Here is a 72089-nt window from a genome sequence, read left to right as displayed (position 1 = left end):
CACTTGCCTCCTTCAAAATTGTGGGCCACGAATGAGGCAACCACTATTGTTAACGGCATAATTATTACACCCTTTAAACAGACACAGAGCTTGGATTGGTTAGGTGTCGCATCAAAGTATGTACTACTTCTATTTCATTTTAATTTTATCAAGTAATACGAAAAGAGTTGTATTATTTTTTTGTTAGCGCAATCTGACATGAGAAGAGGTATATCAATGACCATATGTATATAGATCGGAAACCATTCACACGATTCGATCACCACCCTTGAATTAAACCCTACTTGGGAGCTCGACGGTTTCTTCCTCCTTTCTTTGCCGGAGCTGTAGCGGTTTGTATGTATAGAACTTGGCACATATCACGTAGTACACGAGATTCAGTAGCTGAAGCAACGTGATGATCCAATAAAGATACTCCAACCTCCCTCTGTTGAGGTTTTCCGGCAGCCAATTGGACCCCCCGGGGCCGGCGCTGTAGTGGTGCACGACGGAGACGAGCATCGTGCTGACGTAGTTCCCCACCGATATCGACATCCAGAAGAGCGCCGTGGCGGTGCTCCGCATGCTCTCCGGCGCCTGGTCATAGAAGAACTCGAGGTGGCCGATCGAGGTGAAGGCCTCGGCGATGCCATGCAACGCATACTGGGGAACGAGCCAGAAGACGGAGATGGGGATGGTGACGGCGGGGTCGTCGAGGAGGCCGGCGGAGGCGGCGGCCGCCTTGCGGCGGACCTCGACGAGGCCGGCGACGAGGGTGGCGAGGGTGGAGATGGCGAAGCCGATGCCCATGCGGTGGAGGAAGGAGATGCCGCGGTCGAGGCCGGTAGCGCGGCGGGCGAGGGGAATGAGGGCGCGGTCGTAGAGGGAGATGGTGGCGAGCATGGCGAGCATGGTGAAGACGGTCATGGAGCCCGGCGGGATAAGGAAGGAGGACGCCGGCGAGAAGCGGCGGTCCATGGTGCGGGCCTGCTGGAGGGAGAAGGTGTTCTGCTGAGAGGAGGCGGTGATGACGAGGATGCCGGCGGCCCAGATGGGGGCCATCCGGATCACCGACTTGAGCTCCTCCACCCGGTGCACGGTGCTCAGCCGCCATGGGTTCGGCTGACGCCTGCCTTCTTCGGTTATGATGGCAGCCTTGTCCAAGAATCTGTATAATTGTATACATACGTGGTAGCTACATATGTCAAAAGTCGATATTCTTGAAATTTTTGTTTCAATGTTGTAATACAGCAGCTTTCAACCCTGCGGCTTAACCTCGATCACCCCCTCAGAAATAGGAGACAATAATAGAGCGCCCAAGCGAAGCGTCTTCCAGAGTTTTCTTTCAATCTTTTCAACCATTGATAAGATCTAGACCAAATACGAGATGACACGACGTCGAAAGTCAACCTGACCGCTTTCTCTCCGAAAAAAATCGGAGAGACTTTTTGGCGAACGAGGTCATAGCACCGGAACATCAGACCATATTTTTGAAAAGAGAGGGCCGGCTGGGAAAGAGAGAGAATCGGGCTGACCGCAAGACAAAATAGTTTGTGGATGGAAATCCAAGGAGGTGACTTACTTATGAGCAAAAAGGGAAGTCCCCTCGCCTATCAACAAGAGAAGAGTGTTGCCAGAGTATATATATATTGCTTATTTTACATGCTTCAATTAGAAGGATTTTGGGTTATGCATGGCTTGTTAGGATTGACTCTGATGCATCATAATTTCATCTTGTAGGGCAAATGTGCAACTACTTGGAACAAGAGAACTAAACAAAAATATTTTTTTCTGTGAGATTTATGTGCTAATATATCATTTCTAGTTTGTTATATTAATTAAATCTCACTAGCTTAGGTTGCAGTGGCCTGCTCCAAAATTGCACCATATTTCTACAATTTTTCGAGCTGTAAGCAATCCTACATATCTAGTACGTACTTATAGTGGCAAACTTTTCTCTTGCCATTTAGGATTAAGAAATCAGATGAGATAAATGAATTCGCGTACTTTTCATTTTGGGTTGAGTAATTGGAGAGATGGAGTAGCTATCTATCTATGTATTGCAATACAAATAATAATTCAATGAGAATTCTCCTGGTTGGATTCCTTTCTAACTTGGGGCTGGGCTGGAGAGAGCTGGACCTCTCAGCTCAACCCCAGCTGGAATTAGGTTTGGCCAGAACCGAACAATAGAAGGATACCTTGTGCCCTTGGCTGTAAAAACTTTGTGCCCTTTCAGCAACTTCGAGGCTATCCGATCGTTACCCGATGGGCCGAGAAGGCAAAGAGCTTTGATGTCAATGGTCTTTCATATCTTGACCGCTTTGAAAGCATTCTCGATCCTCGTGTAATTTCGGGATGCGGTCTATCAAATCTCGACGTGTAACCGAGCTTTTTGTATGGATTTTATGGACCGTGTCAGGCGCAGAACGTGTGCTCGCACCTAACTCCTCGAAAGTCGGGTTGGCCAATAAGCTGTAACCCTTGCCATGCTCAGAGCTGAGCAAGTGGCGGAGGAAAACCCATCCACGGGTGAGCACGTAATCTCCAAACCGGTCTAATAAGGTCGCAAGTTTTGAGCCATCAAGTTACACCGAACCTCAGTCCAAGCCGATAGGACCGGCCGGATGGTCAACTCATATAAATCAGTGGTCGATAAATATGAAATAACTAAGCAAATAAATAGACAAATCAAAGAAAAAGTACTCAATCAATATAGTTGTTTAATCTTATTTGGACTGCTTGATGCTAGTAATTAAATTTTGTGGTACTTGTAATTATATTGGAATGGATTTGGATATTTAGACTGAGAGCATGTGAGGATCCATACAGATATGTATTTAGTTTCATATCTACTATATACCGAGTAGATTTTGAATATTTATATAAAACTAATAAATTTAAATAATATCTTTTAACTAATTTTTTAAGTCAGGTTATGATTTGCAGCAATATATATAAATTGAAAATTAGTTGACTAAACTTTGTTTCACATGGTTATTATTTAGATAGAGTGGCAAAAGAATGGATGTGCAATTTATTATGCACCAGATGAGGACACCGTGTTGGCTCCACTCATTCATGGGTGGTAGTGGTGCTGACACACGGTAGAGACAAGTGGGTGGGAGTAATCCACTCCCACTTTGCTTGCCGCTGGAGTATGAGATTGGAAAATTTTCTTTTATAGATTAGATATCAAATCATATTAAAATTGCTTTTACTTCACGCGTGACAAATAAATGGCCAAAATCACAGCAGTTTGATTGATTAGCCAAGATCAGTGCACTTCTATATGTTCGCATCCAAATCTTAAACAGGAAAGAAGTTCAATATATTATTTCATGCAACAGTCCAATCACGAAAAGATGGAAAAAGAAAAAATATTCAGGCAACTTGAGGAAGAATTTGATTGTCATGGCGGAAACAGGGTTGCTTGCTAAAACCTAATCAAGCTAGCTAAAAGGGTTGAAATAGTTGATTGCGACGTTTGTTGGTTTATAGATTTGTGAATTAGGGGTCGCCTCCAGTAATCTCGAAGAGAGTAAATTGACCAATTAGGATCGAATCCTAACATAGCCATGAAACGAACAAGTCTGGTTAGGTTGGACCAAATTGGTTCAGTCGAAAGAGTTTTTCTAAGAATCTTCCAAATTTAGGACCCAGACCGGGCTCATCTCGGCTTAAATCATTCAGAGATCGTTGAACCGATCTGGAATGAACTCATCGTTCGGTGGCTGAACGAATGACATGACAATTACGAAGAAGAGCAAAGGTTAAGGACGTCAACTTCATCCTCCCCCTTGTCTCCATGCACATCATTGCCGTTCATCCCGTTTTTTATATAATTATTACATTTTTAGCTCCAGTGGATCCGGCTCTTTCCCCGTCTCTTTTTATCATGACCACGTGAGCCTATGGACGGATTCACTCGCCCTAGTGTACCTTGTGCCCTTCAATTATTTTTTCATCTCCCCACTAGGCCACTATACAAGCCTCGTGAGCGAAGAGGTTTATCCATGCAACTTAGCTCCTTAATACTGAATGTAAATATCTAAAATAAATTCAATCTTGTACCACCGACGGGAAACAAAGGGAATCTCTTCTTTTACCTAGTTTTGTGAATAAAGTACGCAGATCAAAACATGAGACAACTTAGTATCCATTACCATAACCGTCCCTATTTTTCTATCTTAAAAGTTAACCTATCTGTATCTTTTATACCAGCTAGCTAGTAGATGTTAAACATCCGAGTCTTATGGTAGATCCAAAAGAGACAGCAGAGAAAGATAAGGATCACTCACCTTAGTTGTTTGGTGTGCACAAGCTTCCCTGAGAGAGAAATGGGAGCATCCATTTCTTCATTTTCATAGAGGCAGCTTGGATCAGAGACCATGGGCATCTCCCTCTTCCTCACGGCGGCGACCACCACCTGCGCAAGCCGAGTGAACGGGCTGCCTGAAGGCTTCAAGTGCCGGTACATGGAGTAGCCTGCGATGAAGGACACCACCGATATCGCCATGGCGAGGGTCGGGATGCCGAGACCCCAACCCCACCCGACGTTGTCCTGGATGTACACCACCACCGTCACCGCCAGGAGCATCGACACGCCCATGCAGAAGTAGTACCAGTTGAAGAAGTTCCACGTCTTGGTCTTCTCCTTCGGGTCCGATTCGTCGAACTGGTCCGCCCCGAAGGCCACCACGCAGGCCCGGATGCCACCGGCGCCCAGCGCGGTCAGTAGCAGCGATGAGTAAAGCACTGCGAGCTGCCATGCCGACGCCTCCTTGCAATTTTGTTTCGGAGAGCATGGTGGCGGACGGAACCGGGGAATGATGGCCGACACCGTCAGACTTATCATTCCCTGTTAAGAGAAGACTACTGTAAAGATTAGATAGAACTAAAAAAAGAAAAAAAAAATAATTGAAGAAGGTGTGTTAACAATTAATCTTACTATTTGGTATATGATGGAGGAGACGGTGACGGCCCAGAACCGGCCGACGTAGGCATCGGCGAGGAAGGCCCCGATGAGCGGTGTCAGGCTGGCGGTACCGCCGAAGTTTGTGAGGGTGGTGGCTGCCTTGGCCAGCGGCATGTGAAGCTGTAGCGTTAAGTAACTGATCATGTTAGCCTGGAAGCCAACGACGGCCAACTTCTCTGAGATCTCATTAGCTGCAGCATGGAAACAACAGTTTCACATTTTTCAAGAACAAGAAACATTATTTGAAATAGTTTTAGAGCGCTCTAGTAGCAGGAAAAGGGATAGTTATTAGTAATAGTAGAGATGGAGAATTGGGCTTAGAGTAGGGTTACCAAAGATAAAGGGCATTGTTCTTATCCCTCCTTTCCTTTTTTCGTCTTGGAGGGCATGGCCTCCCTTCTGCTCCCCTCCCTCCATCTCTTGACTCATCAATCTTCCCAATGCTCCAAAGCTTGTGGGATAGCGGCTAATTTATAGAGGTTGATCACTTTGTTTATTTACCACAATCCTTTGAGTTGCATGTTAACACACCTGTGAGATGATATTATAGATCCCGTGGACTAGATTTTTAAGCTATTTTTCTCTTAAAGAACAAGACAAAACAAAACAAAAGGATAAGCATACAACATGGACAACTGTTGATTACGAGTACCAAAAAAAAAGGGGACCCATCGAACGGTGGGGATAATCCTTTGGTTCATGAACGTCGGCTTCTTCTGTTTTTATGCCTCTTTGTTGGCATACGTAGTATGCAATTTGTCACGGCCCAGTCCACACTTGACCGGCTCATGTCTCTTAGCCCAAACGAAAAATTAAAAAAATAGAGAGGGACCAAGTTCCCAGTCTGAGTTGGAAGAGAAGATCTGGCTCCTCTTTGATTCTGTTAAAGGCTAGAAAATCCTAGCCTCCATGTCTATTTAAAACACCTCACCCCTCCTTCGAGCCTCACCATTAATCACCAAGTTCGCCACTGATTTTAGGAGATTTTTGAGTTTAATACCGTGGAGGATTGCTTGAGGTTTTCACCATCGATTCGGCCGAAAGAGCTTGCTGGAGGTACGTCCTTGCTACTGACTTAGATCTGCTCTTCTTCTCCTCCGGTTGTTAGACCATCGTTCCACCTTTAATCTGGCTGGTGAATTGCCGGATTAATTGCGGATAAGCCTCCCTTGGTTTTGTGTTGTGCCGACCACCATCAGGCGTGGCTCACCCGTGTCAGCCTACCCCCGGATGCCACCGAGGGATGTGGCTCACTAGCGGCTGTCGTCGCTTGAGGCGGCTTTTCTCCATTCGGGAAGAAGAAATAGAGAGAGAGTCTCACAATTCTCTCTTCTCCTTATTTTCTCCCTCTAGTTCTTCTCTCTATTTTCTCTCTCATCTACTTATTTCTCTCTCTAAATAAAACCATAAATTTTAGTATAGAGTCCTATTGACCAGATCTACGAACCCAAGTTGACCCTTGCAAAGTTCCTGATCTACCTTGGTCCCAGACTGATCACCCCAGCACTGTTGAGTATCCCTGACACCCATTGATGATGAACCCTATCGAATGGCATTGACCTTAATCGAGTTCGTTCCCCATGATTTATTGATCAAATTTCTTAGACTTGACCTAACTGGGCCACTGTCATCCGACCAACCATTCTCTTTATCTTGTTATTTCAATACTATTAAAGTTATCGACTGAAAAATAATCTTACTCTTAATATCTCTAAATAGGTTTAGTAGGTTCGTCTAGTGAAGTTTGAAGGTCTAAGATGGAAGAGATAAGTAGCCCTGACACTCCTTATTAGATTTTAAATGTTTACATATTTTTCATACTTATGATTTGTATGAAAATGTGAAAATAATATGAAATATTGATGATAATATATTTTCCTAAAATTAAGGATCAAGCAATAGTATGAAACTTATGATTTACTGTGAAATATTGGTTCTATGAATATTTTAAGTTTAATGATTATTTATAAACTATGAACTCCATATTTATGAAATTATATTTTTGTTATGAAAAAAATAATTTCATGATTATTCATTCTACTATTAAACACTTATTTATGGACTACGAACTCTATAAAGCTATTTAGTATTTTACTCATGTACAATTCAAGAAAATATGATTTAAAAAATATGACTTAAAAAATTATTTTAAGAATTATGACAAATAGCTTTCAGATAGCTATGTATGACCCTTAAAGTGGGGTAGATCGACATCCGGAGCTAGTTCCATACAATCTTACCATCGTATGGCATACAACCTTGTAAGCGGGTAGTAATTGGCATACGATCTTGCCGGTAGATAATAATAGTTGGCATACGATCCTGCCGATGGTTAATAGTAGTTGGCATATGATCCTACCAGCGAAAAATAGTCGTTAGTATATGACCCTACCAACGGATAATAGTAGTTGGTGTTGGTCGATTATGGCCTTGTCACGGGTATAATTATGATCTTAGCATTTAGTCTTAGAGAAGCAAGTTCATCAATGATATGGTTGAATGGTAAATGATTTATAATTTTATTTATGCTATACATCTGGAACTATGTTTATGACATATTAATGATTTTGCATGCATGGTTAACTTTATGACATAACTTTATCATATGATACTATGAGATGTTCTATCTTGTAATAATTGTTGTTTTCACTTTATGATGCATTGATGCATGCAAAAAAACTTATGCTTGATCTGATAAGGTAGTGAAAAATTTACTTACTGAGCTGTGTCGCTCATAAATTTTTATTTTTATTTTTGTCTCTCCAGGCGAATAGGATCAGCAGGGATGAAGGATTATCCAGGTTTGGAATTCGTGCTAGCAAGCTTGGCAATTTATATAACAGAATTTTAGTTTTTCAGTTGATAATGAATTTATAGCTTAGTAATTTTTTAATTTTTGAAGATTATAAATTTGCTATTTATATTTGGATTTCGAAGCTCTAAACCAATACTAGTTCCATTTAATAAATAATAAAATTAGATTTTTATTTGTTTTATTTTGTTTGTAATGAATTTGGAAGCTAAATAAAATATTTAGCTTTGTATTTTTGTGGGTTGTATTTTTCGATAACACGACCATATTATGGTCTAAATTTGGGGCGGGGCATGACAGAATTTGAGAGAAGAAGAAACACACAATGTCCAAAGCCTCTCGCTTTCTTTTAGGGTAAATTTTTTTTTTTTTTAATGAGACGAACGATTTATATAGATCTAGTACAGATATATCAAAAAAAATTAAAATAAAATATATCCCATAATGCTCTAGGCAGGGTAAAACTATGGTTCATGAGAAGGACGGTGGCATGAATCTGTAGATCCGGGAATATTAGGCTGGAAGAGGCGACAAGCAGAAAGGGACGGAAACTATTATTATGATTTAAGACCCGGTGCTGCCAAGACCGTTGCTTTCTCTCATCCATCCTCTCCTGTAGACCAATCATCCTTTTAACTGTTGGACTCCATTCTTTACCCATGGAGGAGAGCAATTGAAAAAATAATAATAAAGGAAAAAAAAGGCTATAGACCCGGAGCCTGTGAAACAGTAAGGTTGTTGGTGCCCAATTATAGCTATATTGCTACAAGCCTAGACCCTCGGTGTCCATGGGTTCGAGCGCCACGTTGGGACTACCTTTTTCTTTTTTTAGTTTTAAATAAATAGAGAAATTGTATACTTTTTAGTGATGAATCATAAAATCATTATTAATACGTTGATCAATATCGATTTTGGTACAAATATTGTAACAATGTATTATATCATCACTAAAAATAGAGATTTTTAATGACCACTCTATCATCTCACCATTAAATGGTATATACCTACAATAAGAATTTTATAATGTCATCACTAAAAACATTATTTTTTGTGATGAATCATAAAATAGTCATTAGTAAGTTGATCGATATCTATTTTAACACCAAATTTGTGACAAAACAATGTATCATCACTAAAGATATAGGCTTTTAATGACAACTCTATAAATTTATCATTAATGATCTCTCTCTCTCTCTCTCTCTCTCTCTCTCTCTCTCTCTCTCTCTATATATATATATATATATATATATATATATATATATATATATATATATATATATATATATATATATATATACCTACAGTGACCATTTTAAAATGTCATTACTAAAAACAAAATTTGTAGTGGCAAATCATACAATCGTCATTCGTGAGTTGACCGACTTTAACATTAAATTTATTTTTTTGCCAAAAAAAGCTTTATTTAGTAATGACTTTTTTTGTAACAAAATATAAAATAGTCACAGAAGATCTATAATTGTGATGCCATTTTAAAAATATTGACTAAAATAGTTTGTTGTCAACATTTCTTATTGTTGTCACTAAATATGGGGCTTTTAGATACTAGACTTGTGTTTCACCACTTCTTGTGTTGTGATTCCTTGTTTCGTCCTTTCCTCTCTTTCACAATCTCTCGCACCTCAATTTTTTAAACAAAAAAATAGTAAGTTTTCTCTCTTCTTCTTTCTAATTGCTCTCTTTAACCTAATAGGATACATGCAATGTGTCTACTCCTCTCTCTCTTCTATTTTTCTTTTCTCTCTCTCCACTATCTAGACTAAAGGTTAAAAGTGTCTGCCCTCTAATCAAGGCTTTTGACCCTAGTGTAGCATCAGGTTTAGGAATCGAGCTGTTCCTCGAAGGTAAGTATTTTGAATCTTAATTTGGCTATTCTTTTGGATTAAATTCCTAGTTAGGCTTTAGATTATGAGATTCATGAATCACTGAATACTAAGCTTGGTTGAGTGTTTTCGATGCCGCTGATGATAGCATCCCCTAGTGGACGACTTTGTGTAGAATCTTTTCTGTAGATCTTGGCATACCATCTACTAGTAAAGATATAGATATGCAGACCTCGGGCTACCAACCCTAATTCAGAACGATCTTTAAATATGCACCCTAAAATGCTGTAGATCTTCGGATGTGTAGCCTTAAAATGCTGTAGCAATCTCATGAAATTCTAAGATCTTAAAGATTATTATTATTATGATTAAGAAGTAAGGCCTAAAGGCTTATCAAAAAGATTTCTGCATATGGTTGACATAGACATTTTTGGATGTGTAGCCCAAAAATGATATATCAATCTCATGAAATATTAAGAGATTAGGGATTATGATTATGATTAAGAAGAGGGCCTAGTGTTTTTGATGTATATCTCCTAGACCATGAAAAATCTTATCAGAAAGATTTCCGGATATGGTTTACTTAGACTATAAGTACCTCTATCCCTAATGACATTATCATGCATGACATATAATCTGATTTAATATTTATATTATTTAGTTTTATGCCTATGCTTGAGAAATATCCTAAATATTTGTAAATAAAACTTATAAAAATTATTTATGCATATTTATATTTATATCTAAATTAAATATTATGCATGCTCTACATAAAAGAATAAATTTAATAATTCTAATCAAGCATGAAGTATTTCGCTTGAGCATGATGTTTGATTTGCATGACGGAAGTTTTTGAAATGGGATGTTTTATCCAATTCTGAAATCGTACTAACATTTAAAAGATTTTTGTGCACTATATATCTGAAGAAACTAGTTTTGAAATGGATATAGTGATTACTCTCTAGTTTGACTATAAATTAGTCGAGCTAACATGACTAATCATTGGCCACTGGTTACGAAATGAGTTTCTTTCAGGCCTAGTCAATTAGGGGTTGGCTCGCTAGCATAGTTAGTTTCTTTCAAGCCTAACCAGTAGAGACTAATTGCTAACATATGCTAGTCACAAGAATATTATATTTTTAGAACTCGGTCTCTTCGACCTTGTCATGGGGCTAATCACACCAGTGTGAATCAAAGCTAGTTCCTTTCAGACCCAGTTAGTGGACGCTAATCGCTTGTACATGCTAATCGATGACATATGTTTTGTTCAAGAGCTAGTTTCTTTCAGGCTTTATCATGGGTTGATCGTAGTGTAGTTGCTAAGGCCGAGAAAAATCTAAATTTTTAAATACTCTTAATTAAAAATTTTAGATATAGAAAAGGTTTTCATGATTTGATACATTAAATAATATGAAAATTAAAGAAAATAACAAGCATGCTTTTGGAGAAATTCCATTCCAAAATTGGCAAAAATTACTTTCATTGGATAATCATGATATTTGCAAAATAATTTTTCTTATACCCAACTGGAGGTAAAGATTACTTGCTAAGCTGCTAGCTCTTGTCCTCTTTTTGATGCCAAGAAATAGAGCAAATTGGGTCATGGATATGTGTGCCGGAGGATTAGGATTAGTTTGATTTCTATTTTAGAGGAGATAATAAGTTGTCAAAGAAATTGTGTAATCTTTTGGAATATTTTTAGAGGTAGCATATTCTAGATTATTCTTTCTCTCAAATTGACATTTTAACATTTTGGAACTTTTAATAGAAGCATTGCTCTAAATTGTGCCATTGTTTTATTATTACTTTAAGGTGAATTTTTTAATGAATTATGGAAAATTCTCGGGTAGACCTAGCATGTTCTATAGGTTCAAACTTTATGCGATATACAGCTATCTACCATGTGCCGAGTCGGGCCTACATTTTAAGGAAAGACAATTTATCTTTAGAAAATTATGATATATAGCCTAAGGAATATATAAAGTCATATAATATATGTGTAATGCTATGTATAGAGAGAAAAATGAAATAAAGAGTAAATAATCAGTAATATTTATATATATTTGAATAGTGAATTTTACTTTTTCTTTTCTATCACTTTCTTTTATCCTCACACAATATTTTCTCCATTCTCTACTTAAATGCCTATCATTTTCACTATCAATGAGTTTCAGTCCAATTGCCTAGCACTTGTGCTTCTCTTACTCTCCACTTTAAATAAGACATTTATTTTCTAAATATTGTTTAAAACAGTATTGTCCATCATACATTTCTTTACATCATGAAAAGTTACATCATTAGCATGATGATGCTTGATATGAATAAGAACAATTGAGCATCTTCAAGTCATAAATTTCAATATATGGAGTGTTCATGGTGCTTGGCATGTCCAATAAAATGTTTTATTTGTACAACATATGTACAATATAAAGCTTAGATTACTTTGGCTATCTTGCAACTCTCACTTGTTTAACTTTCATTGTTGTTCTTCCCTATACAATGATTATTTAGAGAGTTGCAGACACGCAAGTAAAAAAGGATTTAGAGAAATGGTTTGCATGTACGTTAGGTTATTTTGTATACGCAATGATAAATGTTAGGTATACCCTTGTAATTATACATGATGAGAAAATGTCAATTGATCGACGCTTAAACAACCTTTAGGTACGTGACTGCAATGTAGTGTACGAAAGTAGTTAACTACATATTTGTGATATGATGAGAGGCTTGGAAAATTAATCTTTTGTTGCCTTCTTATTATGGAGGTGGAAAATAACTGGTTGACATACATTTTAGAAATGGACCAAGATAGAGTTTTCTATTACAATAATATATACTATTGTTGCTGATTTTCAGACTAATAATGTGGATCATCTTCACTGATTTGCAAAACAACAACAAGTCCAAGAACTGGCCAGAGTTGGCTCTAGTCGAGCTCTCTGATGTTTAGTTAGAGAGAGGGTTTTTACAATGGTGGGAGAGATAAATAAAAGTCTTGGTGTAGTAGTGTTGTCTCATAATTGTACCTTTCATGGAGGGATTCTAGGCCGATATATAGCCATAAGATTTGGAATCTCCTAAGGGTCATGCTGTATCGCACCGAAGTTGAGCGATTACTGCCGAGGGACATAACCATCATAACCACCATAAGATACGATATAATTGCTTAGAGCCATTATGGTAATCTTTAATTCTTGGCATGATGGAGGGAGCACACTTCCATATAAGATGGAGAGCCACCGCCCGAGGTGAGAGGATTCAGATTGGTTTGGAATAGAAGGTGACCTAAATGGCTATCTATCTAAGCTATGGAACTTTGTGTCAGGCAGCATATGACCTTAGAGGTCGGTTGTTTCTAATTTCTTCATCATGGCTCTCAAATTAATCGAGGTGGATCTAGTTTGACTATGCAGAATGCCACATCAGCTTTGAGTTAGACTAATTCGGTCATGCCACATTATCAGGCTCATTTTTTGCCACATTACTTGCCCCCTGCTCCTGAGTTTATGTCGTTTCTCTTGGTTTGAGTGAAGGAATTAACTTCATCCTCTGCTTCTATGCTATTTTCATGTTGTTAAATTTTTTGGGAGAATGTTTTGAGGGATGAGCTTCCTCATTTCAATTCTAGAAGGCTCTATTGACTACCTAGCAAAGAATGTTGGTATGACACATGTTAGCTTGCTAGGTTGGATAGTTGATCTGTCAGATTAATCCGACCTCATCACCTCGACTCTAGTTAGAAAGCTTTGAGATTTTAAGTTAGGCTACTTTATCTTGAGATTTAGGATGTCATGGATTCTCCAACAGTTTTAGGCGAAGTTTCTTAAATGGAGATGCAGCCTGGGGAGGAAATAATCCAGACTTCTTCTCCTCAACCCATCATGCCTGATAAATTCAATTTTGGCTAGTCGATGAATGATACTGCTATTGATCTATCGAGTTCTTAGGTTGCCCAGGTAATCTAAGAACAATACCCCCACTAAATTAATTTTAGAGGCTTTGTCGTTGTGCCGACTTTTCTTCATCTGCAGAATGCTGGCATCATGGCTTTGATGGATGAGAGCTTCTGGAATTTTAAACATTGAGTTGCGGAGCGCGAGCTGATGATGTAATTAGAAGGCAGCTAAGGTGGAGGCCAGACTGAAGGGTGCAAAGAGAAGAGAAGAAGTGGCTGAGCTCTAAGCTGCTAAGGTCAAGAAGGAATTGCAAGTAGCTAAATAGCAAGCTACCGAGGTTGAGGAGAAAGCCCTCCGAGCAATGGAGGACTGTAAGCACCTGGGGGATTATCAATGGGAGTTCGCTGAGTACTTAATCGACTCATTCCTGCAAGGCTTCAAGGAATACCAGATCCAAATGGTGAGGCTCTTTTCCAAAGTCGATTTGAGTGGCCTCATCCCTTTGATGGAGGGCAACCTTGATGGTGCTGAAGGGAGAGAAGGGAACTTCGTCGACCTCCGTCCTCAGGATGCCAAGTTCAAGCATCTTACCCTAAGCCCCAAGGAGTAGGTCTTCGGACCTTTGTAATTTTCTTCTTCATATGCTTGATCTTCTTGGGCTTGGTTTAGGTCTTCTTTGGTGAGTTTGACCTTCTTTTTTTGTAATAAGGTTTGCTCGGTAATTTAAACATTTTGTAATGAGGTCTACTCAATAGTGGTTTGAGGCTGAGGTGGTGGACCTCGGTCCTTCATGGGCTTCCGACCTTTTTCCCTATGCTTGATGTTGTTAGGCTAAGGTGAGGGGTCGGAATATGGTCTTTAATGGCCAGCAGGCCTCTACTCCCCAATCTCAGGGGTTGCACTACAACTCTTGATGTCTAACAGGCCCCTGCCACCTGATCTTAGGGGCTGGACTACAGTCCTCAGTGGCTAATTGGTCTTTGCCCCTTATATCAGGGGTTAGACTACGGTCCTCAGTGGCCAATAAGTCTCTGCCTCTTTGATCTCAAGGGTTAGATTATTGTCCTTGGTGGCTAGCGGGCTTTTGCCCTCCGATCTTAAGGGTTGGACTATGGTCCTTGGTGGCAACAGACTACTATACCAAAGTGATGGAAACTAGCCTAATATTTACTCTTAAGAGATCCTTGGTCCTTGGTGACCCCCCGATCTTAAGAGATCCATACAGATAGCATAATATACCAAATCATGTAAACAGAACGTACTACAAGAGTAAATAACTAGAAATATATGACACAAAATTAGTCTGTACAGCACCAAATGCATACTGTTGGTGTGAACATATGATATCATACAACAGGGTAATGACGACGAGAGAGCTTTAATAGTGATGGAAACTAGCGAAGCTCCCTCGTTGCCATTACCCAGATGGGGAGCACTTTGAAATGATGCAGTTTACGGGCCACAGCTGATATGTGGCTCGGCTTGATGTGGCCCATAGACCCAGATACACTTGGGGATCCATGCAAGCTGTAGGGGGATGTAAGACTTGGACTGAGTTCTGTGGTATCTTTGGATTTTCAGTATAAATGAATTTGGCGCTGTAGAAGTTCTTAGAACTCTTGCTTGTCATCTCTGAACACCAGATTACGTTGAGATAAAATATATGAGGGGGTCTCATATGGAGAGGCTGGTGATTAGTTCAAAAAATATGTGAAATTGAGACGGAAGAGATCATAGGAATCCTATTCAAGATGTGACCCAGTAGCAAGTTTAAGTTGCTTGGCTATCATTTCTAGGTGACTCTGTGGAGTCTTAGAAGAGTTGGAAAGTAACATGGAAGACAAGCTCGGCACATAAGGATGGGCCGTGAGTACGATTGCCCTGTTTTTAGTTGCAATGCGGGGACTGTATCTCACCTTTTCCTCACGTACTTTTTTTTTTTTTTTTTTTGGGTGCAACGGCGGCTCACACACTGTAGGCGTGAATGCGGCCTCGGAGTATTTGGACTACTTTGAAAAATTGCTTTGATGTAAGAGGTTGGCCAACCAATCTTCACTCTTTGTAGACTTCTTGGGGGAAAAGGGAAGTCCATGAAGCCTTGAGAAGAGCATGGGACCAATTGTTGATGGCCTTGTTTTGGCACATCTGGCTTGAACGGAACGGGAGAATCGTTTTGGGGCATTTGGCTTGAACGAAGCATGAGAATCTTCATTCGTCGGCAGGGCTCGATCTTTTCGGTTCTTCAAAAGTCTCTCCATTCTGTTTACCTTTGGTAGCATTTGGGGTCGGAGAGGATGATTGACAGGCCTTGCAAAATTTGGAGTAGTGTTTCTTCCTTATCTTCTTCTTGGTACTTTTTTCTTCTTCTTACCTTATTGTCCATCATGTACCTAAATTTTTAATTTAATCAAGTAGGGGAAGTAACTTACTTCCTTTATATTCCATCAAAAAAGAAAGAAAGAAAAAAAAAAACAAGAAGGAAGCATGCAAAGGAGCTAGGGAGAGTTGAGCTTAGGTATCTATGTTCCAGAAATAAACTTTTGAAGAGATGAGAATCTTGGTAGTATTGATGATTAACTAGCCTTACGCTGGCTACATATCATCCATGGACAATGTAGTTAAAAAATGATTTCATTTTGATTGGATATTATACTTGGATTGGGTGACACCAAATTGAGAATGAATTAGTCTCTTACCACACAGGTTTCTGTCAATGACAAGGATTTATTGATATACAGAAAGATGCAACCACTCCTTTTGAATCAACTAGTCAGAAAGAACAATAATTCTACTAGAAATTGAACTCCAGAGCAGTCATGCAAAAAGGTGAATTGATGTAGACCAAAGGAAAATTGAAGACAATCAAGATCTGTCTCCATGGGAGTCATGAGTGACTAAAAACCTCCGAAACCTTCATTCTCAAGGCCATGATCAGCTCCTGCTGAGAAGGCGGCTGATGCAAATAGCGTCTGTGGATTCATACTGACTATCTCCAAGAAGCTCCCCTCACATAACAAGTCACCAACAAGAACAATATATTATATATAGTTTTGAGCATAGATCACCACCAGATAATTATGTGCTAGCTCTACTCTATCAGACCCACTTTTTTCCTCTCCCATGTTTGCTATTAGCTGGATTCAGATATGAGATAGAAGACGAGGGATAATCATATATTGTTTCTCTTCTTTTTCAACAACATGGCATCAACGAACTTAGACTTTTCTTGCTAATTTCTAAAGATGATCAATATATAATTTTAATCAGGGTACCACAATTTCTACCCACCAATCAAAATTTCTTGGGGACATTGATGGGGACTTGAACCTTTCTGTCTTGGTGCTAATTATTTGATCTCCTCAAGTGGACCCCTTGACAAGGAGCCACTGCTCAACTCAATGCCTACGATAGGAACCAACATCTGACTGTGTACGATCGGAACCAAGATGTGGCTGTGTTTTTCTTTCCTCTCACATCATCTTTAGCAGGAAGTTAATATAGATTCGGACAAATCCAGCTGTGGGCACCATGTAACACAGCACACATATTAGTTGGAAATCTTGTGACACCTCTTAGTCAATTACATTTAAATGACATAGAAACTTGCGACACCTCTTAGTCAATTACATTTAAATGACAGATAGTTATTCAGACAAGGCCTTGGAGCATCCAAGGAGCTCAGTTGGTTGGCATCTCCCTTTCAAACAAAAAAAAAAGCATTTTATGTGATTCGGGTTGAAAAAGTTCTATTTTTCGGCAAAAAAAATTTGATGCTGGAATAGGTTTAGCCCATTGAAATATCTGTGTATAGGTGGGCCTGCCATCTCGACATGCTTATGTCACTGCTGAGGCAATGAATGTTGTTGGGGTCACTTTTGTGTATCTTTGAGGATTCATTTGGTATGCCAAAAAAACTTTACCTTATTAAAATATTTTTTTAAAAAAATAATACCGAAATTTATGATACTTGAGAAAATGATTTTTGTATATTTAGTTAACCATGAAAAAATAATATAGAAAACGTATCTAGCAGCTCAATTTTTGTGGGCCTATAGGCCAGCTCAAGCTCATTGTGCCCTATGGCACAATGAAACCGAGGGGAAGACTCTGATAGGAATCTTCTTTCTCCTCCGCTTTCAGTGGAAGATGGGGACTTCGAGTTCAACTAGAACTCGGGGACTTTTCCTATATAATCCCCATTCTCCTTAGATTTTCGCCATTGGAATCATCAAGAATAGTCGTTGATTCCAAGCCCTCTTTCCGGGCTTTCTTCCTCGATTCCTCGCTGGGAAAGGTCACTAAAGAGCCCCGCTGGGCTTTCTTCCTCGATTCCTTCTTTTGTAATTTGGGCTTTGGATTCCATTGTTTTGAGCCGGTAATCACCGGAGTTTCTTCCGAAACAAAGCACCTTTATTTCTATGATTCCCACCAAGTTTTGGTCATCATCGGCTGCCGGTTTAGCTGTGGCTGCGACTGTTTGTGGTTATCATCGAGTATGTATAATTATTATCAAAGCCCTATGGTTATACCTTTCTTGTTATTAATCTTTGCTCGGACCATGAATATTTAAAGCATTGTTTGAAAAAATAATAATAAATATGACTTGGGATCGTATTTATGGACAAGACCCTAGCAAGTGCCAAATAGTGTGAATGTATCCTCGATTACAGAATATTTCTATAGTTCGGAATTTCTTCACCATGATTGTCAAGGATCTGCTTCTCGTTTGTGTCCAATGAGCTTTTGAGAAAAGCAGGATAATATAGTAATGTGCAATCCTTTTTCTTTCTAACATGATAAGAGCACCATCATAAAAATTATTTGGTACCTGAAAAACTAATAGAACCATCAAGATTTGATTGAACCAAAACCTTCTCCAGCTCGGAATGAGGCAAATTCTTAAAGCAATGCACAACCAATTAGTTATTATCCATCAGCGAGAAAGGGGATGAAAGCAACGCTTTACTGCTCCTAGTGGCATATTAGTAGTCTCATGAGAATTATTTTGTTGCTATAGCATTGCTCCTCTTGGTATTACTCCTCATGCATGAGGTACCCTAGGACTTTGAACACTCGTGCCATAGTTTCTTGTTCGAACTAGCTACCGTGAAACCTGGAATCAGTTAAAATAATGTTGAACCAACAGTTAGAAAATGGTTGATCAATCATATTTTTGATGTTCGACAGATCAAAAATTGTATAATTTTAAAAAATTTGAATCTTCCTGTCAATCCAGACAATAATATGCTATCTAATTGTCAGAAATTCAATAACATTTTTTTTTTATATTAAAACATAAAATCAGAGATCAACCAAGAAAAATAAATGGTCAATAAAATAGTATATTGATCTAGATTTACTAAATTATTTATTTATACGTAACACTTAGAGAATTATGATTAGCCATTTGCTACTTGCACAAGAGGGAATATTTGTATAGTTTCTTGGTGGAATCAACCACCTAAAAGGAACTATTTAGACAAGGAGTTACCTGTACAAAAAATCGCTAACAACCATCAAAGATGAAGTTACCAATATGCCAAACCATCTTAGAGAATGTAGTTATTATTGGAAATAATTGCCTTTCTGAATCATGAGTATTAAAATTAAGATTTGTCGAACCGGCCCGTACCGGTCGGTTCGGGCCATATCGGACTGGTCCGGCCTATAACAAGTACGGCAGAGCCATGAAAAATAGTACAAGACTGAACCCAGTTGGAGCCGGGGAAGAAGAAGAGAAGGAGAGAAAGAGCAGGGCAGAGAGGGAGGGAGGAGAGGCCTCCGCCGCCCACGGAGGGCCATGGGAGGATGGCAGAGGCCGAGGGGGAGCGGCGGAGCCCATGAGGGGCATGGGAGCCAATAGGAGCATGGCGGAGGCCGAGGACGCAACTGCAGAAAAAAAATTTCTAATTTTTTTTCCACGGCCATGGCCTCTGCCGCACCGCCACAGGCTCCCCCACCACCCTGCGGGCTTCGCCACCCCCTGCGGCTCTCCGCGGGCAGCCTCTCCTCTCCTCCCTTCCTCCCTCACTCGCTCGCTCTCTTCTTCTCTTCTTCTTCTCCAGCTCTGGCGGAGAAGAGTTGGCCGATTCAGTACCGGTTTACATCGGTCCGAACCGAAACCATACCGGTCCAGTAGGTGACCGGTACGCCTTCCAGTACCGGTACGGTGAACTTTGGTTAAAACATTTGTTGAAGAAGAAGAAAACAAAAAAAAGAGAAAGAGAAAAGTGATTTTATTTCTCTATTTCTCTCTTCTTCTACAAATATTTTATCATGGTATCAAAGTGGGTTTTTTCTTGATCAGTCAACTCCTCTTTCTGCCACCAAGGTGGTAGCCTAGTGGTACTGGGCAGCAATTCTAATTACAAGGTCCCAAGTTCGAATCGTTGCGGCGACGATTAAATTGTGGACCGGAGCTTACTACTTTGGCCACTGCTTGGACTTGTGGTGTAGGACCGCTCTTGAACCGCTAGTAGCTGGGGTGGTGCCGGGTGTGACGTACTCACACGTGGGACTCGAGCCAGAGCTCAGAGGAGTAGCTGAGCCGAGCCCACGGGTGGGGAGGGTATGAGTAAAACCGGTCGGGGTGCCCAACACACGGCCATTTCTGCCCGCATCGAACATTCTCCTAGCGGGGCGGGGGCCCAGTTGGGGGCTGCTACGCGGGGGTGGGCTTGTCCCTTCCTCCCCCCTACCCCTTTTTTTCAGCAAAAAAAAAAAAAAAAAAAAAACTCCTCTTTCTTGTTCTCCTATCATCCTCTCAGTGTTTATTTTTCTTAGTCCTCTATTCTCCATTTGATAATCATGGTCTCTTATACTGTTATTTCCAATCCTAGTGCTGACATAACGTCACCGTTCTTTCTTCACTACTCAGATAACCCAGGCATAGTTCTGATCTTTCAAGTCCTCACTAATAACAATTATTCTTTATGAAGGCGTGCTATGAAGATTGCTTCTCTTAGCCAAAAATAAAATTAGCTTTATTAATGGCTAACACAAGTAGTCAGACAAAAGTTCAGCAACACTTGATGCAGGGCAACATTGCAACACCATGATGCTTTCCAAAATTTAGAATGTAGTCCAAAATGATCTTATGAGTAACATAGTCTATTTTGATGATATACTCATTACTGGCAATGATCCTTTTTCCATTACTTCTACTAAATCTTTCCTCCAAGATCAAATTCGAATTAAAGATCTTAGCACACTTAAATACTTCTTGGACATTGAAGTTGCACGCTTTAGTAAAGGTATTTTTCTCTCTCAATAGAAATATACCTTAGATATTTTTCAAGATACAGCTGTTCTAGGTGCTAAACTAGCACACACCTCGATGGAGCAAAATTTAAAGTTATTACCTGATGTTGGAGAACCTTTGTATGATCCTGGACCATACAAACGCTGGATTAGTTGTTTGATCTATCTCACAATCACTCGTCCAGACATTACCTTTGCCATTAATCTTAGTCAGTTTATGCAGGCACCATGCCAACCCCATATGGATGCTGCTCTTCGAGTCTTAAGATACCTCATATCACATCCTAGCTTTGGCGTCCTTATTCCTGCTTCGAACAACTTTTATCTTAGTGCTTATTATGATGCTAAATTGAACGTTTTGTTCCACTACTCGCCATCTGTTACAGGTTATTACAGCTTTCTTGGTGATAGTCCTATCTCATGGCTCACAAAAAAATAAAATATTATCTCTCACTTCACCGCTAAAGTTGAGTATTAATTAATGGCCTCTACCACTTGTGAATTAGTCCGACTCAAAACTCTACTCTCAAACTTTGCTATTCACCACTCTCAACCTATATCTTTCTATTGTAATAACCAAGCAGTATTTCATATTGCCACCAACCCTATATTTCATGAGCGAACAAAACACATCAAAATAGATTGTCATATCGTTTGGAAAAAACTACAAGCATGCACCATGCAGACTAAGTTCCTTCGAAATGACAACCAATGTGCTGATATTTTTATCATGCTTTGGGCCATGATCAGTTTTTTTATCTACTACGCAAGTTGGATACTATGGATCTACACACACCAACTGGAGGAGGAGTATTACAACTTAGAATCATGTACAATCTCGCCTATCATGGTATATACGATATTGCATATCACAACTGCTCGTCTTGGTATATGAGCTCGGATTAATCTCCAAAAATCATAGAATCTGATTGTCATATTCAAATTTAATATTTATATCAAATCATAGAATTTTGCTATTGTATTATACTATATCCGGTCTCTAGTATCTTTTTCATTATTATGAAATTTTATTTTTGTATTCTACTATATTTGAAGGCTCAACTTGTATATAGAGCACATTAGTGTTATGAATAGTACAAGCAATTCAAATCATATTTCCAATACAAATTTCTCAATAAGTAAAGAAAAAAATTATTCAAGTTCTCTCACAACTTGATGCTCGCTCATGGACAATTGATATTAACATAGTTGCGACAATATATATTCTTTTCTTTTCTTTTTCAGTTATTTTTCTCTTTCATTGATAAATTTAGGTGAGGATCACCTACGCTTTCCTAAATCAAAAAATTATCTCTTCAAGCATCTTTCTGCTTTCCAGAAATCTTCCTTTGCTCCAGTGACACAGATTCTTCAGGGAGGCAAAGGAAAACAGACTCCTGGACATAGATAAAAGGTCATATAGAAAACAATGACTCAGTAAATTTTTTGTATTTAAAATGGTGAGATTACTTAGTTGCTTATTTACTTAATGCAATTAATTTGATATGGGTGAGGCTGCTGCTTTGAAATGGACAGGGGTGTCTCATCTGATGAGCCAGTTGGCATTGTTCACCAATGCAGTCGGCTCACAACCCCCATATTTCATGAGACTTTTTCCTAGCCTTTGCTACAGGAGTACTCAGCAATCTCTGCCAATGTAACGACGTCATATATAGCTTGCATTCATTCATATCCCTCTTTTTCCATGAAATCAGTTGAGTTCATAAAAAATAGTATTTTAGATTCATAAAAATAATAAATATATTTTGACAACCGAAATAAGTTTGTCGTAGAGATGAAGTATGAGACTTGCGAAGCTTGGATCACCACGACTTTTTTTGCTTTTTTTTTCAAAGTGGGCACAACCTTGATTGCAACGTCATGTCTCATTCGTTGCCAAGTTGGATATTCTTCAATCTCATCTTATTTTATTTGTAGCAGCAAGCTAGTTTTGGATCCTTATGTGGACATGCAGACGAAAGACGCCGATCTCTAAAGACGGTCCCTCATTGATGGCTCTCGTTCACCTTTGACCGGAGGAGTACCGTTCTGACTTTTTTCTACAAGAGCGAAGAGAGGTAATGAAGGTGTTTACTATATTAGTGTCATCAATTATCTTATATCATATTATACTTTTCCAGTTATTTTATACCATTTAATTTTCGTGCAATAGATGAATCTTATTATGTATCTCCTAATAAGGGTGGGCTAATCTCCACCGTTCTAGTTTATATTTACCTATTCTCTCGAGGAATGAAACTCACTTGAATCAAATCCTATTATTATGAGAATGATGATGAACATTATCATAAAAGTTATTATCCTCGTGAAGCATCAAATGAATTTGTTACAGGCGCAACGTGTGACTCCACAAGCATGCTTGTCTTTGTTTGTCACTGCTTAGTCCCTAATACAGTTGTTGAGATGGGTTTGGAAGGGACTCTACAGAGGGTGAACTTGCATATGCAGTGAAATTGGATATAGATTTTTGTCACCACCTTTGTTTATCACTGTATGACCCCTTTGTTTGTCACTGCCTTGTCCTTTTGTTTATCACTGCTCTAGTCCCTAACATAGTTTTTAAGAGAAGTTATCAGTTCTTGAAATTGAACTTGTGCTCTGTTTAGCTGAACTGATGTTGATGGGTATCACTGCTTAGTCCCCAATTTCTAAAGATGGTTCCTCATTGATGGCTGCTGATATTGAAGGCTATCTCTTTCACCTTTGATCGCACGAGTACCATCTTCAGTTTTATTCTGGTCAGAGAAAAGAGAGTTATTGAAGGTGTTTACTATATTAGTTTCATCAATTATCTTATATCATCTTATACTTTTTCAATTATTTTGTAATCTTTAATTTTCGTGTAATGGATGAATCCTATTATGCATCCCCTAATTTATTTTGATGAGATGAGGATGTACAAATCTCCATGATTATAGTTTATATTTACCTCATCACTAGAGAGATGATACTAACTTGAATCAGAATCCTCCTCTCTTGTCCAAGTGGAAAGTGATGATACCATCTCGATAATATACATCTCCTTATTATTATGGGAATGATGATGAACATTATTACGAGATCATCATGAAGCATCATATGAAGTTCGAGAGATTCTATAGGCATCATCCTAGTCTTATAGCAAGGAATGTTTACAAGAGCCAACAAGAGAAAAGAAAATACCAACTGTTGTGTATTTCTAGGTTAACTCTCTTGATACGTTTAGATAATGGAGAAACGTCTAAATAGCGTGCCAAGTACAAGCCCTTGTTAAAGATGAATGGAAAAGAACCCGGATTCCTACTAACCATGGCATGACCAACATCAACTAACTGGAAACTTTTTGTAATGGAAAACAGTTGTTATGATAATCAATTTTCAAAATTCCAAAATAGCTGGGGAATGTTCTTGACGAGTAGGGCCGTCGAAGTCTTAAATCCAATATGAGAAGATCCATACTAAAATCCAATGTACTATCAAGTCTAGATTTGAATTGGGTTTTACTTGTTGGATTTGATCTGGATTTTGTTTCTTGTTGTATTCTACATCTAAAGAAAGATTATTGCTGTTTTGGTTTAGTATCTTTGAATAAAATAATATTAAATGGTAAAAATAGCTTTATATTATTTACATCAACTGTATTTTTTTTATTACCATTGTCTAACGAAACCAATGACAATTATTTCTTCTGTACAAACTTTTTATCTTAAATTTGATGATTCTTATTTGAGTCCAAAAGATGATTTTTGTAAAGGCTCATATATAAAATGCTAACATAAATTGTGTATAATGACTGTACATGTAATTCCTATGAAAATATAATCAATTATGCATGTAAAAATGTTATGGGATTATTTGTTTCAGTGTCATACCTGAACCTAACTAAACAAACATATTGAGTGTAGTTTAGGATCCAAATTTTGATTGTTTTTTGACTGCTGGCTCGTGGTCCTGACTCCATGGCCATTTCCCTTTAGAGTGGGTGCGCAATGGTCATAATTTCCACTCTGGTAGTTGATAATGCCTTTAAAGGGAGTCATCATCTAGGGGTTATCAGTTTTCTTGAAACTTTTCTCCTCTATCTTAATAGCTAATTAAGAAAAGTGACCTCTTACGTTCTGTCCCTCTTCAAGCGTCTTTTCACTTCTAGATTGCTTTTCATGCCTCAGTTTATAATATTCTTTCATGACTTGTCTACTCTTCCCTGTAACATATTCACACGAGTAGGGGTGTAACCAAGCTGAGCTAGATTATGTGATCAAGCTTCGTTTGAAATTAATTTTGAGGTTGAAAGTTGACGTCAAGGTTTGTTTATCATTATTTAAAGTTTTATTTCAAGCTGAACCGAATCAAAGCATTGATCAACTTAAAAATCTTAAATAAATCTAAAAATCAATTCATGTTTGGATCAAGCTCGGTTCAATTTTAAATTAAAAAATGGGATCAAGCTTTGTCCACATTTGAATTAACATCTAATGACTACGACTACGAATGGACCGTTCCAATGATCCATTATCTAAACTTATAATTACTATGTATACAAACACATACATATTAATTCTGTGCAGTTCTTGACCAACCCTAGTATATTTTTAACTTGGCCTAAAACTTTCGAGCCTAGGTTGCTGGATCAAGCTTGGTTACATAGCTTGGACCCAAGCCCTAAACATGAGCATCCTTCAAAGCTTCAAGCTTTGTAGTTTATCCAAAAGTAAGGACCGCAGAAAGTGAAATCCTTGTCATAATCATCAGTGCTTCTCGAAGCACCACAGAAAATCTACAGTTCCCAAGAATATATGCTGTACTTGGGACATCAGAAGCAGAGAAGGGGTGTAAGCTCTTGCCTTTCCTGGTTCCCATCTGATAATCAAGTTTGGGTAAAGATTCATGTTCAACAAATTTATGAAACTTCTGATGACAATTGTGAAACTCGTTCTCTCTTCTAATCTCGAGAATAGAATTAAATTCTTCATTTGATTTTCTTTATGAAGATATGCAGGTGATGAGCAATGCAACCCGGGCAAACTTCATCTGATAGCTGTAAACATCTCCAGCCTTCATGGAGGAGGGTTCGTACCCAAGTATCTAAAGTATCCAATAAAATGACCCAAAGGCTATCATCAACCTAAGCTGGCAACCACACCCATTGAATTCCTGCACTATTCTGCTGGATCTGGCAGAATAGATGAAGAATGATGTAGAGAGGAGAAAGCAACGGAGCAAGAGGGAGAAAAGAGGCTCCAAGATGCTTCATCATCCTGTTCTGGTGGCATTCACATGCAAAGGAAAGAGGAGGCCATTACCAACATGTTTTCAGAAGACCCAAGATCATTTAAATGAGCAACTCGTAATATTATGATTGCAGATTCATGATTATTCTACGAAATTCTTTACTTTCTTAGAAGGGAAAGAAACAATATAGCCAGAAATGATCCAAAGAGCAATCTTTATACACAATAATAGTTTCCGGACACATCATATAGGTTAACCATACACTGGACATGGGGGGTTGGGGGTTATTTAACCTGTAACTGATATTGACATAACACACCACTGTGGGTAGGATTGAATGAACTTGTGTTCAAGTATACCTTAACGATCAGTCTTCAAACTCATGCATATGATCCAAAAGATAGTTTGCTGCCAGCTCCTCATTCTTGTTGCAGGCAAAGAAGACCTCCAACACAAGTGCCCGATCGAAGCCCATTGCCTCAAGCTAACATAATCACATACAATGAAGTTAGAGGACCCAAAATGTCAAAATATAGAAATGTTCTAGCAATTTTTTTCATATGGAAATGATCTAACAAGTTAAGATAGCTTAGAGTATCCAGCATGACTGATGACCTATTAATGTACGAAACTCACATAAGTCAAAACTTTTCACTTTACCAGCTTGATAAAATTTATTGTTGCTTGCATTCCATGAAAATATAGCAATCCTACATTGGTGAGCACTCCCATATCAATATCATGCAATAAGAACATTTGAGAAATACCTACTGCTAAGGTGGGGATTTGGCAAAATAATAGCTTAAATAAGAAATTTTCGAATTATTCCTTACTACATCCCATGAAATTTCGGTCTACCTCTACTCCTCTTCATTCCTTATACATATATTCAAGTTGCTCCTTCATGTTGGTGCATCTCTCAACCTACGTTGTACATGTACAAACCATCTAAGTTGTCCCTCACTTAATTTGTTCTCAATTGATGTTACTTCCACCTTGTTACAAATAACTTCATTTCTTATTTTATCTTTCTTTGTATTATCACACATCCATCTCAACATTCTCATTCAACCATCTTGTACACGTTCTTTTCTAACTATCACATATTATGTACTATAAAACATGATTATATGGTTGTCCTCTAAATTTTTTTTTCCAACTTGCAAGGTATCCTACGATCACATAATATCCCAATTGCATTTCTTTATTTCATCTAACTAGCTTTAAACCTATGGATAACATCCTTTTCAATCTCCCCTTCTTATGAATAGTCAATCTTAAATACCAAATGATCACTCTTAAAAACTTACTACATGACCCTCAATTATAATTCCATCTTCATCTCTATTTCTATTTTTACTAAAATTTCCATGTAGTCCATCTTGGTCCTACTTAACCTGAAACTATTGATATGTTAAACAAGATTCTAAGTTGATATGTTCACTCAAATTACTAAGTTGATTTTTTTCTTCTTTTTGAAGGGACAATTACTAAGTTGATATGTTAAACAAAATTCTCTGTTACGCTCGAATTTCTTGATAGCTGAAATCAACGCCAATGTTGAACCGAAGATGTTGAAATAGATTAGGAAAACAGATCAAAAGCAATGCAGGAAGATTCTGTGGATTCCATAAGGTTTGCAAGAAAATAGGAAGAGTAGTAGCTCGACAGATAATAACAAGAAAACCTCTCTACCAACAGTTTATGATTCACATAGTATGAAATTGTCATCATCTTTTAATCATAATATCACCTTTCAAGGGCAAAGAATGATCTCCTTGTAGCTCTAGGAATGAAAAATACAAAAAGAAAAGAACCCCCGCCTTCTACAAAACTACAGCTCACACAAAAACATTAGATGTATGATATCCACAATCACAAAAATGTAAATATATCCACAACCACAACACTAAATCCTAATAGCTTGAAAAACCTCAGCATTGCAACCCAACTAGAATCAAGACATCCATACACTGTTGTGCAAAATAGGACTTGCAAGCAAGATTTTAAATCCCATAGGACAGAGTTGTCCCAATTTATTCATAGAATGGGATGCTACACCGTCTCGCCCCATCCCGACACTTGGGACAAAGGATATCCCAAAACGTGCTGATCAGGATGCTAGAACAATAGTAGGATGGTCCTGTCCCAACACTCAATATGGTACCCCATCCCGGTGTCCTGTGAAGCATCCCAACTGACAAGAATTCTAGAAGTAGTTAAAAAATTAGAACATTAAAATGAATCACCTAATTTACTCATACTTTCTACTAACTGAAGGACTTAAAATCAAATGAAATAATCAATATTATCTAACTGAAAGAAACCTGATTTTAAGTAGTAATCCTCTTTCATGTAGGTGAGCTACCCTAATAAAATTGAATTCCTGCACAGATAGGAAGCCCGACGTGACCAAAAAATAACTTCACTAAGACCACAAAACCCTCCCTCAATTAACTGCATGAAAATACAAATACGTAAAAACAAATAATGGATGAACTTTCTCTTGATGCCAAATTTGTTCAAGAATATTGTTTTAATATATCTTTATTTTTGCTTCAGCTTTCTTCTTCATTTTTCTTTTTGTGTAATCCCATCAAGATTCTTCATCTGTATTGATTAAAATTACTTATACAAAGTAACAGTTTTCAGCAAATTTTAAAGAACCAATACGGAGTCTCATATCAGTTCTGTCCAAGGTTGGGCTAATACTGTGACTCTCTTATCCCGACTCTTCAAATGGGTTCGTTTTCAGCAAGTTTTAAAGAACCAATGTCGAGCCCCATACCGCTTCTATCCTAGGTTGGGCTAATAATGGGACTCTATTGTCCAGACTCTTTGAGCAAGTTGTCTCTTGGTACTTTTTTATATTTTTTATTTCTATTTTTCAATTATTTTTGTCCTAAATAAGCTTTGGATGGAAATATATGCATTTTGGAATCAATGTTTGAAGGGCACATTGTGCTAGTACCAGTATCATGATTTCAATAAAACTAAAATGTTACCACTAAATACAAGTTAAAGTGTGAAATATAACTTATCAATTATCAACCATCAAATCATAATATATATATATATATATATATATATATATATAATAGAATCATGAATTTAACTAAAACAATATCAAATTCACTTTTAACTGAATTTATTCTCATACAATTTTTAATAATTAGTTTACTCTAAAAATTATATTTATAAATAATAAAATATGTATCACAAAAGCAAAAAATAGTGTATTGTAGGGTAATGTCCGCCCTACCATGGTTTTAAATCCTAGTAAGATGGGCAACGCCTTGGCCATCTTGTCTCGTTCTCGCGAGAACGAGATCTAAGTTGGGGCAGGACTTCAAAACCCACCTACGTGGGGTGAAATCATGTTGCAGGAAAAAGAAAGAAAGAAAGAAATGAAGAAAGAAAAAGAAAGAGGAAAAAGAAAATAAAGAAAGCGAAGAAGGAAGAAAGGAAAGAAGAGGAAAAGAAAGGAAAGAAGAAAGGAAGGAAAGAAAAAAATGGAAAGAGAGCAAAGGAAACAAAGAAAGGAAAAAAGAAGAAAAAGAAAGGGGGAAAGGAAGAAAAGATAGAAAGGAAAAAAAATAAAAAGACACAAAGAAAGAAAAAAGAAGGGGAAAGAGATGGAGGCTTCCTAGCAAGATATTTGACTAGGACAGCTACTGCAACAGGGCGGGATACCCTCCATATGGAAACCAAGATGCGCCATCTCATAGAATTTAAAACCTGCATGCTTCCTACAACATATTCAAATTTCATAAAAAAAAATCAATATGATTTTCCCATTTCTCATTTTTTGGACCAAAATAGCGCACCAAGGTTTATTTTTTCGCGCGGGGGGGGGGGGGGGGGGGGGTGATGTTTCTAGAAGGATACATGCTCTTATCACTGTTTTTGGAAATTTTTAATTTATTAAACTTCGGAAATACATTCTATCTTCCCCAGTCTGAATATCCTTTACCAATGTCATATGGTCATCATATCTAATACATATAGTTAACTATTTTTATTTAAATTTTCCCCACCAATCACCTTTAGCTTAGTTTTAAGTTTCTCTGACTTGATCAAGAGCTTGGAAGCATAATTCAGGCCCTTACCCTGCTAAGTTTTTTCCCATCACAGACTCAATCTTAGGCCAAAAGGCCTGAACTGCTCAAATATGACTGCATAATGAGCCTCTATTTGTTTAGACTTCAAATAAAACTTTAGATAATTTGGTTACTTGGTCCTTAAGTATCTTGGAATTTAAGTTACCTAGATGCTAGGCTACTCAAGTTAGATGTTGTGAGGTTAATTTTCCTTTTACAAGTGACTTTGATCTTTAAGTTATTTAATTACTTGGTATTCAAGTTGCTACTGCAGGCTGGCTACAAATGTGCGGGTGGGATAAAGTCAAAGAAGTATTGAGTTATATTTTTGTACACGTATCATGATTGAGAAAATTCCTCTTCAACTGGTTGGTGACTTTCACCACCAAGGCCCATTTTATGTTTGATGCAAGTCTTCTGCAGAAAGCCTACAAAATCATCCTCTTGAAGCCAAAAGAAAGTGATGACCAAAGTGAAGACAAGTATGAAATGCATCATTGCTGTCCCTCATCCTCTTTTAACCACCTAGCAAGGACTATTGGCAATGGTGCAACAGCTTTCATACTAAAGTAGGCTGCAGCAACCACTTGTGTGACTTGGTGATTGACTTTCAGAGCTTCACCATCATGTCATCTAGAGGCATGGTCCAAATGCCTAGTATGAAACATAGGCAACTTGTGTCCATAAGAAACTTGAGTATAAGATACAAAGCTGGATATACACAGGTTTTCGGACCACAAAATGCGGCACAGCAACTAAACTAATGCATATACTCATTCTATCGCAGTGACAACAAGATGAAGCACATACTTATTAAGGACAAAATTATGTAGACAAAGCAAACAGCTGATACAATTTGCAACAAGCCAATCGAAATAGATATGTCATCTTGGGTCCCTTAACCCGACTGAAGAAAGCCAAGATCTCCAAAATTAAGAGCCTTAAGTGCTTGCTGTGGAACATGAAAAGGTAATGCTTTAAATATAATAATATAATGAACCTGTACTTGTCAAATTTTTTATTAGAGTTTGAGTCATTGGGTTTCTTTCCCTCAGCTTGGACTTTTAAGTTATTATCCTGTCTATTAATGGGCCCAGGCTGGGCTTGTCTGAGGCCAGGCTGAGCTTATTGGAATGGGTCATGGGCCAAGCCCAGGCATCAAATTTCAAGCCCAAATTCATTTTGGGCTTGATTTGGGCAGGCCCAAGCCAATTGGCTTGCATATCAAACCCTAATTCCATCTCATTTGATTCCTTCCCCTCTTATCTTCTCTCTCCATGGAAACACATAACACCGTATGCCAATCCTGCTGCCACCATCTGCCACCACCACTATCCACCTTTGTCGTCCATGGCAAGCAACGGACAGAAGGACAGAGAGGCGGCCAGGGGCAGAGGAGATGATGCTATGGCGACGAGCGACAAGGGAAGGATGATGCAGTGACGAGCAGAGGGGAAGATGCTGTGGTAACAAGAAGCAGAAGAGAGGATTGGTGGTTGCGCATGCACACACACTAAATATGGTGAGAAAGGAAAAAAATAAGCAGCTGGCCTTGGGACAAATCTAGGCTGAGCCAGGACTAGGGCCAGGCCATAAAAAAATTGAATATAGGCTTGGACTGAGCCAGACCTATCTTCTTTACCATGGCCAAGCTTGAACTTGCCCAAGCGCAGATCATTAGCACCTCTAGTTATCATGTAGCCAAGTTACCAAGTACTTGCTCTTTAAGATAATATCTGAGATATGTATGTTATTTGGTTACTTGGCATTCGAGTTAATATTTTAGGGGATAGGTTATCTATGTATGTGCTGGAGACGGCAGCTAAAAGAAATGCTAGCCCCTACTGTTTCTCTAGTGCCTTCTTTCCATGTCTCTCTCTCTACCTTTTTGTCTCTTTATCCCTCTTATTCCCTTCTATCGTCTCTTAACTCTGATGACATTGTCTCCATTTTCACTCCCCTAAGATTTCGGTATCCTCTAGTTTTCTGGATGCACATAATTTCTGCAATCTGAAATCCTGTTATAAGACCACTGTGGACATTCACTGAACCCTCTGCAACTTCTGTGTTTAGCTTCTTAATATCCTAAAAAACCTTACAGTCTAACTTGCAAGTCTAGAAAACCTCTAGGCCAATCACTCTTTAAAATATTTCATTTCCAATGTTTTCTATGACAGTACAGTCAGGTAGTAAGTTTGTTGATTCTCTAATTTCCCTTGCAAAGATTGTCCAAACTCCATGTGTAGCCTTCCTGCTATACCTTGCTGTATCCACTTTGTTACTTCTGTTAGTCATTACCTAGTAATAATTTTCATTTTTTTAAGAATCTCAACAAAATGTACATTTTATCTACCTGTTTGTTTCACTGTTCACCATTACTGGCTCAATATCTTTAACTTCAAATACCTTTTCAACTTAGTTGTAATTCATTGCATTAAAAGTTTCCAACTCTTGCCAGAGACCCCCAATCATGAGTCCATAGCTACAGAAGCAGGTAACCTGGACAGCTTTACATTGACTACCTCCATTAGCAGCATAACCAAAACCTTAAAAAATGGATTATATAGGTTAACTTACACGTTCAATGGCTTCACGTTCCTCTGGAGTGACTGTAAGGGCTTGAGGCATTTCGGCAGCTAACTGACCTAATAAATTGCTGCTTCAAAAAAATTAGAAAGATCAGCAAAATCAACATCCTCTCTAAGTCTCTACCATAAACCAAGAACATATATATATAAAAAGGCTTCTCACCTTTCTCCCTCAGCAGGTTCATTGATCAAGCGAAGGAATTCAGCTTGATGTTCTCGAATGAGCCTCATAACTAGCGGATTTTGCTTCCCCAGCTCTTGAAGCATGGGCTGTTGAGAATCCAAGGAGACTACCATAAGACAGACCATTATAAAATTATGAAATAACTCAAAGGCCAGAATTTAGATTCACATAATAAAAGGAACAAAAAGAAGACCTGTAGGATTTGAGGATTTGCCTGCACCAACGCCTTAAAGGCTTGGAACTACAAAGAAAGAAATGGAGGGCCATAAGTTTCTGCAACAGTTACTAGTTGTAGTCTAATATTTAAAATACTAAACTCATGATACCTGTGGACTATTACGAAGAAAATCAAGGCTGCTTGCACCTGACCTCACATTCGGAAGACCCTGCAGAAGGAACAATGAATGAATCTATCATATTTAAATTTGAATAGAAAAAAAAAGTAGCAAGCATTTGCTGCACTTACCTGAGGAAAGAGGTCCAAAGGATTAGCATTAGGTCCACTGGAAGGAACTGCAGGCTGAACAGGTTGTGGAGCCTGGACTGGGGAACTGGCAGCTTGCCCAGTTGCAGGTGCTTGGGCCACAGGCGGGGCCTCAACATGTTCAGGAATACCCTGATAATATGTGTCAACATAAGACTTACAGATAACAGTGTTAAGGATACCTCCATAATTTTGCTGCATTCACATAGCGATACTTGAAGATCTAGAAGTGGAAAGGTGGAATAATCACATGTTATCTTGTGATTGGTATGAATTTGAGACTGAAATGTTAATGACGTTGTCATTTATAAAATAAAACAAGAAAAAGCACAATAATGAAAGAATATCATTAGTAACAAGTACGATCCTTGATTAAGGTCTAGCAAACCATGCCGAACCAATCAGTTCAGGACATACCGAATCGGCCAATTTGAGGCATATCGAAACGGACTGGTTAGTGGCATGGTTCATGGGCTCAAATCAAGACATCAACCATAAAAACCTCAAATCCTCCTAAATCAAATGCATTAGACATGGAACAGGAAAAAATCCACAATAAAAATCTTCGAAAGGGAACTTGGAAGACGACAACTCGAAATCAGCTCCAATAGCCCCCAATCGATTTGCTCTAGTGGAAGACAATGGCGGCCTCAAATTTGGCAAAGACACGAGAGGGAAAAAGGATTCGGGTCCCATTTAGGTTCCGATCAGCCGATTTGAGCAACACAATGGCGCTTCTATCTCTCTCTGTTAGGGTTCGCTCAAAGTCCACGTTGCTAAATCCAGCCTCTCTCTCCCTCATCGTGAAGCCCTCGAAGCCCTCCTCCTTCGAATCTGGCCTCTCTCCCTCATCACAAAGCGCTTAAAGCCCATCCAAACCCATCAAAGCCCGGCCAGATGAGTCCCCCCACTCTCTCTCCCTCTCTCTTTCTCCCCCTCCCTCTCCTTCATCCTCTCCCACCTCTCCCGCTCCCTCCCTCTCCTCGTTCCTCTCTAGCCTTCCCCCCCCCATACACCATGGTTCGGTACGGTGTAGACCGGTACCGTACTAGTTGCCAGGAAGCACAACTGTTGATATCGGTTCTACTTACCTTGATCTAGATTGCTGGTGGCAATTGGTTGTTCTCTATTCCATCATGCTCGGAATGCTGGTTGTGCTCTATTGGCCCTTATGATAGCATAGAACTGCCAGTGACTGATTCCAAAAGGAGGAAAAATTCAATCTAGCTATATTAGTGGAAGATTATCTTTTGCTCACCCCTGCCTAAATGTAGCATTGTACAAAATCAATTGCTTGAGCAATTGATTTGGCTTGAGTTATACAATTATCATGAAGTCAAGAACCATACCAATAAAATAGCCCATAATGGTGCTTATTTCGTTTTTCTTCAAATTAGTGTTTGGACATAATCCAACACATGATGCATAGATGATGATAGTTCTTGATAAGTGTGTTTGACTCATCTTCAAACAGCCCTTGTCATATTCAGACTCCAAGAAGATATAATCACATCTTACTTAGGAAGCCTACATCTAAAGCATTTAGCATTGCTATTCAAGACCCCGATGACAGATTATGTTATAAGCCTAGCACATGATGAGTTTTCTAGAATCATGGAAAGATCCAAAGCCCAAAGCTTATTCATGTAAGGGGGCTGGTCGGTACATTTGTATACTTTATCCTGGAGTATCCTAGCCATCATTCCTACTCCTAACTTGGTGAATTTCTTTATATTTTAATGCTAACAACTCAGCATCTTAAGCATACTCCATTGACTACGTCCATTATATGTACTATCAACTTTCAGACTAGGAGGGGCCTCGTTCCAGTTTCCCCTGAAAAGACTGCCTATTAAAGAAAGGGAATCAAGAACATCTAGGAGTCACAGGAAATCCACCTCATCACTACCACAAATAGGTCAAGGAATACTTTGATTTTAAGATAGTGAGCTATTTGAATAATGATTTCACAACACCCCAAATTAAGAGCTTGAGAATGTCCTAACGACAACCTAAGACTCCACTTCTACACTTCTGCATGATGCTACCAACCCATAGTCTCTCTCTCTCTCTCTCCCCCCCCCCCTTTTCATTCTGGGTACCCTATGAGCAATGCTGCATATTACAACTACATAAAACCCGATCCTCGGAAATCCACAAAAATGACTCTTTGCCTCTTCTACCAACTAAGATGAGATCCAAAGTCCAGACATTCATTATAGGTTCTTGAGCTCCTCATATGACTTGATAAGCTATTTCACTCCACTCCCAAATCTGCCTTACGAAAGATCTCATCTTTTATCCTAAATCGCCCAACAATACCAAAAGAATTTTTGGGATGATGAGTTCCATGCATCTAGCTTGAGAATAGAAGATTTCCTTGCCAAGACTGTATCTGATTCAAGATTTATGAATAGAAGAATTAAAACTTTGTGGAGTTCTTGGCCAAGGCATCTAGAAGGAAAGAGGGAGGGAGAGACTACTATAACACCTATGGCTAGTTTAGCGGCTACGGAGGAGGCTAGAGGACATTGACAGATTATCTTGAGAGTTCATTGACCATGCTTGGAAAAGATGAATTTCCTAATTGCATGAAGAAATTGGATAATCAAATACATTAACCATGGTTTGTAGGGTAAGATCTTGGAGGTCTGTACTAGCAAACTGACTCGTACCAGTAGTGAATTGATAGTCATCCCCCCCTACCGAACGACAGTACCAAACTAAACCATACCAACATCGTACCACTTAGTTACTGACACAGTCACCGAAAGTGGTACTACGAACCTTGAAATTAGTCCAGTCTTGTTTTTGCCCCATATCAAAGTTTCCCAAGAAAAATGTTTAGAACCACCAAAGGAATATGTGAGGGAGACTCCATCCTGTAGTTTCTGTTCATTACCTGCACCAAGGTTATCACAGCTCCTTCCAGACATAGACTTCATCCACAGCAGCTATCTGCATTGACTTAACTGAAACTAAATCGAGCACCCCAGGAACTAAGTTGTCTCATATTTTCTTGTATCAAAGGTTAGTGCTTGGATGCTGAATTATTGAACAATCTAGGATTCAGCTCTGTATTCTATTAACCCAAAAGATCAATGAGAGTGATCTAAACTCACAACCTTCGAAATTCAGCAGCTTTTCTGTAAAACTAGGAGAATCAAACAGAAAAAGTTGGAGGAAGTGGATAGTTGTACTCATCCAAGGTAAGCAATGCAGAGGGTTGATACGAAGCTAAAAGCAGTTCATTTGTGACCAGCATTTCTTTGTTAAAGTTTAACATGTAAAATTAACTTATTGCTAGCACTATCTGTGCAGATACATGAGGATGCCTAAGTATATGTTATTGCAGTATTGCATATCCATCACACAAGAATGATTGCTAGTCCGTATGTAAATGTCCAATGTGCACGTAACTGAGTGCACACATATATCAAAGAACATGTAGACTTATATATGCATGGATCTCATACATTACGCAAAATCCTGTGCAACAGATATCATGTGTGCAGAAGTAACAGTGTATGTACAGATTCATGAAACATTCAAGAAAAAATTAAATAAATTCTAGAGCATCTTGAGTTGCAACACCATATAAATCATGTTAATTCCAATAAACAATATCAATGGATGAAGGAAAATGGAAGCATGCCATAAAAAAATGTTGTTTAAGCAAAATGAAATCTGTAGCTTAAGTGTAGCAATTCCATAATGGTTAAACAACTTATAAATTTTGTTTCTTTAATATACCCAGAGCCCCATATGTACCCTGCATAAGAATGAAGATGCAGACTGGAACAAAAAAAAAAAGGTGTAACTGAAAATGATTTGACCTCACAACCTAACCAGCACTATAACTCAAGGCTGGAACAATGGCATCTAGTTTCAAATGACCATTCCCTTTCTTGATTCATACATTAATCCATGCCCTACTAACTACAAGTAAAAGCATCATCTTTAACATTGTACGCCAACCAATCCTCAAGTTCCATCATCACCTTACCTACCCAACCTTTAGTTCTCATGCCATAACTCATACCAAATTTCCTCTTATAACCAAGCAGAGCTATTTGGCCGTAGTTAACAAGTTGGTATAATTATAAAGGCCTCATTTCTGCAGCATGGCAATCCAGTGTGACCAAATGGAGCCCAACCCAACATGAATATCAATGGAGAGAACAAAGTATCCTAGGAGTGGGCAACATTTTAGGTTCGCAATATGTCCTAAATATGGATAATGAAGTAAAAAAAGCAGCAATAGGTATAGTATCAATATTTTGTGTAATTCCAAACCGATAAATTCAGGTCACAGCTATATCGATCAAAATGATTAGAAGTGAAAAGAACCTCTCTGTAAAGTTCACAATGAGATGCAGAATTCAGAAAAGTAAAGCTATTATATGTGAGGAGAAAATAAAGGAAATGAATCTCTATTATAGTTGAGGAAAAATGAAGAAAATGAATCTTACTGAATATAAATATTCAACAGCCCTTTCAGGGTTGTTATATGCCGCATGCAAAGCACGAACAACAGTGTCCCTCTCCCAGGTCCCCCCACCCATGTCAAGAATCTGTTGGATGGTTTTTTCTAAGTTATTGCCTGCAACAAGATTAGATGCCGCTTGACCGTATGCATCTACTTCAGTGCTGCTTTGGCAAAATTAGGTAACAAAAGGATGTCAGACAAAAATGGTCAGTGCATTAGTAAACATGTAGAATGACATTACTGATAAATAATTTTCTAATACTGACACTTCAACAGGACCAATAAAGTGATCAGGCAATGACATCAAGAAATGAAGCACCTCTATAACACAAGTGAATAGCGAAATGTTTGAAAAGTTGATTGAAAGAAAATGAAAGAACACTCACATTCTTTGGACGCAAATTAGTCATTACACTGAAATCATCTAAGCTATCACTTATAATTCCAGTATAAGCTAAATAAAACTCATTTGTTTCTATATTACTAGGAAGATTACATAGCATTGTGTCCATAAAAGCCATATTGTGAAGGTTTAGATAGAGAGGAAGCTAATTATAAGGAAAATTATTTAGATGAACAATGTGAAAAATGCATCATAAGACAAGATTTTGTTCAAAAAGCAAAGATTACTGTGCTAACAATATATTATATAAGAGAAAAGGATATGATGCACAATTAAGGATCGGCACCAGCACCCAATCAAGATAATTTGCGATGGAAAACTGCAGATTTAGACATCTGATGTAGCTCTAAAACATAGAATAAATAAAAATATACATAATAAAATAGTCAAATAAATATAACATATGAAATTCTTGTTCATTATTATTTAGTCTGTTCTTTTTATATTATTTACCTTTGTCCAACAAGGAAGAAAGATAATGCTTACTGGAGAGAAGATAAAAACATAATATAACTCTAGAAATAAGATCTTGCCATGCGGAAAAAGAATGAATATAAGAGATGATAACAAAGAGAAAGGAAATGGATGAGTGGAAGACAATAAGAAACATTAGAGTGCTTTAAAAAAAAAAGGGAAAAATAGACTATTTTGAACATAATTACATAAAGACTCCAAAAGGGTAGCAGAACTAAAAGATGATAAAGAAAATAATTCAACAAGTGGAAGACAAGAATTCATACTCCTCGGCAGAACTGGTACCGGACACCGTACCGATTCTCCGGCGGCATCAGTCGGTACAGGCCGTGTCGGGCCTGTACCAACAGAGGAGAGGGTACGGTACTGTGGGAGAGAGAAAAAAAGAGAGAGAAGAAAGGAAGGGAGGGAGGTGGAGGGTGGCGGATGCCAGCAAAAGCTAGCGGGAGGCGAGGTTGCGGCCGGTTTTTTTATTTCGTTTACAAACTTCACTTAAAAATCGAGAATTTTTTTAAGCCGTTGCCGAACCCTTGTTTCGAACCTCCCACGGCATCCGCCAGCTTCCGCCACCCTCCACCGGCCTCCAGCCCTCTCCCTCCCCTCCCTCCCCCGCTCGCTCTGTCTTTCCTTCTCCTTCTTTGGCTCTGGCAACAAGTTTTGTTTTCATTGCTAGAACCGTACCGGTGAGCCACCGGTATGGCTCGGAATAGCTGAAATCGTCCGGTTCGGGATGGTTCCGCCGACCTTGCTCCCTATCAAGTTGAATGGCTGATGTAAGCAAAACTCCAACAAGACAAAAGTTCTAGTTGAAGTAATGGAACAAATGGATTGGTTTGGTTTCTTGGCCTTTAGTTGTAATATTTAAGAAAAGAAAAATATAGAAGCAATGTTCGAAGGCAAGAATTCATACTCCCTGTCAAGTTGAGTGGCAGATGTAAGCAAAAGTCCTAGGAAGATAAAGAATTGTAGTTGAAGTAATGGAATAAATGGATTGATTTGGCTTCTTGGCCTTTGGTGTGAAGAAAAATATGGAAGCAAAGTTAGCCGAGATGAGTTTATGAGGCTAAATATTTTCCACTCAAGGATGCACCTGCTTATAAATCTATATGAAATCTCATCCCAGAACCCCTTGTTTAAGAATTTCATATTCAATTTTTGTTTTTAAGATACCCACCACCCCACACCTGCAACCAAACCTATTCTCGCACCAAGACCCGCTTCTAGTAAATACAGACAACATACATGTATGCACCAATTATTGTATTGCCCGAATATATGACCAAAATTTGGTGTGGTCTTATTTTAAGAATTCATAAACTATGTCCAATTGTATAGTGACAACGTCCCACCACCATTGGCACAAAAGGACATAAAACCTATTACATATTTGCAAAGATAATACAAACATTTCTTAGGATTTTTTTTTCTTGATAATTTGCATTTTTTACTTCTACAGGAAGAAAATTATACATCTATAACTGCAAGTTTTGTCGATCTAAAAATTTACATCCTAGATCAACAATACATGATTATTCTTCCCAATATAGTGCATTAGAAATAAATCTTATGTTACCCATATCCTACATTTCACCTTGGAGGATCTATGTCACAAATTTACGTAAGTACAATATAACAATAGAGCATGCATCCAAGAAACTTTCACCCTGGAGGATCTGAGTCACAAACTTACATAATTATCATATTACAATAGAGCATGCATCCAAGAAACTTTGGCAGATTAGATTCGACCAACAACTTACACATCCCACCAGTCATTTGTAATCAAGTCAATGTAACATTGCAGAAAACCCACAATCCCACAAGCCAAAAGCATATTTAAGTAGTGTCAAAATTAGAATAGCTGCCAAAATAACTTAAGGATAAATTATAGCAAACTTTCTCAACATGATGTCCTTTCATGTAATAATCATTTATCCATGATTCTAAAGGAAGGTTCATGGACTGCTGTATCGTCCCAAACCACCCAACACGGCATGTACCATATTATGCCAGGTTGGAACAATTATAAGACTCATTTGCAGGTCAGTACAGACCCCGTACCATCCCACACCGAGGTATACCAAGGCATACCAAGGTGTACCCAGATGTACCGAGATAAAAAATAAGAAAAATAGTTCGAGGACGGTATCGGTATGGGGTATGTACACCAGTAATGTACCGGTATGGTACCCGGTAACAAGATTGCGAAGCTTAGCAAGGTTTGAAAACTTGGTTTTGGTTTCAATTTCAACAAATCTATGGAGTTTTATTTACGATAGTTTTGGCAATTTTGAAACTTTCACTCCAATGTTCATTTGATTTATAAAATCAAGAAATTCAAAAAATAGATTAAAAATAAAAGAAGCCAAGAAATGTTATTACATGATGTTTTTGAGTGTTTTTGTTACATAGGTTATTTATATGTGTAATTTTAGTAATTTAGACTAAAGTTAATATTGCATGCATGTGAAATTAAACATAAGAGTGTTTTGTACTATGAATATATATGTATGTAATTTACTTATCGAAGTTCAGTTATTTGAGAATTCTTTATATTTTGTTTTAAGAAACTTTGTCTTGTTGAGTGTTGAATTTATTATCTATCTCCTATTTAACTCGAAAAACAGAGGAAAACCATTAAAGAAATGAATCCAATACGAAAAGCCATGGTCCATTTAAGCTGAAAATGGCTGAAAGTGGACCAAACAGGTCGGTTTCCGTCAATGATGAAACTACCCAAACCGACCAAAACCTAGAATTGAATGACAGTCTCTAAATCAGTCTCGACTGTAACCAATCTGTGTTGGCCAAATCATAACTTAAAACAAACCTTGGCATAAGGAAATAACATGTGTGGCACATATAGAAGTAACCTTTCTTTAGTGGCACACAAATTTTTGACAATTTCCACAGTAATCATTTTTTTTGGGTAAGTTCGGGGTTACATTATTTACACTATAAAGATACACAGGACACAACCATTGCCATCGCTATAAACACCAAAAATCCCAGAGGCAAACAAAGAAAGCTTTAACACCTTGAAAGCCACCAAAACTCCACCAATTAGGAGTCGACGTTAGGCCATGACATAACATGCATGAGCATGTCTCTTGTGGACCCAGCATGCGCCTGCATGGGATGCAGTCTGAAGGATGGGAGCAGGCAATGAAGAGGGCTTTTGGAAAAGGCCCCGAATAGGCTGGCCAACCCCAGGACATTAGGCTGTATACAATCCACATACTCAGTGCTACACATCAAAGCTTCTAACGCTATGTTTGGTTGCAAAAATTTGCAAGGCCGGCCTACTTTCCTTGAAAAACTGATAAGTTTAAAAGTTTGTTATTATATTTCAGGAAAAAAAATTCATTTTATAGAAATAATTCTTTTTTCCTTTTTTACAGATTCTCTTGAAACCAAACATACCCTAAATAACAGCCCAAGATCATGCCAATCGCTACACAATAAAAGATGCTTAACAATACAAACTAGCCTTCATTACACTGTTGAGATGAGCAAAATGTTACAATAAGATGATTTTCTTAATTAATTTATTAAAAAAAAATTAAGTATATCAGTTACAAAGTGAGCGTAAAAGACAACATACGACACAGTAACTGCAGAAGCTGGGGCAGCTGTGGCAGTTGGAGTAGGTGCACTTGCAGGAACCCTGTTTAAATAAGTGAACCAACAGCAGAACATGGTATATAGTAGGCTGAACACCGACGCATAAAAGTATTTCATCATAATTAATGCCATAAAAATTAACCATGTGATTGATAAATAACTCACGAAGCCAACATTGTGGCAGGTGCTTGAGGTAGAGCTGATGCTGGCATTGAAGGGATAGGTGGCACAGTATTAGTGGATGGGGCCTACACAGAAGAGGAATAAACCACGAATGCTTCTTATAAGTTCAAGATCTGAATTGCACTGATGATTGAGTGCATTTTATTAGTTAAAAATAACAGGTCTGTACCATGTATGGATTCTAAAGTCACTTGAAATACTTGGGGAATTGCTGTATTTCCTTCATATCTTGATGCACAATAGCATGCATAAAAATATGTATAGCACAATCCTTTCAACGCCAAAAAAACATGTGTGGACAAAAAGGAAAATAATATTTTAATATCTTAGCTTGTCTATTTTTATTTATATGATATTTTTCCTTCTTTTAAAATTTTGGAATTTTTTGTTACTATTTGGCCAATACCGCGAAACTACTCAAAAACATAAAAACTAATCCATACCATCCAGGATTGCAGCCCAAATGAAATCAATTTTTCATACCCTGGCTTATACTTAATTGCATGATAAAAACAGACTGCCCATGAGTCCTAAAACTACAATGTCAGCGAACTTGCAGCAGACGGCCAACAAAAAATTAATTAGTGCAATTAGATGCAAAAACAAGGGAAACCCTGTAGCAAAGAACAGTCCAATATAAATTGGGAATTTTGCAGAATAAAATATTGTTGGTTATACTAGTTGCAAATTTAATATTCTTTTTTTCTCTTTTTTTTGCAGGAATGGGATATGTTTTTGGGCGGATATGCTCTTATGCCCCATCATGCCTCAATATTCACCCCTGCAACCCTTGACAATTGTCTGCCAGAGGTTGCACAAGCTTTGAATATCAATGCACAAATTTGTGAAAAAGCTGACTCCAAAATTTAGAATAAGTACTTTTATAAGAAAAATTTGCAAAATTTTAACACCCAAAAATTTTAAACATAAATTGCACAATTTTTTCCAACTGCTAGATCAAGAATATGGGTGAGTACACCAGCATGGCAAAGGTCAACAGGATTTTGTTCTGATGGAAATGAAATGTCTAATTCCTGCAACATGAAAAATAAGGTATTTATGTCATAAATAGTAAATTCTACTTTTCTTTCTCAAAATCCCCATACAATTTTTGAAGTTGAAGTAATTGCCTGCATCACAGACAAAATTATACAATTTGACAATAATGCAAAAATGGATTGAAAATTAAGACAGAAGTCATTAATTTTGCAGCAGAAAATTGATTTACATGATCTTGCATACTTCTAAACTAAAACTATCACACTGTATCATGTGTTTCCTAGATACTGAAATGACTCGTACTGACTAAAATTTCACAGAACATTAATGCAGAAGTCAAATGCATTGCATAATTGCACAGAGCATGAATTGTAGAAGTCAAATGCACTGCCATATGTGCTGCAAGTGCAATCACATGATTCTTGCTCGCATGTCCCAAATTTCATTCTGATTCGTCAATCATGAATGAAATTTATTTTAGAAATCTTTACAATGTTACTTTTTAAGTAGCAATATCAAGTATAATTAAATAGATGAATAGTTTATTTGGAAAAGGGCAAAGACTTCAAAGAAGAATCAAATCTTTCCATTGGCCATGAAATGGTTATATCTATTGTTCAGCTTTTCAGTAAAACATCTGGACAGATGCATAAACATATGACCAACGTTGGCAAAACCGGTTCCACTTGCCCGGCAGGGCGAGTCAGTATGGGCCCGCATCGTGCCATGCCAAGCCCGTACCGACACAGTAGAAGAGACGGGGGAGAGGACGAATTGGAGAGAAAAAGAGAGAGAGAAGGCGGAGAGACGGAGGCCAGCAAAGAGCCGGCGGAGGCCAGCGGGGCAGCAGTAGAGGTTGTGGCCGCTCCTCTGTTTCGTTCGAAACAGAAGTTCAACCACTAAAAAAATTTCACAGTTTTTAAGTAAAGTCAGAAAATCGCTTGTCGACTTCACTTAAAAATTGCAAAATTAAAAAATTTATGATTTTTAAGTAAAGTCGGCAAGCGATTTGTAAACTTCACTTAAAAATTTCAAATTTTTTAGCAGTCAAACTCCTGTTTCGAACGAAATAGTGGAATGGCCGCGGCCTCCGCTTGCTGCCCCAGCGCCGGCCTCCCCCCCCCCCCCCCCCCCCCGCTCTCCCTTTTCCTCTCTTTCCTTCTCCGCCTCCGGCAATGGTTTTCATTTCTGTCACTGGAACCGTCCCGGTGAGCCGTTGGAAAAGCTCAAAATAGCCGGAGTTGCCTTGTTCAGGACGGTTCTACCGACCTTGCATATGACTTATAAAATTTTGGACTTCAAAGCATCAAATTTCAAACTTCATAAAGTTAGACATCAAAGGTTTTACTGAAAAAATATAATGGTCTATGTCAGCCCCAATGTATGGCATAATCAAAGAATAGATAGCATGGACAACTTTTAGAAGCATTTGCTCCTTGTAAAACACAAATTGCCGATTCTTGTTGCCATCAATGGTGGCTCGTAATTTGCCATCCACAAAAGGTAGCAGATTTGAATTGTGTGTACATTTTGTGAGTATAATGATCACCTCTTTTACCTGATTTGCAGGTGCCTTTGTAGCGGTTGAAGCTCCACTTGTGGAGCCCTTGATCTGAGAAAAATATAGATTACATGTCAGTTTAAAATATCTTTACAAGTATATGCTGGAAAATATAATAATTTAATGTGTGTTAAGTCGAATCAAAATCTTAAAAACAAACAACGCTGAACATCAAACAAATGTTTAAAGCGAAGAAAAATAGATAAGTTATGAGCAAAAAGCATTCATTTGTAAGCAAATTATCAACTGCCCAGAACAATAAACTTCAAATTTTATTAAGAATTAAAATTTCACATTCAAATATTACAATCACCATATTTCATAAGAAGTTGGTTTTAATGTTGCCTATCATGACCTTATACCATGTTTAATGGATCCTGATCATCTAGGTGGAATCAAGTGCTATAATAAATTCAGGCATGCTAGAGCATAGCTCTTGCAATATGTTTCTAAAGTAAAATAGACTATAACTTCCCTGCCAGTGTTTGTCAATGAAGTTCGCAGAACGAATACCTACACTTTTACAATCATACATTCATCTAAAAACCAGCCTATGTAACCTTTTGGCTACTGCATGTAAGGCCAAAGTAGCCCCAGCACACAGTTGTGTTGCGTAGCAGTCGCCCAGTTGCCTGTCTAGGCTTAGACAGCTCCATATATGCAATCCAGGCAGTACATTGGTCGAGCAGACTCAATTCAGTTTGCGCATGGACTTTAAGAGGGACTTTCCCTTTAACCCTTCATCCTCCTGCCCTAAAAGAGAGCAGCGAGAAAAAATGATGAGAGATCTGAAGAGAGAATGTTGGTAATGGGAAAACATAATGGACAGCAAGTGATGTGCCTTGGGTGCCAGGGCAGTGGGAAGGTGTTTTTTCTCTTCTTTTCTCTCCTAATGAAATTTCTTCCCTCCATTCTTTTCTGCTCCTCTCTTTGTGCTGATTGACAACCTCCTTTTCTCCTTACCCTTTTCCCCTATTCATCCACTACCACATCACCACATATTTCATCCCCTCTACCCTCCCTATCCTCCTTCCCTTCATCTGCCTTCTTATCCCACCACCCTCCACCCTACACACCTCCCACTAAATCCACATCCACCACCTCTCTACTCATTTTCTTCCTTTGCCATTCCAACATTTTTCTGATATTTTTACAGTCCCAACAACCAAAGTGGCCACATAACTCCAAGAAGCAATGTGGTAGCACAACCACTTGCATAACTCAACTGCCTTCTAGAACCTTGTGCATAAATTTATTCATGCTGATGGAAGACTCCAATTGCTCGATCAAGAACATAGGAGGGCATTTTAGGCCCTTGTCCTACTACATGGAGTTCTTACAGAAACAATCACAGACCTTGAATTATGAATGGTCCAGATTTATTCATAAATTAAGTTTGCATTTGTTTTAAAGTTACGATATTAGAATACTTGGCCCTTAAGTTACTTGACTTACAAGTTGCTTGCTTGAGTCCAAGTAATATTTTTTTTTCAAAAGTAAGTTAGGTTACTTGGTAGCCAAGCCATTAAGTCATTTGGTCTCCAAGTTATGTTTTTCCTCTATTTTATTTGGTTACTTACCTTGGGTCATGTGGGCTCCATATATGCAGTTTGAAATAGTGAAAGGATGTCATGATTTATATAAGTTGTGTTATTAAAAAGAAAGTGTTCACTCTTTCCTACTCCCTTTCCTTTATTTTCTCTTTTCTCCTTTAGCAAATTCCTGCTTTAGCCTGCAGAAATATGTAGTGCGACCTGAAATTTGATCTCAAAACAGTATTGAGCTCACAATGTCAAACTTAAAATGCTCTCCAAACACCACACTCTATTCCCTAAACCCTAGGAAGGACCTAGATAGCTTTCCCCTTTCCTTTAATCCACAAAATTATTCACTAATGCCCTATTTTTTGCAGTAGGACAGCAAGGCAATTGCCGCAATTCCTCCCACTTCTTAGGCCCAATTCCTATTGCAGGCCATCCCCTAAGTTGTCCTGTGTCAATATCTATATCCGACCAGTTTAGACATTAATTTTAAACATAACCTCCCATAAGTTCACTCATTGTATATAGCATTCTGCATTTTGTTAAGTTAGGTTATTACGTTTTTTAAGTTTAAGACAACCACCTTCAATTAGTAGAAGGTACAAACAAGAAATACATACCAACAGTCCAACAAACATATTTACATATTCACATATATACATACATGCACATACATAAACATATACATACACACATATACAAATTCTGTATATATAATATACATACACATCATACATACATCCAAATATGTACAGACATACACATATTCAAATATATAACTACCCATATCAAGGTTCGCAATCTCAGTATCAGGTACCATATCAGTACCTTATCAGTTCGGACGGTACGGTACGGTATACACTCTATACCAAAATAGCTCTCTAACCATTTTTCTCAATTTTGTCTCGGTACGCCTCAATACAGGTCAGTATGCTTCAATATGAGCCGGTACGCACCTCAGTACACCTCGGTATAAGGCGGTACAAGGCTTGCACCGATGCAAAGATAAATTTTGTACCAGTTTTCTCTCAATACAATATGGTACGCCCCATACCAAGAGGCAGACCATGATCCATACATATTGTTACATGTGCTATGTATGTGTGTATTTATATTGACATCATCATGTGCTGCACTTGACATCACATACTTAAGGGAGTTCTGAAAGAAGCAAAGTGGAAGTAACAAACTCCTGTGGTCTTTTTAAATTTGATTTGAAATGGAAACTATGTTATAAAAAAGATGGAAGGACTTCCAGATATATTATATGTTACTTAAATGGGTCGAGCACTAGGCGAGTTATTGTAAAATCTAGATTAAGTTTTCCCTTAAACCAATTCGTTCCACTTGAAACAAATCAGTTTTAACTAGCTTCAAGCCAAAACCAACCCCTCATTTGAGGTTTTAACTCATTTCAATTTTCAACCAAAAAGATTCCTTTCATTTTACTACATCAGAATTCAGAAGTATACCAACTAGCACTGTCTTCTGCGTGTCTAGTTTTAATTGAGGGACTGTTTGAATGATTATATATAAACTGTCCAGCAGAAAACCCCACATGAGGCTGAAATTGAGATAATGGGCAGCTGTAAGAGAGGAGAAGGTTGCCATAAGGGAATCCCCCAGATCATGCAATCTGAAAAAATAGGGATGCCAGATTTCTTACAAAAGGTGATATAAGGGATCCAAATTTTTGGATTTTATGATTCGTTGCCAGTAGGAGGAATTCCTTCCCTCCTACGCCTAACACCTTTCTCACTGCAAGTCATATAGAGAATACTCCAAGCATAGATTATGCTGCCATCGAAACAGCCCAATTTTTTAACTTAGGCAGAATAACTTATCATATATCATGCATCTGTCACATGCCTAATTAAACAAGAAATTGAATGTACATGTACAGAACTGCTCCTCCATCAAACTCCTTCAATTCATGCAACTTTAAGAAAAAAACACTTACTTTCTAATAACTAGCTATCCAGTAACAATAACCTAGAATTACATGACTGCGATGAACATAAAGATAATCATAAATCCAAGGGTTGAAGTTTTGATACTGGTAAATGTCCCTTATCAACAGATGATATGCCTCTTGGTACTTGCACAGGAGAAAAAAATAAAAAGAGATGAAATGATGTGTGCCGATAAGGTATTGGTACTGGAGCCAGTACTGGTCCCTTGTTAGTACGATCCGGTATGGTCAGTATGGACCAGCACACAGCACTATGTAAATCCTTGAATAAATCTATATATGCATCTCTTTATCTATCCGTCTATCTATATTCATGGACATAAACATACATGCATGCATGTTTTGTGCATGTGTGCTTGTATACAAAATTGTGGAAAAATAGATAAATCTGCCATCTATACTTTCCCTAGTCTTAGAATAATAGAATCCTGAATTTCCCAGAACCTTGAAAAGTAGACCTACTGGCTGATATTATATTAAGATCTTTCAACATTATCATACTTCCAAAGACTAAGTCACCTAACCAAACAAAGAGAGATCAACAGTGCATCTGTATGCATCATCATAAACTTATTTGCCTGATGAAAACTCTCATGATGTCAATTATTTGTAAAAGAAAATTATCAAACATTCTTTAAGCTGCCTATATCAGCTTGGCAGTATTACTATTGCTGCTGGATTGTCATCTGCAATAATAAACTTTTCACAGAATGAAAGTCCTTATAAATGACATTGTTTGTGTTTCTTAGAATATATGCATATCTTCAATGTACATATATACAAATATATGTAACTATAGATGCATTATATCAACACACACATATACATGTACAGATATGGAAAATATTTGTGAGTATACCATTTTTAGGTTTTCATAAGAAGTCATTTTATTTCAATTAATTTAATTACAGCATGTACTTTATTGCCTCATCTTGTAGCTACCCTATTTTTCTACTGATATCTTGAGGTAGGAATAGTTATAAGACCAACAAGAGACTATTTACTGTAACCAACCTATGAAACCCCATATGCAGAAAGTCAGCAACGTAGATCAAATGCTTGATCCATTCAGGAACATACTGCAATCAGCACTAAATGTATATTCATCCTTTATGGATGATGTTGTATTCGAACCCTGTGCAACTTTTGACAAGAGGCTTATCATAAAACTACAGCCAATCCTGCAAAGAGAGGTAACAAAGTTAAGTTTAGGTGACTATAAATGTCTAGAACTTTGTCCCTATTTGTCAGTTCTAACCACCTTCATACCATTTGTAGACCATAATCTGGATTTTATGAGTCTGGTTCAGCTACGTCATATATGGTTTTGGGGTGACACAATGAAAGGCATTATTTTGGTGTACTAGATGCACCAGATAGGCTCATCCAGACCAGGATATCATGGCCTGAAGGTGAAGTAATTAAAAAAAAAATGCAAATGCAACCTGATTCATGTTTTCACTTAATAGTCTCACTGTTGTGAAAATCCTATGATCCACAATCGGGATCTAATGATCAAGATCAAAATGGCTCCAAACCTCAACCCTGAATCCAGATCAGTTAGGATCACAAGATCCATATCCATATTATAGACACACTATCCTTTAAATCATAAGATCCAAGTCCATCATGTTATCTATTATTTGAATAATGTGGGGCTCCATTTTCTATAATTCATTTGACTATATGAACTTAAGAATTAAAAGCATATCATTAATAAGACTCGAGCACATAAAATTGGCAAGCCTGTTAGCATTTCTAACTTATAAAAACTAGGGAAAGAAATTTAGAAATCTTAGATTTAAAAGAAAAAAGAAAACTTTCATAATTTTTACAACCATTTATTAAAATCTGACTATTCAAAAAGAAATTACCTAAAAAGATAATTGAATTGATAGGCAGTACTTAAACATCTTGAATAATTAATGTATGATGTTTCAGCAGACATTCTAAATATGGGTTTATGAGGTCAGAAACTAGTCTTCTATGTATAGCCTTTTATTTTTCATTTACTTTACATTGAACATTTTTCCAATTTCTACATTCCCTTTATATTTTAAAAACTTGTGAAAGAAATCGATAAAGCTCTTACAATCCACAGATTCATATCCCGTTAGAACCTAATATACTGTACATATTACAGACAGGTTCCTACAAAATGAAAGAATTCACAATCTTGGAAGAAAAAGTAGGAAACCATGTCAAACCTTTACTATTGCACCAAGGTAACTTTAAATAACTCTCTCTCTCTCAGACACACACACACACATTTCAAACTAAGTACATAGTAGAGAACAAGAAGTTATTGACTCTAAATCGATAACTCAGCTGACTCTAAACCAATAACTCTAAGTCAGTTGGGTCATTATCTCTTATTCGAACTGTAATAATTCTTTTACCCTTATATTTTCCAATCATTTCTTACTAAATATTCAAATCACAACATAACTCAAGAAAACTCTCCTTTTCACGCTTTTACTACTGTGACAAAATAACTCAAGATAACTATTCATTATTTAGTTGAAACACAAATTTTAGATGCCACATGTATTTAGTTTCATGATCCATGCTCTTGCGTGAGTTCAATCCAAACCATTGTTTCTTTCCTTGCACCCCTTGATCCTTGGAATCTTCCCCATGAGTTATCTTAAAATCCTGTAACGTTGCAAGATCGTTGACATGATTCCAGTCACCAATAGATACTGCAGGAAACCATTTTTTGTGATAGTATTTACGAAAAAAAAAAGAGTATCAACTCTTTAAAAATGGAGGTGTAATACATGTAGGTTGTAATTATACAAGAAATTATTCATCAGGGAATATGCTTATTATTAATTACTCTATTATTGGCATTGTCATTCTTTTATTTCTTTTATATGTAGCCAGGTGGATTGAAATTGCACAAAAAACTATTCTTCATGGGTTTTGTTTACCATAATTTTATACCCTTTTGCTAGCATCATTATTTTTATATTCTTATATGTAACTGAGCGAACCCTTTCCTAGCATATTGAAGAAGATAAGTTAATAAACTTGTTCTTTCAATCTTCTTTCTCATGAACAATGGATCTCCATGCTTTATTTTGGATTAGTTCTTTGCACTTGAGGAATTACCCAGACTTTTGATATTGGGCTCAATTGAAATCCCCTGTCCCTTGATTATCTCATACAATTCCAAAACCAAATGCAAGGTTTAAAAGTTCAAAGAAAACTAAAATTTTTAACCAAAAAGGATTTGATACTGCCTTAGCTTTGTTTGTTTTACCAATTTCAGCCAAGTTACCTAAAATTAGCATTCGTCTAGTTCTCTTAGTTCTAACTAAAACTACCAATTCTAGTTGCAACTAACAAATATAGGATAGAACTCATCATTTTGAATTAAAATGATCCTAGGTTACAAATTAAGCCTTTAAACAGAATTTTTATATGATCGTACCCAAGAATGTCATGTTGGCTAAGGCATTTTAGGAAATGCAATCTATTTTAAAATGTTACAATGTTATTGATTTTAATTTAGGAAATGCAAGCGATTTTAAAATGTTATAATGTTATTGATTTTAATTAGAACTACTTCGGAAAGATCTTATAGACCTTGCTAACATCTTGGAAACATCACAAAGTAATAAAAAAATCAAAATTAAGATTCAAGCCAATAAAACAAAAAGTATTACCTTGATCTTATTTGTCAAAATCAGGAATGACTGCAAGAGCACGTACAAGTGTGGGGAAGCAGTGTGGGGTAGTATGTACTATAAGAAAACTTGAAGAAAGAATCGAGCTTAGAAACCGGGGGCAGTTTCAAATTTCATCAGAGTTTTCAAAATGAATAACTCCTACATACATGTTTCCTGCTATTGAGATCTGGATATAAATAACGTAAATTTGGTGGATCAAATTTCCACCGAATAAGATGCTATAATTTTAAAATGATAACATATCAATCCTGCTCTATTAAGATCTTGGAATGAATAATGTAAATTTGCTGGATCAAATTTTCACCAAACAACATTGTGGTTTTAAAATGATAATGAATGTCTTTTATTAACCACAGGTGGAGTGAGAGGTTTCACCTAGGGAGTCCCAGATGTAAATATATGTAAAGATAAAAAGTTCATTGATATGGCAAGATTGTGTAGGTAAAACTTCTACTATATTTTCGTTGTAGTTGTTATTTTATTTGCTTATAACAGAAAATTTTCTATAGCAATTAAATGCTAATTATTTAAACAACTATTCAATACATACAACAAAAATAACTTATAAAGATTTTATTTTTGTTCATTTCTTTTAGTCTTGTTTCATTAATACTGATTGACAAAAATTTCTTGTATAACTGAAATTAAAAATTAAAGAAGCTAGAAAAAATGTCAACATAGAACTAATTGAAACTGAATACAGCGAAGTAGATCAGTAAGATTTGGTGGCTTAGTTTGACTGAAAGCTAATCAGGAGAGGGCAGGGGTCAACATAGATCCATATGTATACCAATAGTTGTTACAAATGTACTTTCTTTATTTATTAATATTAAAATATTTAGAGCAGTATGGAATAATAGATAAATTATCAATTGCACTGCCTTCTGGTAGATATACTTAAATTTATTTGTCTCTAAATAATTTTTAAAAAAAGGATTGCAATAGAAGTGCATCACCAAATGGGTGTATTAAACAATTCGCTTCTTAAAGTTCTTTTCATTGAAGGGTCAAAAATCAAGATGGTAGTATCATAACTAGGATAATTAGACAATGAACATAATCATTACGAGTTTCCAAAAAATGACAATTAGAAAGTCCATGAATGGAAAACGAAATAATGCTACACCTAAAAATTTATATTAAGAAAGGCATAAAGAAATTTTAATCTCTTTTATTCATTAAAAAAGATTCTTTTGAAATCAAAAAGGGAAAGCTAGGTTACTAATCATTTAATACTCTTTCTCCTACTTATAATGACTCTTGTTCTGAAAAATGGGTTTTATTAGAGTGTGACGAGGAAAAGGGTGGAAAGGGTGGTGCCGCCTTGAGCCCTTGCTAAATTGCCATGTTTATAGTAGGGAAGAGCCCCTAGCCACCAAGGCAAGAGGAGGTTGGCTAAATCTAGAGAGTCTGTGAGAGAGAGATGTGGAACAGTTGGTTCAGTGATTGGGTGGGAAAAGATTACTATTTTACTTGTCTTTCTTTTTATATTTAAACAGATGGATAAATAGATGGGAAAACCTGGAACCATTGATGAGGTGGAGAGGTTATTAGTCACAAATCGGTAATTGAGAGGGGAATTATTAACAAATGATCTGTTATGAGGGTGTGGTGCTTGTAGCTTCAAAATTTTAGCGGCGCCGGCTTTCATTATGTTCCTATAGTCTCTTTTGTGCGCATGTGTGTGTTTGGGGGGAAGGGGAAGTATGGCTCCTTCTGGCCCCTAGCTCTACTCCTAACTTCAACTTGAAATATTTTTCTAATTTTTACATCTAACTTCAAGTTTTTTTTATCATTTTTCATTGTTAATAACTCTCAACAATCTTTGAAAGTTAGCACCCCAAGGCTACTCTGTAATGCATCCAAAGGTTCCAAAAGATAGAAGATATCCTAATATCCAATACAATTTCTTTTTTCTTTTCTATAAATTTGCCTAATTTCTAATGATTGTTATTATTTACTAGCTAAAACTCTAGCAGGGTGCCCACGCTTAACCCTTTTAACATGATTGAACCAATTGTAAGTCGAGTTAGGTTACCTATTTAATAAAATGATCAGGTTTGGATTTGGATTTTTGACATGTTTAATAAATAAGTCAGGATCAGCTTGATAGATTTTGATCTATCATATATCTGACCTAACTCATATCTGGTCAACCTAACCCGGTTGCCACCCCTAAACCCTAGACAACAAATCAAAACCATCAAAACAACAAAAACCATAGGTCATTGGCCAAGCCAAGCTCGAGAACAAGTTTTCGAACCTCAAGTCTAACCCCGACCTTTTTCTCTGAGATTCAATTTTCAAGATCAATATTCATCAAAAGGCTCAATTTTTTAGGCTAACTTTGGTTGCAGAATAAGTTAACCCTAAGTAAATAGTTAATGTATTTCCATCATTAGTCCTATATTACTCCATACAAGGTGGAGTAGTTTATCCCATGTTAAGAGGAAAAGTGGCTTTACTTAATTTTTGAAATGCCAAGTTTACCCTTGGAAAAAATGGACTTTTTACCTTTCGGTGAGTTAAGTGGAATAAGTGGAGTAAAAGAGCATTATTTCATTTCACCCTCCTTTAACCAGCAATCAAAAGCAACCTTATTCAGGCATTCTAAGTTCATGCATCAGAAGCAGTCCAAAGTTGCTTTGATACTGTCAAAGATTCTAGAAGGCAAGGCTCGATAGGTAGCACACTTACCTGCAAGACATAGGCTATACAGTAATTGAAATGCAATAACCAAGCAAGGAAAGTTGACTATGTTAGATAAATTCATAAATAGATTTCCAGATTATACACAGTTCCTCTTAAAATCAATTAACCAAACAATATATAACTTTTTCCATCTACATGGTATATTTCCTTCATAACCTCTTATTGATACAAAAATTTAAAAGGAAAAAAATAGCTTCTTACGGAAAAAGCAACACATATTGATCTTCAAAACTGAAAGAAAACACTTGATGCCTGTCATTCATACTTTTTTTAAACCAATGATCGCTACATTATATGAACTGCTCAGATTCAGCTGTTGCAAACCTTTCAGATAAATAAGCAAAGCCTTAACTGGATTATGTATTAGATGGGAAGAAATGCACCTAAGAGCACATCTACGAAGAGAACTGCTGACAAGATCATCCAAATTTGGATTCAAAAGAAAAAATAAACAACTTTGGTGGTGTTAGGATTAACACTTTAAACGACTTCCTCTGTAATATTCCACATTGGCATCATTCTACATCCATATTCTGTGAAAAGCATCAAAGATAGGTATGTACTTCCTCATAACTAGATGGTCCAGGTAGTACGTACCTCAAAAGAAGCATAGAAATGCCCAAATATAATATGCATCATCTAAGAGGTCAAGAAGTTTCAAGATTTCCCCACATATATGAATAAGTAGAGTTTGCAGCTCAAACCATTCAAAGAATTGCTGAATTAAGTTAAAAATTATCTAACAAGCAAGAATAATCACAAGAATTAATGACAGTTTGCATAACAATATAACAACTTTGTAACAAATATCTAAAATTTCATACACGAACTTCACAGCATTAGAAAGTACTCCTAGACCACAGAAATGTACCTTACTCAACATTATAACTATGAAACTATTTTCAGAAACTTTATTATCATTCAATGTTGAATCATCCTTCAGAATTTTCCCTTGATGTATGAGCATCTGCTGTTCAGCCGGGTAAACACTCTGCCCTTGAGCACTCTCAATAATTCTTTTAACTTCAGCAACCTGCATGACAAACAATAACATATAAGTTGGCATTTTTTCCAAAGTACCTGTAATAAAGTACCACTACAAACAAATTGAACCAAGATTACTTACTATATCAAGCAACGTACGCGGTACCGACTGTACCAACGTACCGGTAGGCATCGGTACCGGTACGGTACCGAATCAAACCGAGCCGAACCGGTACAGTACCGATGGGGCTAAAAGCCAAAAAAAATTTGGAGCCGGTACGGACTGGTCGGTTTGGGTCGGTACCGGATCGGTACGCGTCGGTACCGGATCGGTACGCGTCGGTACCGGATCGGTACGCGTCGGTACCGGTCGGTACGCGTCGGTACCGGTCGGTACGCGTCGGTACCGGTCGGTACGGTTCGGTACCGAAATATGTAGCTGTACCGTACCGGTAGGATCCGGTACTGGTATGTACTGGCCGGCACCGATCCGTACCGACCGGTACGGCAGACCATGATATCAAATGTCCTATCATTGTAACATTCAAGAATTTGAAGATACAATGTTAAAGAGAATGCTAAAAACACAACCAATCTAGTATCAAGGATATCTGATGAACATGCAAAACACAGGAAAAAGGTAGAGGCTCACATAATTTAAGGGGAGGAAATTTCAAAAGTGGTGGTTGAATTAAAAATTTCTTCCTTAAAGTCTCAGACTGCAGGACAATTATGTTACTCAAAAAATAGTAAATTCTTTTTACAAATATAATGAAAAATTTAGTAAACTTATATAGTTTAATTTTTTAAGAAAAATAAAGAACTTAGATAAACGAACCACATTTACAAGTTGCATATTCAACTATCATATAGATTAAACGTATGAGGCTTAATTAACTTGCTGCAGAAACCAGTCAGACATATATTTTCTACACTTTCATTATTATACACTTGAAATATATATTTACGACAAAGCAGGGAATGCATATTAAAAAATATTCGCATCCCCTGTGTCAGCAACGAAACTCAATGGCTTGAATTACAACAGCATAGTTCCTGCTTTATCCACAGTTCTTCCAAATCCTGACAAACTTTAATCACTTAAGTATAATGATCCAAGTATACTCCATACCAAAAATTTCCAGATGTTAGTCTTTGCCTACAAGTCTTGATTCCCATGAAAAGTTGAAAAAACTCTTTCTTTGTGAAAATAATTATCCCAACTTTTATTCCTTGAAATCTGAGACCATCCTTTGCTCTTGACTTACTACAAAAATTCTAATCATAAGGTTGATTCACTTGAGGCCAGAAAGCTATGGTTGAAGAGAAAAAGTTACATGGATTCTTGCATCAATCCAGGTCAACAACTTTGTTGAGTGACAACCATCTCTTAAGGATGTTTAGTGATATGGTTCCTCAAGTCCTATCAATACTGGCTCTGCTACTGGAGGATACGTTAGGGATTCAAGTAACAATTCCTTTACCTCTCTTAACACTTCTTAAACCGATTGTACCAATGAGATTAAGATCATTACATTGCTTAGTTTTTATCATGGTTTGCCATACCAGCCAAAATCGGACGGTACGGAGCTTACCGTATAGTACCATTTCGGTACATGTATATAGTACGGAAGGCGTACCGATACTTGGTATACCGAAAAAATTACATACCATACCGTACCAACACAGTGCTAGTGTATACCAGTACGGGATCCAGTACCGAAACAGCGAACCTTGGTTTTTAACTTTCCATAGAAATGCTAAAAGTTGTCATATATAGAACACAATCAGTAGAAGAATTCAAACAACATAGATTGTGAAAAGAATATATTTGGTGCCTAGACATCATCATTAAAATATCTAAGTATCAACTGTTTCTTCATTTTAACCCCTTTCTCATCTCTGCAATGTTATTCAAAGACATCAATGTTGGACCTTTCCTTCGACCTCTTCATAAAGCAGCAAGGTTTTAACCCACTCACTTCATCTGATTTGTATAAAGCATTTAGGGTATATTTGGTTACTCAGAATAGGGTATATTTTTATAGGTGAAAAAATAGCATATTCTCTTTTCCCCTAAACTTGGATTTGCATGCTTGCTTTATTTCCAGCTGATAATGTCATCAACTTTTATCAAAATTTCTTCTACACTACCTTTCCATCCTCTAGGCTACAAGTGATATTTGATAATTCAGCATCCTTCCTCCAAATCAGCAAACCAATAATAGATTAATGGACAAGATGACTTTGATCTAATCTATCTCCATTAAAATCCTTCCTGTTACATCCAAAATACGATATGGATGATTATACCCACTCTCCATATCATAAATAAACCAAAAGAACTCCTTCACAAATACTTGAACTCCAACGAATGAATCTCCAATGCACATTCATAACTACAACTACAATGCAGACATATCACATTGTGCTCCAAATTCATCCAATGTGCAATAATTTTACCTGATCGAAGTTCTAACTCAACCATCCTTAAAAAATGATTCGAAGCACACTTGCACCCTACAGTAGAACATGGAAGTAGTCTAAACAAAAAAAGAAAGAAGAATTCAGACACTACATTACTCCATATTGAACCCTAAAATTCGGAATTCCATCCAATACAGCAGGAGGGAAAGTAAAATCAAATAGAAATCCACTGTCATAAAACAATTTCCTCAAATAATGGCCTAAGTTCTGTACAATTTTTCACCTTGTTGGTATAAAGGGCATCTTTTAGGGTCCAAAAAAAGCATATGTTCTCTTTTCCTAGTCAAGCATATTGATCGAATATCGTCTTGTCTTATTCCCCAGTGATAATGCCTTCCATTTTAAGCCACACAGAACTTCCTTCTCTAACCCCCCAAACCTCAAAGCTATTAAGAGTTAGTACGTCAGCATGATCCAGCCAATCTCCATTAAAAATCCACCACACAGGTTTGTTAGCAACAAGGATAATTCTCCACGCTTTCTAAATCAGTACAGAAATGTACAACTCCTTCAGGAATATGCAAATCCCGGTAGAAATCTCATGGTCTGAAACTAAAAATATATTGAAATGAGTTTTCCAAATATGCTAAACTAAACAACCAGAAAAATGCAGATTTTTCTCCTAGGAACACTTCGTTCTTTTATTTTTTCCTTCTTCAAACTTCCAAAAAAAACACACAATTATCTACCAATCTATAGTGAAGCCTAATGTACATATGTTACCCGCAACATTCCCAACATCTGCAATCATTAAAAATCTCTCTTAAAAATCATACTTAATTATTTGCCGATGAGACCTACAAATAACTAAATCAATCAACAATTCCTCACAGACTTGTGCCCTAAACTTGTCCAGAAAAACGGTAAAAACAAATATACAGCAAACTTTCTCCAATTAGAGGACTCCCTCTTAAACCCTAGGACTCGGAATTCCATCCCAATTAAGCATCCAGCAAAAAAAACCACTTAATTCCCCCAAATATATTATCAAACTCATAGAACAGTTTGTTAAATCAATCTATTCCACAGCCAACCAAACAAAAGAACACTGCTTAAATCGTATCATACTAACATCAGCAAGACCTCAAAGAATTATAAATTGAGGGGAAAAAAGAGTACTATAAACAGCGAGAGCAAGCGATTCTATGGGAACCATCGAACTAAGAACAGAGGATGGATTACAGTGTCTTCGGGCTTGACTTCGATCTCGAAGTGGGTGCCCTTGAGAGTCTTCACGAAGACCTTCATCTCGTCTTCCGCCGACGCAACCGCTTCTATCTCTCTCTTCTCTGTTCGAGGGCGAGAGCAAGACGGCCGAGAACGGAACAAATACGTATTTTATTTTATATATATATATATATATAGTATTAAAGTATGAGAAAATAGTGATAATTGGTGTAGTCGGTGTCATGATTGTTTCGTTCCCCCTGATATGTCCGTCTCAGTGGTTGACACGTTGCTCCTGTGTATTATAACCAAGATACAGCTTGTTGAGTCAATCCCTTGGTTGACACGTAACCAGTATTCGTGACTCTTTTGGTGTTTTTGTATACGTGGGGCCTTTTTATGGTGACTTTCTGTGGGTGGTGCACTGCGTGCTAACACTTCCAAGCGGCGTGCAGCATGCAATTTTGTAGGATTGAGGTGGAAAGGAAATGTGAGGGAGAGGAATCCTGGATGAGAAGCACAAGGTCTCTCTTTCCCTGAAAAAAGCAAGAACCCAAGAATTCCAATACATGCATCATTCAGAAATAGAGGACTGAAGATGAGATTGATTAAAAAAAGAAAATCATTGACAATGGATGACATATTTTAATTGGAAAGTAAATATAAACAACTATTAGTAATTTGTTCTACAATGAATGTTTTCAAAAAAATTAGTCAAAAAATTCTTATCCTATTTAGCCAAATAACTTCCCTTTCTCCCACATTGGCATTAAGATGAGAAGGTTCTAAAGGTCACATTCCATAAATTTTGTTTAAGTTAAACTTAAAAAGTAAACTACAGTGAGGATAGAGCTAAATTTATCATTGACCTTAATTCTACAAACGACTCTACTCTCCCCAGTTTCCAACCCTGCTCTGCCACAACCAGAGATGGGCAACGGGCCGTGCCGGGCCGGCCCGGCCCAGGCCCCCCGGGCCCAAAGACTAAACGGGCCGTGCCTGGCACGGCCCGCTTATGAAGCGGGCCGTGCCTGGCACGGCCCGTCCAGCACGGAAGGCCAGCCCGGCCGGCCCCAGGCCCCTCTATTGGTGGGCCGGGCCGGGCACGGCACGCCACGGGCCGTGCCAGGCACGGCCCGTAACGGGCGCAAACGGGCCGTGCCAGGCACGGCCCGCAACGTCTCCAAACGGGCCGTGCCTGGCACGGCCCGTAACGGCTCCAGACGGGCCGTGCCAGGCGCGGCCCGTCTGGAGAGGGGGGAGGAAAATAGCCGTTTCCAACGGCTATTTTCGTGAAAATGACCCTTTTACCCCTCCCAACAGTCCAATAACGGCTGAATTGAGGGGTATTTTGGGAAAAAAATTTTTGGACTTCTATAAATAGCCCATTCCTCCCTCATTCTCACCACACCAAACCTCTCATTCTCTCCTTCTCTACTGCTATTATTTCTCTCTTCTAAAGTGCTCTTCTAGCAATTTAATTTTTAGTTTGTTCAAGTGCTACACAAGAGGAGGTTCCTGTTGAGAAGAGAAGGTCGCTTCTGTTGAGAGCACAAGAGGAAGCTCGGAATCTCGGCTCTGCCTCTGCCCTCCGACCCTCTACTCAATTCCTCCTTGCGGTTAGTTTTTATTTTTTGAATTAATCATAGATATGTCATCTTTTGAGGAAAGTCAGTTTGGCATTCCTGTTTCTGAGGGAGAAGAAACTAATCCCCAACCCCCTGTTCCTAGTTCCTCTAGAACTGGTGAACCGAGTGAAGGTCAAACCTCTTCTCGTAAGAGGACTAGTACTGTATGGAATGAATTTGATAGAGTTATGGTTGAGGGAGTCTGGAAAGCTAAATGTAAAAAATGTGTCAAACTTTATAGTTGTAGTAGTAGTGGGGGAACAGGGCATTTAAAAAGACATCAAGAGAGTCATAGGATGCATGATTCTCATGCTCAAACTCAAAGTACCCTTAATATACAAGGGGGATTACTTGTAGGTAATTTTGCATATAATCATGAAAATCAAAGAAAAGCACTTGTAAAATGGATAGTTAAGGATGAATTACCTTTTAGTTTATGTGAATCTTTTAATTTTGAAGAATATGTTCAATTAAACCTACAACCTGCTTACAAAAGAACTAGTAGGCGTACATTTAGAAGAGTAGCTATGACCAATTTTTTAGCAATGAAACAAAATTTAATTGAAACACTTTCTACTTTAAATGTAAAAATTTCATTAACTTCTGATATTTGGTCAGCATCTGTAGGTAGTAATTGTTTTATTGCCATTACTGCTCATTATATTGATAATGATTGGCAATTAAATAAACGTATTCTTGCTTTTCGTGCTTTTGATTTTCCACATTCTGGGCAACAAATTTCAAATATAATTTATCAAACTGCATGTTCATATAATATTAATGATAAAATTATGTCTATTACTTTTGATAATGCATCTAATAATAATTCTGCTGTTGTATTATTAAAAGACTCATTGCATCCCATATTAGATGGAAATTTACTGCATATTAGATGTGCATGTCATATCTTAAATCTTTCTGTTCAAGCTGGCATGGGCATGATTCAAGATGTGATTTCAAAAATTAGAAATGCAGTTTCTTTTATTCATGCTTCTAGATCAAGACTTCAAGAATTTAAGGAATTATGCATAAATCATGGTAAACGTTTTAAAAAATTTAAACTTGATGTAATTACTCGTTGGAACTCCACATATAGCATGATACATGATGCATACCCATATAAAAATTTATTAAGTGCATATATTAATGATCGTGGATTAGGATTTACATTGACTGAAACTGATTGGAATAAAGGAAAAATTTTGGAAGATTTTTTGCTTAGTTTTTATAATGCTACCAATGTTCTTTCTGGTATTTATTACCCTACTTCATGTTCATTTTTACAACAAGCATATATAATTAGTCAAAAATTTGCAGAACATAGATATGATGATGTTTTAATGCCTATTATTGACCTAATGGAATCTAAATGGAATGAGTATTGGGACAGGATATGTCCTATGCATAACTTAGCTGCTGTATTTGATCCTAGAGTTAAATTAAATGGCGTGCTAATTTTACTTGATGCATACTCTGAAAATATGAATCAAGATGCTGAATCTGCTAAAGATGAGGTAAAAAAACTTCTTTATGATATTTATGCTATATATGATGAAAAAAATCATGGATTTAGAACACAAATACAAACCTCTATTTCTCCTTCTAGTAGTTCTCGTTCGTCATCTATTTTTTCATTCATTGCACAGAGAAGACACACACATGCTTCAAGTTCCTCTTCATCTTCTTCATCTTTAAGTAGTGAACTAGAATTTTATTTACGAAATGATCTTCATTCTGCATATGATGAAAATCAAATAGAGAATCTAGATGTATTATCTTGGTGGAAGAGTGTTAGAAATCAATATCCTGTTATGTCTGCAATTGCACGCGATTTTTAGCTGTGCCGATGTCCACGGTAGCATCGGAATCCGCTTTTAGTGCAGGTCGGCGTGTTCTTGACGAAAAGAGAAGTAGGATGACGGGCGAAACGGTGGAGATGCTTCTCTGCTTCAAGGATTGGCTGGATGCTGAGGCAAGACTTCAAGATAAAGGTGGACATAATACAACATCCTCTGATGATGATGATACAAACACTACTGAAGACTGAAGACTGAAGACTGAAGAGTGAATACTGATTCACTGAATCACTGATGATTAGTAAGATTTCTTAATTTTTTATAATTGTACATTTTTATTGTATTCTGGAGGTCCGACCAAGGTCCAAACCTCGGCCCTTTCTTAGTTTCTTATTGTATTCTAGAGGTCAGACCAAGGTCCAAACCTCCCTTCATGTACCATTTTGATTTAAATTAATAAACTGGTAGGGGTCTATGCCAAACCCCCCACCATTAAGGTGGCTTTATATTCATAAATCATAAATTCTTAGTGTTCAATATTTATTAATTTATTAAAAAAATTTATGAAGCATTAATTTTTATCGGGCCGAGCCGGCCCCAGGCCCGCGTGCCAGCCCGGCCCAGGCCCTTATGGGCCGTGCCGTGCTGGCCCGCGGGCCGTGCCGGCCCGCGGGCCGTGCCGTGCTTGGCCCGCGGGCCTAGACCGGGCCGTGCCGGCCCCGGCCTGGCCAGGACCCTCTAGCCCAGCACGGCCCTCTCAAAGGGGCCGTGCCAGGCACGGCCCGGCACTGTAGCTGGCGGGCCGTGCCAGGCACGGCCCGCTTCGTGCCGTGCCGTGCCGTGCCGTGGGCGGCCCGGCCCAGTGCCCATCTCTAGCCACAACTCCAATAAAAGTATGCTTCCATAGTCCTTAAAGTGCAGCAACATTCCTTAAAATACTATAAAAATTTTGAATTTTCCATCACTTTTAAATTGATTTGGCCGCTTGAACAATTTTTTTGAGATAATTAGAACTCTTATGCTCTCCCTTAAACATAAAAGATTCGTTTTTCCTTTGTCTCTTCTTTAAATTCTTACCTAAGAGTCTCTATTTTATCTTCTTGTCTTATCATATATGAAAATCCAAAAAAAAATGCCACTATTTCCAGCTATTTCATAAAAAATATTTATAGTGCATAGAACAAATATATACTGATATAATTGTTTATACTGCATAGAATAAATATATACTGATATGATTATATACTGATATAGTATTGTACTATCTAATATACAACACTAATCGTTGATTATAACAGGCATGCAACCAATTTGCTAGAAACTGCTAAATCTAATCAACAGTTTATATGTATATTGGAAAAATAAAGAACAGGAGAAGGAAAAAGGCAAGCAATACAAGCAAAGAGAAGTATTGGAATGAATTAAATTGTGAGAAAAGAAAAGCTTGAATCAACTTTAAAATCAATCATAGAATTATTTTTGAAATAACTTCTGTGCAAACCATAGAGGGGCCATGGCCCCGTCTAAGTCCAAAAAATTTTGTAATGTAGACATTATGGCTCTTCTAAGCCCAAAAATTTCTCCATGATCCGCCCACCCCCATCTAAAAAAAAAACTTGAAGTTTAAAAAGAAAATAGTTGGAATTCCATACGTTCAATCTTGGACCTTTGGTATCCCATAGCCGAAGAGATGTGTCCTTTAATAGGTTATTAGAGTCACTCTCAAACTTAGGTAGGGCGTTTTTATTCAGTACAGTAATCTTAAGATTGATCTTCCCTAAATGAATGAAAGTCTCCATCATCTTTCGATGTTCGACTAGCATTTTTTCTCTATCTTCAACTTTTAGAGACTTGATCAGTCTGGTATTGCTAGTATTCACATGATCACATCATTAGAAGATAGTCCTGCCTTACAGTAGTCTATTGTCTCTAGTCTCTTGAATCCATGCCAGAAATTCTCTTATTGTTGAACCAACTCCTCCAACCAAAAACTGACCCATCTTCTTTTACTATAGCAGTAAAATTGTGTTTCAAAATATAAAAGTTCTTTATTCTTCAAGTTATCAAACTTTTGCCTCCATTCAAGCTCGAAACCGAGCCTGTGTCTGACCAATACTCTGTCCGCCCAATATATGTTCGCATTGAATTGTTGAACTTCTTCTTTTGGCTTCTTTGCCACTCACGATCTCAAGTTTGTTGAAGCCACGTTCACCTCCACTTCGGAGAAAGGATTACCATCTACCAGCATGATTGCCTTATCATTCTCTGAAAATTTCAATCTACCATCCATAATGGCTTTCCAAATGACATTGCAAAGGACTATGTAGTTGTCAGTGTGATTGCTCCATTTGTTATGCCATTTACAAAATATCTTCTCCTGTAACTCTTTAGTTGGAAGGATTTTATATCCCTCGGATAGTTGTATTTGCCGATCCTTAATCAAATAATCAAAAATATGTTCAATCTTCATGATATCAAAAGAATACTTCATATCTCCTTTTGAAACTAGCTCTCCAGACATTGCCTGATTCTATAAGATTAGCCTACTCAAAACCTTGTAGATATACGACTTGCCAATGAGAATCTCTGCTCCATAAATTTTGTTACAGTCATCTTTATCGAAGCAACATTGATCAAAATCATCAGTCTCTAGGGTCGAAACTTCAAAAATTGGGATGTCTTTTTCTGTTCCTTCTCCCATAAGATGGCCCATAATTAACTACTTGAGTGGTTAGCTGGAAGATATCTACAAACTCCTACCTAGTGAACTTCTTCCTTAATTCTAGGTTCAAGCTATTCTGTGCAATTCTCACATATTCGACCAAGGTAATAATGGTTTCGAACCCTCTTAAATTTGGTCATAAACTGCTCCACAAACTCGCCAAGTTGTTGTACCAGTTTTGCCAAATCAGCGACCATACTTTGGACTTAGTTTTAATAGAACTATACATAAAATTAAAACTTCAAATCTTGCATTGTCAAAATTGAGTTCAGAGGTAGATGCACGTACCATGTAAAGGACAATCCATTTAGTGAATTCAAAAATAGATGAATCTTCAACAAATCATTGGCACCAATTTCGCTGCACTAGATTGAAAATTGGTCACTGTGCTCGATAGGAGATATATTATTATCCTTCAGAAACCTTAAATATTCCGAGACCTTATAACCTCTAGAGAACTCTTAAGCTTGGTCATGCTAATCAAGGTATGTTTTTAGTACACCAACCTTAAATAGGCTGATAAGTTCATCATAAATGAACTTGGACCATCTCGGCCAACTAAGCCACACTTAGGAAGTTCTCTTTCTCTACTCAATAATTGGCAAGTTGAGTAGGAAATACTAGCCCGAGCATTGATTGATAGAGTGGGTTGCAATACATTTGGAAGATAACTTAATTATATTGTTGTTGCCTCTTGATATAGAAGTTCAGTGCCATAGGTTGTTGAGATGGAGATGGTGGTACCCATTGAGGAGGTTGCCTCCCAGCAACAATTGGGTGCTATAGGTTAGTGTAAGGCATGGCATTGGCGACATCCACTGAAAAGGTTGCTCCCCGACCTTTGGTGCAGGCATGGGCTATGCCCTGGAATTTTTGACGACCCACTCTTGTAGCCAAAACTGGCATTGAGAAGACACCACCGACATTTTTTTGAACAACATTATGAGGATCAGAATGGCTAGCACCCACCCTAGGCTCAAACAACAGCCATGCAAGAACCGCAGTATGATGAGCTACATGCTCGGTTTGGCCATCGAGAGCACTTACTCTCAAAGTAGTTTCTTCATCATCCCAATCTTAGGGACCCAAGATTTCACCATGATAGAATTCAGCCTTACCCTTCTCATAGAATAAAAGCTTCTGAAAATCAGACCTTTTCAAGAGTATGACACTTCCGTATTATAAAGATTGAGGGGCTGAAACATGATCAACCAGATTCGCCGCATTGTATACCAAAGTGAACTACAACACAGAATACCGACTAATAATAATTGAAACAAGTCACTCGACCTATTTCACGACTAATTTAGAAGGAAGCTTTTTGTTGTTCCATGAACGACCTTAACACTGCAGCCATCTGATACGTAGCAACTTTCAACAAGTTGTGCTGATTCTCATACATATGAAACTTAATTTGTGTGACCATATCATCAAGGAGATTGGCGGAAGAATAAGTGACCTCTATCTGAGGAGTATGACTTTCATGGCCACGCTCCCTAAAAGCAGTTGAGCCAACTTGATCACCGAAGTTATCAACTCTCTACGAAGCTAAATGAGGTAATTAGACAACCTACTTGAGAATACATAGGTTTCTTGGCATGATAAGATAGATTGTATGGTATTCCGGCTGTTGGAACATCAATATTCTTTCTTGGTGGCATGATGGTAGCTACATAACTATCCAAGCAAGCATGCCAAAAGAACTTGTTAGCATTATATCTCTCTTCGACCATTAGGGGAAGGAGACAATCATGCTAGAAAGCTTGTTAACTGTCAAAGAGATGTGACAAATCTCATAGCTTAGATTATGGTATATGCACTGGCATGTCACCAATGTTGGATTAATCGAAAATTGGATGATCATGAGAGTAGCATGGGTCTTGGCCTTCAAAAATTTTCACTACTGTCATACTGCCCATTCAAAAGAAGGATAGGGTAAGATAGGGTGTGGTGGGTCTACAACCAAAGTACTTTGCTCCTATTCTAACTAGTAAATTAGAGTCCTACGTACTGAAAAACTAAAAACAAAAATCTACACATAATGATAAAGCAAAGATAATTTAAAGATAGAATGAGTTCATTGATTGCTAAAAGGGTGTCCCTCGTTTAGGTTACATACAATTATTTGTACATATAACGAAAACTATTAAATAACCAATGAGTTTCTATAATAATCCATGTTGGCTTGCCATGATCTTCAGCAGTTTCAGAAGTTCGTCCCATGATTCCATATATTTCGTGCATGGCATAACGGCAAGCGGTCCCAATTTCGTTCCAAAATAAAGTTAATATCCTTTGGATTGTATCTCTATACATTATGGTCAGTCATGGCTGACTCCTACTCTTGCGACCTAAATTTCTATACTTGTCATGATCAAACTATTGTGGCCAAATTTTGTTAGGTCTAGCAGGGATCCATAGCCTCATCCATATGGTACTTGTTCACAACCACCATCTAAGTTGCTAAAATGAGGTGTAAACAATTAGCATAGCATTGATTCCATACATATGCAATTTTTTAGTTATTAGGTCCCGAAGGATCCATATAAAGTGATTAGATTACCTAGTAGTCGATGCTTGTGAATTCGATAAAATAATATTCTATACTTTATAGTATTTTATTAAATTATTTGAAAAATAGTTCCTGTACAAAATTGCACAAGTTATTATTATAATTCCAAATTTATTTGTATATGAAATCTCTACTATTACATGAATTCAATTCTTAATTGCATGACTGCTAATTAGCTGCATGGTTTTTATCCATTGTATATAAATTTTATTATATTATACAATCAAATCAAGCATGAAGATATATTTGTTGAATGTTCTATTGTAAAATCAAGTGGTATGTTGTATAATATTGTAGATTTCACATATTCAGGAAAATGTTATTTTTCTGAAAATTACTGTTTGGATTATCTAAGAAATTTTAAACATTTGGAAAAGAGTACTTTTATTTATGTATGCATGCCTATTTTTTGACTCTCAGCCATACTAAATTATGCACCCCATTAAAGGGGGTAAGTGCTGGCACTTTAACTATTTCGGAACTTGATTATGATAAAAGTACACCATAGAGATTAAATATGGTCTCGTGATCTCCACTATTGGTGCTAAATGTTGTTTCATGATCTACATTGCAAGAGTTAAATGCAGCCTCTTGACCTATGATGTAAGGGTTACATGTGGTCTCGTGATTACTATTGCAAAACTTGATTAGATTATTATACAGACCTATGCTGCAGGGGTTAAAAGTGTTCTTGTAACCTATGCCGGAAGGGTTAAAAGTGTTCTCATAGCCTATGCTATAGGGTTAAATGCAGTCTTATGATCTAGTTGTAGGGGTTAAAAGCAGTAGTAGTCTTCAACTGTAGAGTTGAAACGTATTTGAAAACTTGAAAACCATGATTGAATATGTGAATGCAACTATATTTTTTAATATGGTATTGGATATTTATTTTACCTTGATAAAAAAATGTATTATTTCACAATGTAGATTTATTGAAAACAAATATTTGCGGTCTCTACTTGCAAATGCATTATTTTTATATAATTTTGTTGAGTTAAATTATTTAATATGGCTTGATCAAATTACATAAAGTGGATTGTTACTTACTAAATTGCCAAGCTCATTATTTGCACTTACTTTCTTTCAGATTTAAGGATTAAAGACTCATTTGATATCAGTTTTTGGGAAGAGCACATAGAGCAAGGCCGTCTTTGTAGTTAAAATAGATCTAATTTTGGTTAGTTTCTATGTTAAAATGTTGTATGTAGATTTTTTTTAAATATTTTAAAGAATATAGATGCACCCTGCTATGACTTATGAAAATTTCTTTGGACATACATAATGTTTTTTTAACTTGAGAGTTTAATTACAACATAGTCGTTTTGATCATCACTACTACCTATGGATAAATTATATTGGTATTAGATTATTTTAAATTCATTAATAGGTTGAAAGCTTAACATACTTATATGGTCAACTCCTGTGAATATGCGGCAGCTATCATGCCCTCGGATTATGATTTTTCAACTAGGGTGCGACTTTCACTGTATTTGATAATCAATTTGCAAGTTGCACCAATCCTATCCTACCACTTGATAAGTTTATATGTTTGTAATGGAAAACTCGTAGCATTAGTCCAAAATAAATTCAACAGTATTGCATGTTTCATGATGATGTGGTCCGAATCTGACCTCCAATCATAGGCTTGACATATAGCATCGAGGAGACATATTTTAGTTGGACTTAGATTCCTGCACGAGTCTAGATAAGAAAAGCCGAGAGTTAGCTCTTCACTCGGCTCTGGACTCTAGTCCAAACCTGATGGGATGGAGACTCTTTATCGATAAAAGATGGCTCGAGGCACCAAGTATGCACTACCCCATACATATTGCTTTGCTATACTCTCTACTCTCTTTCAAGACTCTCTCCCTCTTCTCTATTATTCCTAAAAGCCCTTTCTTCTAATTTAAGCATCGAAAAGCTCTTCTCTGTTATCCCTCAAAGCTCTTTTCTCTAATTTAAGAATCAAAGGGCCCTCCGTTGAATGAGCTCCAGCGACCTTCAAACTTTTTTCTTTTCCTATATGCAAGTTGTTTAGAGCCGATCATCATCTCTTCATCCACCGCACAGATCTATCAGCAACTATGAGACCCAAAGACTGGACCTGGTCCACTTGACCGACTCAGCCCTTTAGCTTTGGGCCTCATGTGCGTCACACTTGAGGGCAACCGGGAGGAAGACTTCAGCTGGAGTCTTCTTCCACCCCAATTGCGATGAAGATAAGAGGTTCATGGCGATTCTGAGACCGCTCGAATAAAGCTGGGATCATCTGTTTAAATACCTTCTCCTCCTCGTCCTCCTCCTCCTCCTCCTTTGAGTTCATCCAAGGTCGAGCCACCGAATCCCAACTCCTCCTTCGATTTGGTTCTTCTTCTTCCTCGATTTGTCTCCAGAGAAGGAGATCCACCAGAACCACTCACTGAACTAAGGTATGATACACCTTTCCTCTCATTATCTCTCTTCTGATGTTGTGGCTTCATTGCCTCATTTTGGGATGGTGAATCGCCAAAATAGGGGAGCCCTATTTCAGTCTGTTTTCTCTCATATCGACCCTTGTTCACCATCGTCAGCCGTCGAGGTTGGTTGATCCTGCCTTGCTGCCTCCTACTGCCTTCAAGGCTCGCCATCATGACTGCCCTTGGATCCAATCAAGAAGGGAGAAACAAATCCTCTATTTTGGAGAAGAAGAAGAGAGAGTCTCTCTCATCTTTTTCTCTCCTCCCTCCTCTCTTCTCTCTTTTTCTCTTTTCTCTCTCTACTCTCTAGGATAGTTGAATCCAATAGGGACGTCACAGTGATTTTGGATTGACCCTGATGAATGGCTTAGATCTATAGGGCGGCATGTCAGCCCCCATCCTAGTTCCTACCAAACATTATTAGATTGGATTGCCTCGATTCTTATTGAACTATCTGTATCCTAGTTCGACCATGATTCGATGAACATGGGGTTGTCGGGCACACCCGCTGGTCAACCTTATGAAGGTGTTAGAATTTAAGATTTTTATAGTTATAATAAAATTATAATAGAAAATATAATTTTAATAGAAAATATAATTTTTGGATATTAGGCTTTAAGAAGAATTTTTGAAATTAATTGATCTATTAGTTTGATTGCATTTGCAAAATAAATAATGTATCACTTTTTCTAAATTTATCAGCAATCATTAAATTATTATATTCATAACTTTTGAGTAGTATTATTTATAATGCATGAATTTGTTGGATACTATATTATTACATTAAATATTATTTTAGAATATCATGATGATATATGTTCTTATTATGGATATGATTGATTGATTTTGACACCGCATGATTTTAGAACTAAAATATAAAATCTAAAACTAATTGAATGTCGACCTTACTATGTTGAGGACCTCGTCAATGGGAAAAATACGTTGGCATATGATTTATCCTAAATATCGTGTCCAAGATGATTAGTGGCATGGCACCAGCAAACTAGTAGTCCTGAAGGACTTTGTTGTAAGATAATGTATAGCTCACCGCATAAGAATTAGTCGGCGTTATGATTCTGCCATAGAAAACATGTGGTTATAGCTCAAGAACAGTAAGATGAATTGAGTATTTGAAAGAATTTAAATTTATGAACAGAATTTAATATTTTAAAAAAGATTTGATTTGCATATATACTTATTTTCTGCAAAGTATTATCTATCTCATTGCCTAGTTTATTTAGCTAAGTGATCATTGCTTATTGGGCCGCTT

General features: G+C 37.5%; 2 protein-coding genes across 7 annotated transcripts; both read right to left on the bottom strand.

Annotated features, from left to right (window-relative positions):
* Nucleotides 1–121: 121 nt before the first annotated feature.
* LOC103715339 (protein NRT1/ PTR FAMILY 3.1) lies at nt 122–5447 on the bottom strand. 2 transcript variants are annotated; one of them, XM_039129350.1, is made up of 4 exons: nt 5290–5447; nt 4931–5148; nt 4281–4854; nt 122–1147 (listed from the first exon to the last, which is right to left on the bottom strand). In XM_039129350.1, exons 3-4 carry the CDS (start codon nt 4835–4837, stop codon nt 274–276), a joined length of 1431 nt encoding a protein of 476 aa, XP_038985278.1. In that variant the 5' UTR covers nt 4838–4854; nt 4931–5148; nt 5290–5447; the 3' UTR covers nt 122–273. The 2 variants fall into 2 exon arrangements, with proteins under 2 accessions (XP_038985278.1, XP_008801151.2); XM_008802929.4 differs by having other exon boundaries at nt 4281–4840.
* Nucleotides 5448–26094: 20647 nt separating this feature from the next.
* LOC103715340 (ubiquitin receptor RAD23d-like) lies at nt 26095–59821 on the bottom strand. 5 transcript variants are annotated; one of them, XM_026807785.1, is made up of 13 exons: nt 59661–59821; nt 55879–56040; nt 45076–45138; nt 42510–42592; nt 42325–42387; nt 37827–38004; nt 33337–33486; nt 33197–33256; nt 33064–33111; nt 32850–32956; nt 32676–32754; nt 26659–26708; nt 26343–26482 (listed from the first exon to the last, which is right to left on the bottom strand). In XM_026807785.1, exons 1-12 carry the CDS (start codon nt 59724–59726, stop codon nt 26673–26675), a joined length of 1095 nt encoding a protein of 364 aa, XP_026663586.1. In that variant the 5' UTR covers nt 59727–59821; the 3' UTR covers nt 26343–26482; nt 26659–26672. The 5 variants fall into 5 exon arrangements, with proteins under 5 accessions (XP_008801153.1, XP_008801154.1, XP_038985275.1 ...); XM_008802931.3 differs by lacking the exon at nt 26659–26708 and having other exon boundaries at nt 26095–26482; XM_008802932.3 differs by lacking the exon at nt 26659–26708 and having other exon boundaries at nt 26095–26482; nt 45085–45138.
* Nucleotides 59822–72089: the final 12268 nt, after the last annotated feature.

This window comes from Phoenix dactylifera, chromosome 8 (assembly GCF_009389715.1).
Source record: "Phoenix dactylifera cultivar Barhee BC4 chromosome 8, palm_55x_up_171113_PBpolish2nd_filt_p, whole genome shotgun sequence".
NCBI lineage: Eukaryota > Viridiplantae > Streptophyta > Magnoliopsida > Arecales > Arecaceae > Phoenix > Phoenix dactylifera.
The sequence above is the reverse complement of the archived record's forward strand: the minus strand, read 5'-3'. Positions and strand labels throughout refer to the sequence as shown.

Excerpts from the sequence above, each read along its gene's own strand:
- LOC103715339 (XM_008802929.4), bottom strand. The coding sequence starts at position 5,386 with ATGAGTCAAGAGATGGAGGGAGGGGAGCAGAAGGGAGGCCATGCCCTC. Across the intron at positions 5,149-5,289 it reads AACAATGCCCTTTATCTTTG|CTAATGAGATCTCAGAGAAG; the intron begins GTAACCCTACTC and ends TCCATGCTGCAG. Across the intron at positions 1,148-4,280 it reads GTGCACACCAAACAACTAAG|ATTCTTGGACAAGGCTGCCA; the intron begins GTGAGTGATCCT and ends ACAATTATACAG.
- LOC103715340 (XM_008802931.3), bottom strand. The coding sequence starts at position 59,726 with ATGAAGGTCTTCGTGAAGACTCTCAAGGGCACCCACTTCGAGATCGAA. Across the intron at positions 42,388-42,509 it reads CCTGCCACAATGTTGGCTTC|GGTTCCTGCAAGTGCACCTA; the intron begins GTGAGTTATTTA and ends TTATTTAAACAG. Across the intron at positions 26,483-32,675 it reads AACGTGAAGCCATTGAACGT|CTTGAGGCAATGGGCTTCGA; the intron begins GTAAGTTAACCT and ends TGATTATGTTAG.